This window comes from Silene latifolia, chromosome Y, assembly GCF_048544455.1.
Source record: "Silene latifolia isolate original U9 population chromosome Y, ASM4854445v1, whole genome shotgun sequence".
NCBI classification, from domain to species: domain Eukaryota; kingdom Viridiplantae; phylum Streptophyta; class Magnoliopsida; order Caryophyllales; family Caryophyllaceae; genus Silene; species Silene latifolia.
This window is the reverse complement of record NC_133538.1, coordinates 394,366,379-394,438,075: the sequence shown is the minus strand read 5'-3', so window position 1 is coordinate 394,438,075 and position 71,697 is coordinate 394,366,379. Positions and strand designations below refer to the sequence as shown.

The 71,697-nt window shown below is 39.1% G+C and overlaps 5 protein-coding genes and 1 long non-coding RNA gene across 7 annotated transcripts; 3 read left to right on the top strand and 3 right to left on the bottom strand.

The window, feature by feature from the left end:
- Positions 1-18,399: 18,399 nt before the first annotated feature.
- On the bottom strand, positions 18,400-19,970 carry LOC141634449 (uncharacterized). The gene is made up of 3 exons (XR_012539167.1): positions 19,891-19,970; positions 19,188-19,245; positions 18,400-18,628 (listed from the first exon to the last, which is right to left on the bottom strand). It is a non-coding gene; the product is annotated as an uncharacterized LOC141634449 (long non-coding RNA).
- Positions 19,971-32,930: 12,960 nt separating this feature from the next.
- On the top strand, positions 32,931-37,991 carry LOC141630581 (uncharacterized). Its single transcript, XM_074443371.1, has 5 exons — positions 32,931-33,010; positions 34,137-34,585; positions 35,316-35,432; positions 35,561-35,835; positions 36,968-37,991. The coding sequence occupies exons 2-5, from the start codon at positions 34,178-34,180 to the stop codon at positions 37,716-37,718; spliced, it is 1,551 nt and encodes a 516-aa protein (XP_074299472.1). The 5' UTR covers positions 32,931-33,010; positions 34,137-34,177; the 3' UTR covers positions 37,719-37,991.
- A 442-nt stretch (positions 37,992-38,433) lies between these two features.
- LOC141630578 (N-alpha-acetyltransferase MAK3-like) lies at positions 38,434-43,184 on the bottom strand. Its single transcript, XM_074443367.1, has 4 exons — positions 42,873-43,184; positions 41,796-41,916; positions 40,399-40,454; positions 38,434-38,958 (listed from the first exon to the last, which is right to left on the bottom strand). Exons 1-4 carry the CDS (start codon positions 43,077-43,079, stop codon positions 38,719-38,721), a joined length of 624 nt encoding a protein of 207 aa, XP_074299468.1. The 5' UTR covers positions 43,080-43,184; the 3' UTR covers positions 38,434-38,718.
- Positions 43,185-45,222: 2,038 nt separating this feature from the next.
- LOC141630595 (cytochrome b-c1 complex subunit Rieske-4, mitochondrial-like) lies at positions 45,223-49,199 on the top strand. The gene is made up of 2 exons (XM_074443383.1): positions 45,223-45,532; positions 48,162-49,199. The coding sequence occupies exons 1-2, from the start codon at positions 45,373-45,375 to the stop codon at positions 48,803-48,805; spliced, it is 804 nt and encodes a 267-aa protein (XP_074299484.1). The 5' UTR covers positions 45,223-45,372; the 3' UTR covers positions 48,806-49,199.
- Positions 49,200-49,764: 565 nt separating this feature from the next.
- On the top strand, positions 49,765-57,659 carry LOC141630593 (uncharacterized). 2 transcript variants are annotated; one of them, XM_074443380.1, is made up of 15 exons: positions 49,765-50,231; positions 51,326-51,420; positions 51,514-51,627; positions 51,772-51,876; positions 51,998-52,069; positions 52,477-52,589; positions 54,125-54,265; positions 54,818-54,886; positions 55,678-55,765; positions 55,849-55,920; positions 56,016-56,113; positions 56,386-56,503; positions 56,887-56,946; positions 57,052-57,162; positions 57,439-57,659. In XM_074443380.1, the coding sequence occupies exons 1-15, from the start codon at positions 50,093-50,095 to the stop codon at positions 57,547-57,549; spliced, it is 1,506 nt and encodes a 501-aa protein (XP_074299481.1). In that variant the 5' UTR covers positions 49,765-50,092; the 3' UTR covers positions 57,550-57,659. The 2 variants fall into 2 exon arrangements, with proteins under 2 accessions (XP_074299481.1, XP_074299482.1); XM_074443381.1 differs by lacking the exon at positions 49,765-50,231 and having other exon boundaries at positions 51,326-51,392.
- Positions 57,660-58,332: 673 nt separating this feature from the next.
- On the bottom strand, positions 58,333-65,243 carry LOC141630594 (uncharacterized). Its single transcript, XM_074443382.1, has 6 exons — positions 65,010-65,243; positions 62,072-62,155; positions 60,503-60,623; positions 59,869-60,162; positions 59,241-59,306; positions 58,333-58,597 (listed from the first exon to the last, which is right to left on the bottom strand). The coding sequence occupies exons 1-6, from the start codon at positions 65,195-65,197 to the stop codon at positions 58,502-58,504; spliced, it is 849 nt and encodes a 282-aa protein (XP_074299483.1). The 5' UTR covers positions 65,198-65,243; the 3' UTR covers positions 58,333-58,501.
- Positions 65,244-71,697: the final 6,454 nt, after the last annotated feature.

The window sequence follows — 71,697 nt, the reverse complement described above, 5'->3', positions numbered from 1 at the left end:
AATTGGACTAAAGTTATACAAAAATGAACCAAAGTTATACAAAAATGAATCAAAGTTATACAAAAATGGACCAAAGTTATACAAAAATGGACTAAAGTTATACAAATATGGATTAAAGTTATACAAATATGGGCTAAAGTTATACAAATAAGGACGAAAGTTATACAAAAATGGACCAAAATTATACAAAAATGAACCAAAGTTATACGAAAATGGACTAAAGTTATACAAACATGAACCAAAGTTATACAAAAATAGACCAAAGTTATACAAAAAAAGACTAAAGTTATACAAAAATTGGACTAAAGTTATACAAAAAATTGGACTAAAGTTATACAAAAATGAACCAAAGTTATACAAAAATGAACCAAACTTATACAAAAATGGACTAAAGTTATACAAATATGGATTAAAGTTATACAAATATGGACTAACTTCAGTCCATTTTTGTATAACTTTGGTTCATTTTTGTATAACTTTGGTTCATTTTTGTATAACTTTAGTCCAATTTTTTGTATAACTTTAGTCCATTTTTTGTATAACTTTGGTTCATTTTTGTATAACTTTGGTCTATTTTTGTATAACGTTGGTTCATTTTTGTATAACTTTGGTTCATTTTTGTATAACTTTAGTCCAATTTTTTGTATAACTTTAGTCCATTTTTGTATAACTTTGGTTCATTTTTGTATAACTTTGGTTCGTTTTTGTATAACTTTGGTTCATTTTTGTATAACTTTAGTCCAATTTTTTTTATAACTTTGGTCCAATTTTTTGTATAACTTTAGTCCAACTTTTGTATAACTTTCGTCTTTTTTTGTATAACTTTGGTCTATTTTTGTATAATTTTGGTTCATTTTTGTATAACTTTAGTCCATTTTTGTATAACTTTGGTTCATTTTTGTATAACTTTAGTCCAATTTTTGTATAACTTTGGTTCATTTTAGTATAACTTTAGTCCATTTTTGTATAACTTTGGTTCATTTTTGTATAATTTAATCCAATTTTTTGTATAACTTTAATCCTTATTTGTATAACTTCAGTCATTTTTTGTATAACTTTAGTCCAAATTTGTATAACTTTAGAACTATAAATTCAAATTTGAAACAACACATAAGAAGATGATATTAAAAAAACCAATAAGTCAAAAAAGTACAATAAAAAAACTTCAATAACAATAATAAAAAATTAACCAATAATGAAAAAAAAAACAAATAACAAAAAAGAAAATCAAATAACAAAAAAAACCAAAACCAAACCTAACAAAAAAACCAACAAAACAAACTTGAATGGTTGTATAACTTCAATTTATACAATGTATAACTTTAGATGTTAATAGTGTTACTTTAATGTAAAAAGTGTATAACTTTAGTCATAAAATGTATAACTTTAATGTTTTAAGTGTATAACCAACAAAAAATTAATAACCAACAAAAATTAAAAACCAAATAACAATATGTATAACTTTAGTCATAAAAATTGTAACTTTAATGTTTCAAGGGTATAACTTTAGTCATAAAATGTATAACTTTAATCATAAAATGTATAAATTTTGTCGTAAATAGTATAACTTTAATGTTTAAAGGGTATAACTTTAGTCGTAAATTGTATAACTTTTATGTTTTAAGGGTATAACTTTAGTCGTAAATAGTATAACTTTAATGTTTTAAGTGTATAACTTTAGTCGTAAATAATCAACAAATATTAGATCTAAAAAAAAATACATAACAAGACGAATTTACAAGACGAGATTTAAAAAAATAAATATAAGACGAGATTAAAACGAGAAAAGCAAGGGCATCTCTAGACTCTAGTGTCTACTCACCACAACCACCAAACAAACATATAACAAGACAAGGATTTGAATAAACAAATCTTAAAACAAAAAGAAAAAAAATTGAAAACAAGAACAACGTATAACCCACCATTTTAAAAAAAAAAAAAAAAAAAGAAAAATCAAACGAACAGAGAAACAAAACAAGAAACAAAACAGAAGCCGGCGTCGAGTTGGTCGGAGTTTGATGAAGAGAGCATGTTGTTCGTGGAGAGGAGGGTTGCGAGGCGAGATCTGGACGGCTGTGGACGAGTGCGGCGGTGGCAGGTGGTGTGGTATGGTGGGTGTGGTGTCGGTTGGTGTTGTGGCGTGTTGGGTGTCGTGTCGGGATGAGGAAGGAGGGTGTCGGTGTGTGGCGAGGAGGGAGGACGGGACAAGATGGCGGTGGGGTCTGGTCGGTGTGTCGGCTGGGGTGGCAGTGATAGGGTGGTGGTGGGGGTCGGTTGGTGGTGGGGTGGTGGTGGGTCGGGTGTGTGGAGTGATTTTTTTGGTTTTTTTTGGTTTTATTTTAGTTTGGTTTTTTTTTTTATCAGTTTGGTTTTTTTTTTTTTTGTTTAGAGAGGGTGGGAAGAAAATGAGAGAGAAAGAGTGAATGTGAGAAATGAGAGAGGATGAGTGAATGAGGAAGTGAGTTGGGAGATTAGAATGATGGAAGAGTTGTACAAAATTAGGTGGAGTTGTACAGAATTAGGGAGGGAGATTAGAGAGGTTCATTTGTGACCATTGAATGAGATGTAATCTCATCCCTCCATCCCTTCCATCCAAAGGCCCTTATAAGGACTTAGGGACTTATTAGATGTAGTGGCCTTATAAGAACCCTTCTCTCTCTCTCTCTCTCTCTCTCTCTCTCTATATATATATATATATATATATATATATATATATATATATATATATATATATATATATATATATATATATATATATATATATATGAGATCAAATGAGTCCACCTCTTTTTGTTGAGTCCATAAGTCTTCTCCAGAGCCCTTGGATGAGGAAGATTGAGGGTTTAGATAACACTTACACTCATGGTGATTAGTGAGTAGTTTGACACTCTTTTTCTCATAATCATACAATTAATCATTAATTCATCACTAATTTACCATAAATAGTTTATATTCACACTCACTTCTCTCTCATCTCAAACAAATCATTCACTTTCTCCCTCAAAAAATCACTCCCTCTCAAAAACCAACAAAAATCAAAAACCAAAAAATTCAAAAAAAATCTCCCTCTTCCTCACCTACCCGACCCCACCGGCCACCGCCACCCACCCCACACCCACCAACCAACCCCAATGACACCACCACCCAGCCCACAGCCACCACCACGCACGCCCACCTTCACCCCCGACCACCATTGTTTCGCCCAGACATTTTTACGATAAAACAAGGAGTACAAAAGTAACCTTTTTATTTATTAACTGTAAAGTAAAAAGAAAACAGAAAAGTTGACCTAGGCGCTACCGCCGTATTTTCTCTACAGGAAGCACAAGGCTATAACCTTAACTATTAACTTATCTCTTGGATGATTATACTATACAAGTCTATCTTCTTACACTTTATTTCTAATAAAGCATGAGTTCCTTCCCACATTCTTACTCCCGTATTTCCTTAGCACAACAACCAGGAAAAAAAAATGAAAGTAACGGATCAGCCAACCACAGGCCGAGCATGACTCAAATTCCCTACATTGGCCTTACGTTCCATTATTTTATTCTTTTTTTTTTCTTCTCACACGGGTCTCTCAAGAATATACATCATAAAACAGAGAAAATACTTGAACTTAAAAGATTGACATAAATCATTTACTTCTTATATACATCATAATCATATCGGCCTACCATTACTGAAAAGAGACTTATTACGGAGCCGAGACTCCTCAAGCCTAAGTCCACATTTGTGTACATAGTATAAGAAATCTGGGTCTGAGACCAGGGGCGAACCCAAAAATTTGTTTTTGGTGTAGCAAGATTACTATGCTAATAAAAATAAAGGCTATTGTTTGGACTTCATTAACGAAACCAAATTTAAACTCGGGCACTAGCTCAGGTTGAAACTCAAAAAATGACTCTTAAACTTTGAAGCTCAAATCGAGATTGATTATACTATTTTTTCTTCATCTATTTTACATTCTTGAAAATAATTTACAATTAATAACGAATACTCCATATAATTTTAGTTATATAGTAACAACTAACACAGTTAGAAGAATGAAGCATCTAACCTTGTTAAAATTACCCAAAATAATGTTTACATGACATCAAATGACACGGTTTTGGAGAGTGAGTATAAGTTAGAACAAAGATTTTGACGAACAAAAGAATGATGAACTTTGAAACTAAAACGTTTTACATGACAATATCAAGAAAGTAGGTGTAAATGTGCAATAAATAAGCCGAAATTTTGGGGATTAAGAAAGACTTACGCAGCAATTATAACTTTGGAAGTGCAAGAAACATAATGTAATTAATTAATTACTAAGCTATTTATAGAACTTAGTAACTTAGCCAACAAGGCTTTTCATGATAGACTAGCTAATGCCAATCACCAAGTTAACTTACAAGGAAATGGCACGTGGATATCTAGCATAGCATTGTCATAGAATATGGAAAAGGCACGTTGCATTTAGATTTGTTACAAAACAATCATGGTTATCCATCAAATGTAACGTAACCTCTTGGCCTCATTGATTGCTTTTGATCTCTCATACCACCGTTTTCCGATATTAGCCATATTATCGTGTTACCGAATCATATGAAAAAAAAATATAAATAAATAGGTTATCTAGATTATTTAATATATATATATATATATATAGAAATGGGATCCTATAAGTCCTCCTTATTTAGGTGAGTCATTGAGTCCCCATCCTAGCCTTTAGATCTACATAATGGATGGTTAGGATTAGAGTAAAATAAAGGGATGGTATTTAAATACCCCAAAACCCTAATCTCTCACATCTCTCTCATTCCACTGCCTCACTTTTCACTTCTCTCTCTTCCTCTCATCTTCACACTTCCTCCCATCTCTCTACATCTCCACCACCACCGACAAAACAGCCACCACACAACGCCCTCTCACCTTGCCGTCACCACCTCCTTCTCGCCTCGCCGCCACCACCCGACGTCTCCATCACCTCCTCTTCTCCTTTCCACTTCTCCTCTTGACCTTTACTGCCGGCAACCATACCACGCTGCCGATGCCACCATCACGCCAACGCCATCCCGACCTGCTTCCCACGCCACCACCACTGCCAGCCCACTCCCTTGTCAGATCTCGTTTTTTTGTGTATTTTTTTTCCAGATTTCGTTCCTTTTTGGTGGTAGTGGATATTGACGGTGGTGTTTGTTGTTGTCGGTGCCATATCCACGCACATATTACCGTCCCATTTTTTTTCTTTTTTTTTTCTTTTTGAGTGGTGGTGGTGGGTGTTCACGGCGGTGACTGTTTTGTTGTTGTCGTTTCCTTTTTTTTTTTTTTCAGTTTTTTGTTTTTTGTGGATTGGCTGATGGTGGGTTTTGTGTTGTTGTCGTTTTTTTTCTTTTCAGTTTTTCGTTTTTTTGGATTGGTGATGCCTTGATGGTCGTGGTCAGAAGGTGGCGAGGGTGGTGGTCATGGTTTTCTTTATGGTGGTGGTCATGGTTTTCTTTATCTGTTTTTTTTTTAATTTAATTTGTTGTGGTTAGTGGTCATAATGCGACGAGGGTGGTGACGGTGGTGGTAATGTTTGTGCACAAGGTGGTTACGCTAAAGTTACACTCCTTACGGACTAAAGTTACAGTTATTTCGGACTAAAGTTACACCCATTTTGGACTAAAGTTACATCTATATCGGACTAAAGTTACACACGTAAAGGACTACAGTTACACTTATATCGAACTAAAGTTACACTCCTAAATGACTACAATTACATAAATTTAAATTATATAAATTCAACCTATAATAAAAATTACATAAATTTAAATTTTAATATAAAAAATGACTCTTAAACTACTAAAGTTACACTCTTAAAATACTAAAGTTACACTTGTAAAACAGTAAAGTTACACTCATAAAGTGTTGAAATTATATAAAAAACAGTAAAGTTACACTCAAAAAATGTTGAAATTACATAAATCGTTAAAATTACAAAAATCATTAAAATTATATATTCAAAAAACTAAAAAAAATAGTCATAAATTCAAAATTTTGTCTAAAAAAATAGCCATAAATTCAAATTTTATATAAAAATAGCATTAAATAATTAAAGTTACACTCATAAAGTATTGAAGTTACATCCAATAAATGAGTGGTTGAGATTAGGACTTAGGGACTCAACCAAAATTGTGGACTTATAATAACTCATCTATATATATATATATATATATATATACGCGAAAGTGACAATTTACCCCCGTAACTATGTTCAATGGTGAAATTAGGTTCCTCAAGTTTCAATTGTAGCAATCAAGCCCCTTAACTTTAACAAAAAGTGAAATTCAGCCCCGATCTTTAGTAATCACTTAAAACTCGACAAAAATTTATTTTTATATTTATATTACACAACCAATAACAAATAAAATTACTAATTTCAATTTTAATAATTTATACAAAATTAATTTTTCATCTAAATAATAATTTTACATTAATTTATAATAAACAAACTAAAAATATGATAAAAATTGATGAACTATTCTGACATTTATAATAAATTGTCTAACAATTGTAAAATTATCAAAAATACTCCCAATTACAATTATATATTGTATAAAAGTTATAAGATTATAAAAACTAAATTTTGTACTTAATTCTAATATGAAATTCATTTTGTTGGAATATCCATGAAAAATCACACAATAAGGTTTAATTTCACTATCGATCAAAGTTAGAGGGCTTTATTGCTACAAATGAAACTTAAGGGGCCTAATTTCACCATTCACCAAAGTTAAGGGGGCGAATTGCCACTTTCGCGGTTAAGTAATATACTCCGTACCTTATAAGTAGGGTGGACTAGAATGAAAATGGATCATCTTCATTTCTTTCTCTCCATTTCCTCTCCATTTCATCTCTTAAACTCATTTAATAATATTTTTTCCACCAAACCTCATTATCCCTTATTTTCCCATAAATTTTGAACCGTTCGATGATGCCAGAATACGATCTGGACCACCGAAAGGAAATGACCTCTCCATTTCTTTTTAGAAACTCCTCAACTAGAATGACCATCGTTCAATTACCCTCATGGTTTTAGGGCCTAACACAACCACGAGATTCTGATCCTTGACTACCTACACCAACACCACCATATTATCTTATTCAATGATATAAAACTAGTTTTAAACCAGTGAAATCCACGGGCTTATTTTAAAACTTTGAAATTAAAATGCTTTGATCATAATTGAAATGTGCGGGGTTATTTACTCATTTAACTAATAACCCATAATTTTTTAGTTTTCTTTTATGGGTTAATCCCGCTTCTTGTAACCAAAAAAACAAAAACAAAAAAACGTAATTTATTTTTGCAGTACATTTTTTACTCAATTCAATACATTCTTCACAGTACTTTCCATTTGCTTACCTTTGACTCAAAACAAAATAACAAACAACAAAGCTAATCCTCTCAAGAATACCATCTCAAATTTATCAAATTTCTAAATTTTAATTCAATTGTACAATAATAACTGATTTGTTAATTAAAAATTAATCACGAAATCAATGTTTTCTTCCATTTCCTTTTGTATTACGTTTCTTTATCAAGGTTTGGGGTTTTATATATATATATATATATATATATATATATATATATATATATATATATATATATATATATATATATTAGGGTTTGGTTTCGCAGTTCGGTAGAACTATTATTGACGGAATTGGATAACACTCAAAATAGGACAATCAACCACAATAATCCCCATTTGTTTTGTCCATTAAACATGAGAGACAAATTATCTAAATTAAGGTGGTCTTATGTCCCGATTTGCATAATTAACTTACACTGCACGTGATTTTTGTCTATTTGTTATTTTATTGGGATGCCTATCGCTTATTTCGATTTAATGTTGTTGTTTATGTTACAATCTAAATGTGTGGCTCGCGCGGTGGTGATTCTCCGGTGGTTGTCGAAAGAGGGAGGAGTCAGTTGGGTGGTGAATGCAGTATGTTGTATCGTCTTTGTTTTCTAATTTTTTTTTCCCTTGCGCAGTATATGTATAATTTCTTAGAGTGGAAATGAGAGGGGCAATTTGGTCAAAAGTGTATTGCGTTAAGTAAAATGTGTACTGCGAAAATCAACGCCCAAAAAAAATCATAAATGGTTTCCATATGTTGTGCCACTCTTATAAATAAGATTCATGTTATAGCTGTGACTGAAATAATTGATCAAATAAGAGGTAAATGTTCGGTTCTAATAGCAACCACGCACTATGACACTAAATACTATTAGCATGAATATGACTTCAACGATAAATATCATATTCACTAAAATTTGATGGATGTCAAATTGTCAACGCTATACATAGAACTCTCGTGTACTTAAATTAAAATTTTAGTATACACACATGATTTAGCTTGAAGAGCGATAGTAAAATATAAAAAATCGGAAGTTAATTTAAAAACGTGATATTGATTTCATTTACTAAAAGACTTAACAAACAATTACGTGCAAACTTATAAAACAATTATAATAGACTTGTCATCATCAAAACATAAAACGTAACTAGGACACGGTCCAACAATTTCCCCCTTTTTGATGATGGCAAGTCTCCTAGATTTGTTTCTACGGTTTAGTTCCCCCTCAACCCAAAAACAATCATAATTGTAAATATGTTAAAGTAACGGTTTGATATGTGACCTAATCTATAGCACCTAAGTACCTTAAGAGACGTATGATCTTGACAAGGAGCAAGCTTAGGCAAATAACGCTATCAAGTCCATTTACTTTCCCCCTCTTGACATCATCGAAAAGACGAGAAAAAGACATAAAATGACTAGAATAATATAAACCAAAGCTAGGTATATAACCAAGTCAAAAGCACACAAAACAAAAGAAATTAAGTTCCTAAAATAGAAACTATGACATCGTCTATGACAACTACTAAGCAAAAATTAACAATATATTTAAGTCATAACCATTGAAAAATACATAGTATGATTAAGATGGTGGTTTAGTTTGGTGGTTTGAAAATGATGCGGAATTCGGGGCTAGTAAGACGGTCCAAGCAAGAGTTAACTAATTAGTGTTCAAATTAATCGTCTCTCAAATATACCACCTTCGACATTCGACACGACCTTCTCTATTGCCTTTTGCAGCCCATGATCCTCAGCGATAACCGCTCCATCATCGTCATACAACCCTTTAGCACAACCAGTAATGGAACCCAAATACTTCCTTTGGAACGGAAATACCGTCCTCACAAACTCCTTTACACTAGTCAACATAGAACCGTGTACCTGTAGTTCGTTACTAATAACAGCCAACAACGATCGATACTTGTGCCCGAACCTCCGACCCGATAAAATTCAGCTGACGCTGGGGATATGGTACGGCCTGAACAGAACCAAGCCGAGGAAGAAGTTCGACATGCGCATAATACGCTCAACACTCATCGAAGGTCCATACCACGGCATAGACTACGCTGGGGGCAAATTGATGGGGCATATTCTGCACCCGCTGACCGAGTCAACATATTGAGTAAGGTCAAAGCTAAAAGACAGCAAGTCAACGTATTAACAGCCTAACCGACAAAGCCTGTCGGCCTGTCACTTTGGGTCTCGGTCTCGGCAACTAGCCGGCCGAGAGGCATATCCGCGTACTCACATCCGGTCCCCTCGGCATAGAGTCAACCAGGCCTGCCGTCCCGGCATGGGTCCCTCGGCCGAGGGTAAGATAGTCTTTCCACCTGCTAGCCACTTGGCCACTTGGCCACTACATGACAAAAGGTGAAAGTCTATAAATACTCCACTTCTCTCATTGAGAAAAGGATCCAAATATCATCTTAATCTGGTATAAAACCCACTTATCTCTCTACAATATATTTTGCCAAGTTAACACACAACTTATCTATTTAAGTTTACTGACTTGAGTGTCGGAGTGAGTACGCTCGGTACCAAGCCGAGCCCTCAGTTTGTTCATCTTTACAGGAGAGAGTGAAAGAAAGAGACAAGCAAACGACGTCATACTACAAGCTTAAGTGGTCATAATCCTGCTCCGGAATTACACCCGGAACAATTGGCGCCGTTTGTGGGAATAGATACTAAAAGTTAGTCACCTCCCTTACAAAAAACAAACCAAAAGAAAAACCATCCAAAGAGCTAAGAAGATGTCAAAGCAACAAGAAACTATGAGTGAAGGAACTGCATTCTTCCAGGATGACACGTTCCCCAATTCTGAGATCGGACAGTCCCCCACCGGCCGATTCACTGAACCGGCGTACGGGATGCCAAAAGAGTCAGAAACACCGCTGCCTACCGGCCAAGTCACTGTCATGGGACATGTGGTCGATGCGGCCAAATTGAAGCTATTCCTGGACCTGATGGGTAGTACGCCGATCACCCCCGTCACGACGACGGTGACGGCAGCGCACCCACAGGTGACCAGGGCCCATAAAGTGACTCCGAACAACTTGTCCGGAGCGATACAAGGAGCTGGCCATGCTAGGACGCCGGTAGAGCCCGTGGTGCCAGTGGCAGACCTAAGTCCTTCCCCCACTCGCGGGAGGACAGCGTCGCCGCGGCAACAACGAGGCCACCCCCGAAGGAATGAAAGAAGTCCGACTCACCAAAGTCGGACAACAAGAAGCCCTTCCCGCCAGAGGGAGAGAAGCCGGACTAAGGTTGCGAGGAGCCGATCGCCGCGTGTCATTCGACACGTGGTCAGACAGCCCCTCAGTGCCTATGTCCTCGAAGTCCCTGTGCCGACTAAACTGAAACTGCCGCCCCTATCATATAAAGGGGATAGCGACCCAACCGACCATGCCGAGGCTTTCGAGTCGTACATGTCGGTGTGGGAGCAGCCTGATGAGGTGTGGTGCCGAGTCTTCCCAACCACCCTCCATGGGATGGCTCAGAGTTGGTACAAGGGGCTACCTAATGGCTCGGTATACTGTTATGCCGACCTGAGAGACAATTTCATAGCCCAGTATGCTTGCAACAAGAGAAGGGCCGTGAAAACATCAGATCTCCTCACTATCCGACAGGGGGAGGACGAGTCCCTCCGAAGCTACGTGAAGAGATTCGACGCAAAAGTTCAGCAGATCCGTGAGGTGAACACCGAACTGGAGGCCTTCGCACTGATGAAAGGCCTCCCGAAAGACGAGTTCAAAAACGAGCTGATCAAGTGTGAAGACCTCAACCTAGACTCCGCCAGAAAGATGGCCGACCGAGCCGTAAAGGTGGAGGACTATCACAAAACCTGGGTAGGCCACAGTGAAGCTGGGCACCCAGAGAGGAAGAGCCGCCGGGACAACGTAGATGAAGGACGCCGTGACGGGAATAGGTCACGGTCCGAGAGATTTAACAGGAAACAGCACTCGGCGGGCGCCGGGGGGAGTTCAAGACCGTACGACCAGAAGCGGTACAGCAGTCTCACCCCCCTGGTCGCCTCTCTAGCCGAGGTCTTCACCCTGAGCAAGAATGATGAGCAGAAGTGGGCAAGGCCCCCCAAGGCGAGGGGGGACGGTGACGCAAGCCAGTTTTGCGAATACCACGGCCCACCAGGCCCACAAACCGACAACCGCGAGGCATCGAGGAACGCCATCAAAGAGCTGATCCGAAAGGGGAGCCTCGGCAAATATGTAGCTGGAGGCCCAGGAGCAAGCGCCGATGGGGCGAATAGAAAATCAGTATTCCAACGAATTGGAGTGATCCAGGTTGTCATCGGGGGAAACGAGAACGGTGGGTCAGCTAATGGGCACAAACGGCACCTGAATGAGTTGTACCAAGCCATCAACTTTGTGCCCAAAACAGCGATCCCCGCTTCCACCATCCCCGATATAACCATCGGAAAGAAGGACTGCGAAGGAGTCGTCGCCCCGCACAGCGACCCGCTTGTAGTCCACCTAGATATAGCCAACCACTTGGTCAAAAGGTGCATGATTGACACAGGCGCCTACACAAACATCATGTTCAGGGAGTGCTTTCTTAATCTCGGTCTGAAGATTGGAGACCTGAGCCCCTGCGCTAACCCGCTATACTGACTTCTCGGCCGGCACTGGTACCCTGGGGTCAATCGGGACTGCCGGTGATGTTCGCCAGCGGACACGGCTAAAAATGTTTTATCTGAGTTCGTGGTTATTGATGGTTCGTCTGCCTACAATGTTCTCATAGGCCGAGTCACTTTGAGCGAGGCCGATGCAGTGATGTCCATCCGGGCCTTAACATTGATGTACGTCTCGGACCGGGGGGAAGCACAAAAGCTCATCTCAAAGGACGAGAGAGACGAAATAGTCAATGTCCAAGTGTCTGCCGGGGGTGCAACATGCAATCCCTCAAAGTGGCGAAGAAGTCGGAGAAAGGGAAGAGCCCATCCTTGCAGCAGGAGGGTGATCCGATGAACACTAACGTCGGCATGGTCGAAGGAGCCGAGACCGAGTAAGTGGAAATTGATCCAGGGCGCACCGTAACTGTCGGTGTCGGCCTGGAGCCAAAATTCAGAGCCGATCTCCTAGACCTACTGAGGAAGAACAAAGATATCTTCGCATACTCAGCCGCCGAGATGCCAGGCGTGAGCCGGGAGGTGATCGTTCACAAGCTGAACGTACTCTCCACCGCTCGCCCTGTCAAGCAGAAGATGAGGAACTCCTCGGCCGAGAAGGATGAGGCCATCAAAGCTGAAGTAGACAAATTATTAGCGACGGGCTTTATCATGCCTTGTACTTACCCTGAGTGGCTAGCAAATGTTGTAATGGTGAGGAAGTCATCAGGGGCGTGGAGGATATGTGTTGATTTTACCAATCTTAATAAAGCGTGTCCTAAAGATTGTTATCCCTTGCCTCGAATATATAGTTTAATTGACGCCACGGCAGGCTACACTATGCTAAGCCTGCTAGACGCCTTCTCAGGGTATCATCAGGTATTCATGGCCGAAGAAGACATGCCTAAGTGCGCATTCATCACCGGTAACGGCACATACATGTATAAAATGATGTCGTTCGGTTTGAAGAACGCTGGCGCAACTTACACTAGTGATGCGTGCATTTTCCATAGACTTTTACGGTCTCTTTTGGCACGCATTTCTATGTATTTGAGTGATATTATGTCATTTTATACCCCGAATAGTCTACTTTGTTCTGTTTTGCATTATTTGCAGGTACGAACCGGAATGACTGGAAATCAGCCTATTTGTGGTCCCCCAAGCTTACTTAAGAGAGTCGGCGTGAAATCTTACCGTCTTGAGATGCGTGAAGGCATCCAAAGGAATAGGAGAACACACAAGAAGTTAAGACCTTTCGATCGAACTCCCAAATTAGCTCGATCGAGAGGCATGAGCTTCAAGAATCCCTCGATCGAGATGTCATGTTCTCGATCGAGTGAATGCGAAGGTGAAGGCCTCGATCGAGATGTTCTGTTCTCGATCGAGGGAGATACTGAGGGAAAGCTCTCGATCGAGCAACTGTGTAGTTCGATCGAGAGGCCACGCACTGATGGGTTTTGGATCGGCTGTGTTGTTTTATACGCCTTGTTTCTTTACTATTGTTTTGATATAAATAGGCAAGGAATACTAGAGACCTAATTATCGGATTTGAGGATGAAAAACGGAGACTGTTGCTTTAGTTTTTGGATCGGAAATACTTTTCATCGCCATTTCTCAATTCTTCCTTCGTTGAACTCGGTATTATCTTTAATATAGTTTCAGTTCAGTTTCGCTTATTATGTTATCTATTGTTATTTGTGTGCCATTATTGTCCTCTATTTCGATCATGAATAGCTAATCGCATTGCTAGGACTTAGGGTAGCCATGGCGTAGGAAGGACGAATTAATTAGAGTACCCGTAGTCTAGTTGTATGCATCTGCTGCTTTAATATCTTTTAATTGTTTGAGTCGACGCACTCAATTAACTGTCTCGATATCCCCTTCTCCTAGATCGAAAGATTGGAAAAGGAGTAGTTCTGCAGCGTTTCATTAGGATCTTTGCTAGCTAGGGCGAAAGCTAAACTAGTATTGCCTAGGGCGAACTAAGGACCGAAAGGTGACGTTTATTACCCACAGCGTGAACTTAGGGCATTTACGATTTAGTCCGGACTTTAGAAGCCGTGGTGAACCGACAATCCTAGTATTTTTCTCTCTTATTCATCTCTACTTTATTTCTTTCTCGTTCCTTTTACTCTCTCCTTTGCTCGTAGTTTCTTAGAAAAACAAACAACAAACCCCCCATTTTGGTTACTTTCGACAGACTTAGTTGACTATAGGATTCCCATCTCCCTGTGGATTCGACCCGACTTCCCTAGCTATTTATAGTATAGGCTTGTTGGTTTTTATTTTTGGTGTTGAACGACACGCATCAACTAGGTTGGTGGACAAAGTGTTTCAAGATAAAAAAGGGCGAAACATCGAGGCTTACGTAGACGATGCTATTGTAAAAAGCAAGTCTGACAGCGAGCACTTGGCCGATTTGAGCGAAACATTTTGTTCACTAAGGAAATATAAGATGAAGCTTAACCCAATGAAATGCAACTTCGGTGTCCGGGCCGGCAAGTTCCTCGGCGTGCTTGTCAGCGCCAGGGGAATTGATGCCAATCCAGAGAAAGTCAAGCAATACTAGACCTACGGAGCCGAGAAATCGAAAAGAGGTTATGATCTTGACCGGAAGGATGGCGGCTCTCGCCCGTTTCATCTCTCGGTCGGCCGACAAGAGCACTCCGTTCTTTAAAGTCTTTGAAAGGGAATAAAAACTTTAGCTGGGGGGAGGAACAGAGCACGGCTTTCAAGCAACTGAAAGCCCACCTTCTGACACTACCGACCCTGTCCAGGCCGACGCTGGGGGAGACGCTATATCTATACTTAGCAGTTACCTCGGCCACGGTCAGTGCCGTAATCGTCAAGGAAGAAAATAAGCAGCAATACCCAATCTACTTTATCAGCCATACACTGTTGGCCGCCGAAAGAAATTACCCACTAATCGAAAAGGCAGCCCTCGCCGTCGTCGTTGCCGCAAGGAAACTGAAACCCTACTTCGACGCGCATCCCGTGACGGTCTTAACCGACCAGTCATTGGAGAAAGCGTTAGAAAAATTCGAAAAATTCGAAAAATCCGGCAGACTTATCAAATGGGCAGTGGAGCTCTCCGACTTTGGCATTCAGTACAAGCCGAGACCTTCGATAAAAGGGCAAGCGCTTGCAGACTTCCTGGCTGAGTGCACTTATCAAGAAGAATCACATCCCGGTGTGTGGGAAGTGTATACCGACGGGTCCTCCACGGCGAACAGCTTAGGAGCCGGCATCCTTATCACCAGCCCTAACGGAGACGAGTTTGAGTACGCCTTGAAGTTTACCTTCTCGGCCTCAAATAACGAATCCGAATATGAGGCGGTGATAACTGGAGTCGAGTTAGCTAGAGCTGCCGGGGCGGAGCACATTGTGCTGAAAACAGACTCACTCTTAGTGACTAATCAAATCAGAGGAGAGTATGAGACTCGAGATGATGGGATGGTAAGGTACCTGGAAAGGGTAAAAGCTGACACCTCAAAATTGAAATCTTTCCAAATACAGTGCATCCCCAGGTCTGAGAACAACCGAGTCGACGCTCTCTCAAAACTTGCCAGTTTAAGCATCAAAAATGTCAGTCGGATCGTGCTGGTGGATATCAGGAATGCTAAAAGCATCACTGAGACCGTCGACATGGTGGGCGACATCGAAGCCGAGATGACGTGGATGACTCCGATAATGAAATACAAGCTGACAAAAGAGTTACCGGAGGACCGCAGTCTCTCTCAGAAGATAAGAAGGATCGCCGCAAGGTACTTGGTGTTCGAAGGAGAATTATACAGAAGGTCCGTGATAAGACCACTTTTGAAATGTGTGCCCAGCCGACGCGGAGCTTATACTGACAGAGATTCACGAAGGCATCTGCGGACACCACATGGGGGCGAGAACGCTAGCCCACAAAGCTCTCCGAGCCGGCTACTTCTGGCCTATTTTGCTGAAAGATTCCATGGCAAAAACCAAGAAATACAAGAATTGTCAGATGCATGCTCCGGTGATACATGCACCTTCCCGAGACCTGCAACCAGTACTTAGTCCCCTACCATTTGCACAGTGGGGGATGAATTTATTAGGACCATTTCCGACGGCCTCCGGAGGAAGGAAGTACCTGATTGTCGCCGTGGACTACTTCACCAAATGGGTCGAGGCTGTCGCGGTACCTGCCAAGACCACGGCGGCCGTTAGAAAGGTGATTTGGGAGAAAATCATAACTCGTTTTGGGTTACCCCAAGTCATTGTATTTGACCACGGCCGAGAGTTTTGGAGCGACATGGTGATGAATTGGTTGGAAGAGCTCGGTATCAAATTTGCATACTCCTCCGTCCGCCACCCTCGAGCAACGGGCGGCGGAGGCGGCTAATAAAACAATATTGAACGGGTTGAAAAAGAAGGTTGAAGATCTAAAGGGAAGATGGGTGATGAACTACCGGCGTCCGTGGTCCCTTCGAACCACGGAGAAAGAAGCAACAGTGCAGTCCATTCCACCTAGTCTATGGGTCGAGGCCGTCCCGCAATTGAAGCGGCGGTGCCGACATTGAACGCAAACTTTTGACCCGATCGAAAATGAGGAAGGCACGAGAGCCTCCCTAGACCTGGTCGAAGAAAGTCGAGACACGGCACGGCTCAACTTGGCAGTGTATCGAAACTGAATGAGAAGAGCATACAACCGTAGGGTCCACAAAAGGGACTTGAGAGTAGGAGATCTAGTCCTGAGAAAGTCGGCCGCAACAAACAAAGGAAACATACATGGTAAAATGACGGCCAACTGGGAAGGACCCTACAGGGTGGCTGAAGAAATGCGGCCGGGGACATACCGGCTGACAGACATGGAGGGTGTGCCTCTTATGAGCCACTGGAACACAGACAACCTTAGAAAATATTTTGTATAGCGGCGGAGGTGTCCGAGACCGTTGTGGGCACCCCAACGCGTGATTATATCTTATGAAGAATGATCCAAGTTCTCCATCAAAATGCTCGTCCCCTCCGTAGTCGTACCAAAGTAGACGCCACGGCCAAAGCCGGGCAGTCACTAGTAGACGCCACGGCCAAAGCCGGGCAGTCACTACAAATGTAGTTGATACTCGCGAAAGCGACCAACATGCTTAGTAGACGCCAGCCGGGCAGTCACTACAAATGCAGTTGATACTCGCGAAAGCGATCAACATGCTTAAGAACGTATAAGTACGATTGAGAACGCCGTGACGCGCCCGGCCAATCCGGGAGTGGCAGAGGAAGCGATCAATATGTCTATAGATACGAACGCTGTCGAGCCGTAACCTCGATTGCCTCGGCCAAAGCCGGGAGTGACGGGGAAACGACCGATACGCTAACATGTTCACAATAGCAGTTGGGAAGCGCAAATCTGACCGCCTCGGCTAAGACCGGGAGTGAAGGAGGAAGCGACCGACATGCCAACATGTTTAAAAAACGTTTAAGTACAGTTGAGATACGCAATCTAACTGCCTCGGCCAAGCCGAAGGTAAAACGAAAAAAAGCGCTCAATATGTTTAAAAACGTAAGAAGACAACTAAATGGAGGATGAGATCAAAAGCCTCGGCCAAGCCGAAGGCAAATAAACAAACTTTATTGAAAAATGTTTACAAGTGAGGCAAAACAAAGTCGACGGCCGTCCCCATAGGGATAGCCTAAACACAACCTACCAAAGTTTAACAAAAAAAGAAGGAACAACAAAAGGTTACAACATAAGACATGAAGCGTCAAAAGGATGGCAGGGAGGAAAGGCTCAATAGTTGGCCCCCGAACAGCTAAAGCTGTCCGAAGGGCCGGGTGAATCTGGTGACGACCGCCCGTCTCCCTATGTTTGTTGTTGCTCGCCACCGGGCCGTGTAGCGACATCACCAACGGTGGGCGGCCCGAAAGACGACTTGGCGGCTTCACTTGCCTTTGCCCTCTCGGCCTCCTCTCTCGGCCTCCTTCACCTTAGCATCCGGGCCGCCTTCTCCGCCTGACCTCCGAGCGACCTTCGCCCGCCTTCGCCTCGGCCACGGCCTTGGCCTCCGCAGCAGCAGCCTTCTCATCCAGAAGCCTGTCAAAATCTTGCCACGGAAAGGTGCCTTCAGGAAGGAGCTTTTTAATCGCATCCCTGGTAGCATCTTCAGCTTGGTCCCGGTACCGGGCACACATGTCAGGGATGATGACGGTTTTCAGCATTTCAATATCCTTCTCCCTCTGAGCAAGGATAGCCATTGTGCCCTTGTGCTCCTTTGCCTCGGCCGAATGCAGGGAGTTCCATCTTTCCCTCTGATCAACCATAGCCTGATAGTCGCCCTCAAATTTGTTTCTCTCCTCCCGCAGCTTAGTAGCATGTAACACCCCAATTTATAAAGGAGCCTCTAGCAAGACATTCCTAATAAACCGGACTGTTACCATCTCGGTTTCCCGAGGTAGTGAATAACAAATTAAACTCCAAGGCAAATTACATAATTTCTTTAACTTAACTTTTTACAAAACCTCATTTACATCAAATTACAAGAACTAACATAAATAAAAGTGAAAGTCTTCTAAATGATGATCTAGCTACTAAGTCTTCTGATCCAGTGTCTCACGCCCATCAAGCTCCCATCCTATCTCATAAACCTGTCAAGTCTGCTCCCCAATATTTGGATCGTCACAGGTGTTCACGAATACACAGGGTCAACCACGAGGTTGAGTAGGGAATACAATGAAATAACAAAATATGATATGCATGCTCCTCCGTCACCTCCACCTCCATCTCAACTCATATCTCATAACCCGAACGCCTGACCATACCGATCCAGGTAGACTATATATCGACCGTAGCCGATCTGCCCATTTCATGTTGAGGACACCAGGGCAAGTCTGCAGAACCCGCATGGGCCTTATCACAACATCATCATCACTACACCACATCACCACAACATCCTCCATCTCCAATGCATATGAATGCGCAACAATAATCAATGCAACACAATATGTATATCAATGAATGAAATCATGCCGACTACCAAAAATGTTGTGATAACATACTCAACACGATCAGATCAGTCAACCACATTCCAGTATATAAATCATAACATAAATCAACAACCACGAAACAAGTCAACGTTCACAGTTTGGTCATATGAAACACAACAAGTCAACACAACTTAACAACAACGCTGATAAGTCAAGTGTATTTCCCTACCTTTTCGCAATCCAAGCTCACACAAGCAATCAATTATGAACCTTCACATATCCATCACCTACATAACATAATTATATATAATTACCACCTACTCAATCAAATAATCATGCACATAACCTAGACTCATGATAACTTAATAGGAATATCAACTTAAAGAACAAACACGATTTTTCCTGATTTTCCAGCACATGACAGACTCGGAATAAAATACATAACTAATTCCAGAAAAATCAAATTGATACAAGGCCAATTGAATTGGAACCCCATGAGTCTTAGCTACAAATTATATCTAACGTGTTTTTCCCAAATTCCATACTTATCAAGGGTTTCCAGACTGATTTCCAAAAACTGACAGAAACCGTCGCATAAAAAGTATTGATTCATAAAACGAGTTTAAAACATTATTTTTCAGAAATTCCAAATCCTATTATCATCTAGACTATACAAAGATTATGTATGAAGAAGCCTCATAACTGAATCGAAATAAAAATTAAGGTTTCAAATCATTTTCCACAACCAAATCAGATTCGCGGACTTTTCAGCGACATGTTCATAAATAAATCACCTAGGACAAACCACAAAGAATTTGACTATGATATTTTATATGCATAAACTAGACATCAAATAAACAGGACTCTCTTTTCAAACTTTTCGAAAAAAACGACTTTAAAATAGTATAAACAATGGAATGAAATCGACTTACAAACAGGGAATCGAATTAGGTTGGAATCGATGAGCAATCTTCAATCAAATGCAAGGATCGTGTGTGTGTGTTGGTGTGCGTCCAAAAGAGGGAGGCGGGTGAGATGAGGGTTGTGTAGTGTTAGGGTAAAAATTAGGTTAAGAATTAGGTAAAAACATGATGTTGGGTGTTGGGTTAAATATGTTATTGGGTAAACTCCAATGGGTCGAGGGTAAATGGGTTAGCTCACATCTCGAATTCCATGTAAACCCGTCTCAATTAACTTACGAAACAACTCGATCTTACGATACAACGCGAGTCAAGTAAAATAACTTAACGTAATTATCGTCTAAACAATTACCCGACTTAAATAGTAAAATAAAATACGGAGTATTACAGTCTTCCCCCCTTAAAATGAACTTCGTCCCGAAGTTCGCTCATCTATCAAACCTCCAAGCATCACCGTGGGTACCAAAACAGATTTTCTAGTATAAGAACTCAAGAACTAACTTAGGCCCATAAAACAAAATGTTACATTCTACCCTCCTAAAAAGAAAGTTACGTCCCGGAACTTACTTCATGCAAACATATCACCACGAATCATTCCATCATCCTACTACCGTTGTTCACCTCGACCTATTAGAGCACCATACTAGTAGTTTAACTACACGCTTCTCTTACACATCAACCAACTAATGAAGTAAGAACACAACATAGAGAACTCATTTGCATGGGTACACCCAACGAAACATCAACTTAATCAAACCACAATCTATAAACAAGTGCAACATAACATTAAGATTTTACAATCCTACCCAACTAAAAACATGGTTACGTCCTCGTAACCTCTTTTCAACTTTCATATACGTATGCAACAAAATCACTTTGTCAACAACAACATGACGTAAAAGAACACATGATAAGAGACTGCGCCTTAACATTAAAGTCGAAAACAAGGTTTTATTATGGAATTAACTGATTGTCAACAAGTAACACTTATTACTTAGCTCATGCTTAACTTAAAAACACAACATCAAACTAAAAGAACAACAAGAAAGGAGCTAAAGGTTTACACGGTTTCATAACAGATCGATCATGGTGTTACTAGCTCTAACCTAACAGTCATAGGTCGTGCTTACTCTGATTCTGGTGACTTCTATGTCATTCCCTTCCTGGTTCACCTCTTCCCCAAAGTCTGGTTTGGATGGTTCAGTCGTACTTTCGGCATCAGGTACATTAGCATAAAATTCGTATCTCGGTCGCCTTTGATATAAAGTCAAAGGTATGCTCGGGCGGGTAATGGCCCCGCCCGCAGAATTGGGGTCACGGCATAACCTCATGCAATGGGTGGACAACTCTCTCATATAGAAGTGTTTGCTGTCCCTTAGTATGCCAGAGTCAGGGATAGTATCAATAAGGGTATACGCTCTTAACTGAGTATTAGTTAAGTACTCAAGGTGCCCATTATGGCCATACTTGTCCATGGCAGCACAAAGTTTCTCACAATGCTCATTGAAGTCAGTATCAAGTGACATGTAACAGTCTCGCGGGTGTACATTGTAGGGATCCATCCTACAGAGTTGAAAGCTAAACAAATTAGGACACAAGGGTGATACCGTAGAAGGTGTTAAGATACAGGATTCATTCACGTGGTTTAAGTGTGCGAAAGTTATATAACAAGTTTTCAGAGTAGCTGTTGTAGTACCAGGGTTTTGGTCAACTCAAGATTATCACAGTTCGCATTATCCACTAGAGAACAACAACCTTAGAAAGATCAACCATAAGGATATATATATACCAGCATACAATTTTAACATTGACCCCACCAAATTCCTCTCTCAAGTCAAAACTATTACTAATTCCGAACAATTGATCCATATGCGCATTCATTCCGCCCTACCACTAACAATCACCAGGAGTATTAAAACATGCTGCACATACGCACTACTTAAACACTTTGAAACCACAGAAAACATAACATGTAATCAAAACCATTTGACTCATCAGCTATGCAACACGAATTAGTCAGTTTGCATGATGTAAATTCTGAAAACATATTTCCCAATAAAAGTAACAACATATGATCCATGACAACAACAACATTACTTCCATATCACACATGTGTTTAACATTTTAGTAACCTTATCGTTCAATTGTGTCCAAAGAACGTAGTATAACTCATTTTCAGCAAAACAAAAGATATCGCATAATTAGCTTAAACATACACATTTGCCTTCATATACTTTGTAGGACATTATCTATGATAAAAGATTAGCAACTTGAACAACTTCTTTGATTTGCACAATTTGAATAATTAGGCAACTCGTAGGCTCAACTAATTGTATCTATAATGACTATCATTTAAACCAACGCATATCATGTGAATCATAAAAGGGTTATCCCATCATAATTGGCCAACATAGCTGACATAAGAAAATTTCCGTCAAAATAATCACCTTAGCATTTCGTGACAATACAACTATGAACATATCCAATAAGGAACAACGACACTATTTTATTATCATATCATAAGTTTAGGTTCAACTGAATAAATTAATGCAATGAAAGTAATAAGTATAACTATAGGCACACAGACTCACATAAAAGACATTAGAACCCAGATGACATCGTACATGTGAACATTTAGACATACTCATTACTACCATCCATGTGTAAACATTTAAACATAATTATTATAAATATTCACGCGAGTATATTAGAACAGTCAAGTTAACATTTAACGCCACCAACTTTACCAAGATATGACAATATAGTTTTATATTTATATATATCCGACCACTATACAAGTATGATGAACACACCAGAGATATTACAACATGCCAAACATATATAAAATATGCAACAACTGGACTCGTATAAAATATTTCACCTTCGATTAAGGATCAGATTAAGCTATTCAATTTCACTCATACTATCATGCCAACAATGTTATAAACTAAACTTTAATTTTTTTCACTTGTTAAGATACATAACCAATGAATATGTGTGCTACTATCATCATATAAGGACACTATAATTTCACATTAATAAGGCTCATGAAATAATCGAACAACTGTATGAAAACTCAAAATAGAATTCACATTTTAAAAGTTATGATTCACGTGGTAACTTCCAAAAATCACGAATAAATAACCGTTCAACGAAAACTTGAGTTATATTACATTTTTATAACATACAGAGAGTTAATAATTCGTGAGAAAAAGAATGAGGTCCAAAGCTCAAGAATTCAATTTTTAAAGGATTTTACAACTCAGTTGGTCCAAACAAGTATGTGACAGCAATTGGTCCGAAACTTGGGTCAGTTTGCAAAACTTACCATTTAATATAGAGACATCAAGAATTTTCGTGGCTTATCAATTTGAAAACATATGCGAATCTTCTGATCGATGGAGTTGGAATTATGCAAAACTTATTAATACAATTTAAATGAGGATTTTTACAAAATCGTTGGTCAAAACATCACTGCACAGGAACTTCCTGACCACAGCCCACTAAAATATTTATTACTCCTAATCCGTATATCCTATAAGCATGAAACCAATGCCAAATGAACAATAACTCACGAGGCTATCTCTCAGAAAATTTTCATCTATAGGCGACAAACAGAAAACGAATGGCAGTAAGATCAATTAGAGAGTAAAATCAAACAAAACGTGTTTCAGCACTAGGTCATTCATTTACTATGTTCCAAGCTCTTACAACCACACTATCGATACTAACCCATCCTAACTTAAATCTCACACTTTGTACTTACGTAAACATCTATCCCATAGCATCCCTAAGCATCTCGATATACTCCTTACATCTAAATCACGATTGCTATGACTAGAAACATGCAATTCAATAGTGTTTCTCATTACTATCACAATACTATGCTAGCATGGCTTCGGGATCATATAACCGCATATCACGAGACATAATAGCACTATCAACACGTCATTCGACATCCATCCAGATAAATATCATCAATTCGCAATTATTTTCACGCTCACGATTACCACAATCCAACAATTATCAACCTGAACACGAAAATTTTAATTCTCATCTCCACAACATCACATGATCACGCCATCATTCATACAAAATACTTACCGTAACGTTGTCCTGTAGCATGGTTAGAATATATGGGTCTCAAGGTGTACATCCACTCGATTATATCCAAGGTTTTCCTTCTAACTACCCCATTCACTCAATTTCTCTCGGGTTACCTGGTTCAAAACTGAGAGGGCAAAAGAGCACGTATTAAGGGCGCCTTCTTAACCGCACTTTGTGAGCTCCTAACGAGTTTATTCCCGGGGTTCATTTTATTTAGACACATCCTACGTTTATTGGGTTCATTGATTTAGGCCTGAGGATCGTTCTCTCTGATACCACTTTGTAACACCCCAATTTATAAAGGAGCCTCTAGCAAGACATTCCTAATAAACCGGACTGTTACCATCTCGGTTTCCCGAGGTAGTGAATAACAAATTAAACTCCAAGGCAAATTACATAATTTCTTTAACTTAACTTTTTACAAAACCTCATTTACATCAAATTACAAGAACTAACGTAAATAAAAGTGAAAGTCTTCTAAATGATGATCTAGCTACTAAGTCTTCTGATCCAGTGTCTCACGCCCATCAAGCTCCCATCCTATCTCATAAACTTTGTCAAGTCCGCTCCCCAATATTTGGATCGTCACGGTGTTCACGAATACACAGGGGTCAACCACGAGGTTGAGTAGGGAATACAATGAAATAACAAAATATGATATGCATGCTCCTCCGTCACCTCCACCTCCATCTCAACTCATATCTCATAACCCGAACGCCTTGACCATACCGATCCCCGGTAGACTATATATCGACCGTAGCCGATCCGCCCGCTCGCAATGAGGACACCAGGGCAAGTCTGCGAGAACCCGCCTGGGCCTTATCACAACATCATCATCACTACACCACATCACCACAACATCCTCCATCTCCAATGCATATGAATGCGCAAATAAACAATGCAACACAATATGTATATCAATGAATGAAATCATGCCGCCTACCAAAAATGTTGTGATAACATACTCAACACGATCAGATCAGTCAACCACATTCCAAAGATATAAATCATAACATAAATCAACAACCACGAAACAAGTCAACGTTCACAGTTTGGTCATATGAAACACAACAAGTCAACACAACTTAACAACAACGCTGATAAGTCAAGTGTATTTCCCTACCTTTTCGCAATCCAAGCTCACACAAGCAATCAATTATGAACCTTCACATATCCATCACCTACATAACATAATTATATATAATTACCACCTACTCAATCAAATAATCATGCACATAACCTAGACTCATCATAACTTAATAGGAATATCAACTTAAAGAACAAACACGATTTTTCCTGATTTTCCAGCACATGACAGACTCGGAATAAAATACATAACTAATTCCAGAAAAATCAAATTGATACAAGGCCAATTGAATTGGAACCCCATGAGTCTTAGCTACAAATTATATCTAACGTGTTTTTCCCAAATTCCATACTTATCAAGGGTTTCCAGACTGATTTCCAAAAACTGACAGAAACCGTCGCATAAAAAGTATTGATTCATAAAACGAGTTTAAAACATTATTTTTCAGAAATTCAAAATCCTATTATCATCTAGACTATACAAAGATTATGTATGAAGAAGCCTCATAACTGAATCGACATAAAAATTAAGGTTTCAAATCATTTTCCACAACCAAATCAGATTCGCGGACTTTTCAGCGACATGTTCATAAATAAATCACCTAGGACAAACCACAAAGAATTTGACTATGATATTTTATATGCATAAACTAGACATCAAATAAACAGGACTCTCTTTTCAAACTTTTCGAAAAAAACGACTTTAAAATAGTATAAACAATGGAATGAAATCGACTTACAAACAGGGAATCGAATTAGGTTGGAATCGATGAGCAATCTTCAATCAAATGCAAGGATCGTGTGTGTGTGTTGGTGTGCGTCCAAAAGAGGGAGGCGGGTGAGATGAGGGTTGTGTAGTGTTAGGGTAAAAATTAGGTTAAGAATTAGGTAAAAACATGATGTTGGGTGTTGGGTTAAATATGTTATTGGGTAAACTCCAATGGGTCGAGGGTAAATGGGTTAGCTCACATCTCGAATTCCATGTAAACCCGTCTCAATTAACTTACGAAACAACTCGATCTTACGATACAACGCGAGTCAAGTAAAATAACTTAACGTAATTATCGTCTAAACAATTACCCGACTTAAATAGTAAAATAAAATACGGAGTATTACACAGCATCAGCCAATGCAGCCTCAACCTTGGCTCTCTCGGCCAGGACCGCCTTCTCGGCCTCCTCCTTAAGCTTTCGCACAGCGAGAAAGTCTTTCATGGTGGCCAGGAAGTCCCTCTTCGACCTCTCGGCCTCCTTCTTAGCAGCGGCAAGCTCGAGCCTAAGCCGTTCAAGCGCAGGGACAGTTTGAGCCATGAGCTTTTCTTGCTCGACGAGATGAGTGCCGGCTAGTTCAGCCCACTTCACCAGCCTCTTGGCCAACCTTATGCCTTCCGCCCTGAGCTGAACGGGGGAAACCTTCTCGGATGAGGAGTCGGCGGTGACATTTTTATCGCCCGTCTGCACAGGCTGCTTCTTCAATTGCCGTTCAGTGAGAACGACAGCCGGCGACGGCTGATCTATAAAAAACCCAGACAAAGCATCCATGTCAACATTCATTGACATATCAGAAAGCTTGTCATCAGGAATGCCTAAAGAACTTGCTAAATCCGAGCCATGGGTTAGATCCGTACCAGTCTTAGCCTTTTTGGGCAGAGGCCCGGCTGACCCCTTTTCTTTCTCTGCCTCGGTAACAGCAGCAGCAGACGTTGCTTCCTTCCTCTTATTTGAAGTAGGAGGACCCTCCAGAACGGTGACGTCCTCGTCAACATTGACGACCACCTGATCCTTTTGGACTGCGGGGATTGGAGATTGAGTGGGAGTTGACGTCGTAGCCGCCGTAGACGTTGTTTTTGGTCTCCGGCACGGCACGTTACCGCCAATCTCCGCTTGAGTCGCCGCCACATCCATTGCCTTCATCGCCTGCTCCATAAGCTCGTGCAGGGCCGGTCTACGATCACGTGGCGCGGCCTTAGGGTGCAGCTCAACAACTCTCCCGTCCTGGTCAAGTCCCAACTTGTTTAGAATAGAGACGGAGAGATCCCGGCCAAATCGATCTGCAAGAAACAAAATCAACAGTTAAGCGAAAGAAGTAAACTAAGGCTCAAATACAGAAGCATAAAAAGCAAAGGTGGACCTCACACCGACCCCACTCACCCTTGCCGAGGGCCGGTATGAGGCCGACGTGACAAAGCGGCTCGTCTTGAAGGACGATCTGCGTCGGAGGCATCCATCCCTTCGGCGTGCCATCCCTCTCAGCCTCGAACATGCTCATTGCCCGCACTTCGTCGTCCTTAAGATAGACCTTCTTGGCGTCCATCTTAATCTTATTGCGGGAGACATATCTGTCATGCTCCCCCTGACTCTCACACCGCAAATTGACGCGGCTCTGGAAGGACCAGGGCAGTGGATAGTCCTCCGGAACCTCGACATATACCCACCGCCCCTTCCAGTCTTTGCAAGATGTCAGCTTGGAAATGGTGACATAACCCGGCTCGATCTGCACGTTGTACCACCCCGAGCCGCCTAGGGTAGTCTGCCGAAGATGGTGAAGCCGGCGGAAAAGGTTCACCGTTGGGGCCTCCCCTTTAAAAAGACAAAGCCATACGAAGCTAATAATCGTCCTAATGGCCAACAGATGCAGTTGTGCCACGGCGACATTCATGGCTTTGATTATGGCGGCGACGTGTTCATTAAGAGGAAATCGGAGCCCATACTCCAGATGTCTGATGTACACGCCGATACAACCTTCGGGAGGGCAACAGACTGCCTGATCACCCTCAGGGACAATGATTCTATACCCCCTGCCGAAGGAGCAATGGTCTTCAAAAAGTTCAGGACCGGAACAACTAGCGAACTTGTTCGTCCAAACACGATCGGGTTTAATCGAGCAGGCTTCACCGTGCCACAAGAACTGCGGCCTCTCTACATCAGAATGGGTCTTTTCCTCATCATCATCATCAAAACCCTCCAAAAATTTCTCATCAATTTCAGGAGAAGGCGACAAGCGCCCCCCGAACCCTATCGGGGTGACAACCAGTGGCTCCTGTTCATCAAGATGCGGCGGTTCGCCCCCCGGAGTAGAGGTACTAGGAAGAGCATCAGCAGCAGACATGGTGACAACAATTAATTAACAAGTAAAAAGTTGGGGAAAAATTTGTTTGTTTACCTTGAAAGAAAGTGTTACGCCGAGTAACGCTTCGAAAACTAGAGAGAAATTTCTTCGAAAAAACTAGAGAGAGGAAATTTTTTAAGAAAAAGAAGTTTGTAGGTCAAAATGAGGGGCACACTGCTCTAATTATAGAGCAAAGCCCATTCAGTGGACCAATCAGAGCGAAGCCCATGAAGCGTCCACCAATCAGCACCAAGCCACGTGTCAAGCATGCAGCCACGGAATGTCAATCGACATACAGTGATGAATCTTCTTCGACACGCTCCTTGGTATCTACTTGCTAACGGCCGGTGATCAACCAAGCTTGGCAGCACCGGCCAGGGGCAATCAAAAGCACACGGCACTCTCAACCTTGGTCTCGGCCAGCGCCATTTTTCTTTTCCACATTGGATGTCCATTACACAACCATGTGGAGGGGGGATATGGTACGGCCTGAACAGAACCAAACCGAGGAAGAAGTTCGACATGCGCAGAATACGCTCAACACTCATCGAAGGTCCATACCACGGCATAGACTACGCTAGGGGCAAATTGATGGGGCATATTCTGCACCCGCTGACCGAGTCAACATATTGAGCAAGGTCAAAGCTAAAAGACAGCAAGTCAACGTATTAATGACCTAAGCTGGCAAAGCTTTGTCGCTCACTGTCACTGGGTCTCGGTCACGGCAACTAGCCGGCCGAGAGGCATATCCGCGTACTTACATCCGGTCCCCTCGGCATGGAGTCAACCCGGCCTGCCGTCCCGGCATGGGTCCCTCGGCCGAGGGTAAGATAGTCTTTCCACCTGCTAGCCACTTGGTCACTACATGACAAAAGGTGAGTCTATAAATACTCCACTTCTCTCATTGAGAAAAGGATCCAAATATCATCTTAATCTGGTATAAAACTCACTTATCTCTCTACAATATATTTTGCCAAGTTAACACACAACTTATCTCTTTAAGTTTACTGTCTTGAGCGTCGGAGTGAGTACGCTCAGTACCAAGCCGAGCCCTCAGTTTGTTCATCTTTACAGGAGAGAGTGAAAGGAAGAGACAAGCAAACGACGTCATTCTACAAGCTTAAGTGGTCATAATCCTGCTCCGGAATTACACCCGGAACACCATCCATTCTCGGTTCAAGGGAAACTGAAGCACTCATAACCACACCTGGGTTCGGGCAACTAGATAGACTCATATTGGCAAAGTTGGAATTCACATCAGCCAAAACAGAATACTACTCTCCAACCTCGAATCAACTCGCTACATAAATGCAACTATTCGGGAATCAAGAACACTCGATTCACCGACTGTACTTGCACAACCATTCGGGAATCAATACGTTTCGTGTTTTTTTTAATCTGAGCTGGTCCGTGAAGATCAAGACCCAACAAACTGATAATCCGATCACACATCCTATCTTTTGATTTCATACCATAACTCGCGACACCAACCACACCTTTAACCTTTGAAATTCGAGAAATCCATATCACCATATCGACCGTAGTCGATTGCTTGAAATTAGTAACGTAACAATCTCATATACACACCCATCAACCCACATTCAATGTACCCGCAGCAACATTTTCAAGTTTCAACAACACTTCGGTGTAAACTCATCCGCTAATACCGCACTAGAATCGTCAGTCGCGTCATCAAAACATCGTTTCTAGACAAAGTTTTCATTTTCACCAAAACCGCTCCGATCAGCGCCTGGAACTATCTCCAAACCCCCAATCGGAACCTAACATTCCGTCGCAAACTCCTCATAAAATGTCGACACTCTCTGACCATTCACAACAGCCCACAACACTCCATATTTGAGTACCACTCTCCTGCACAACCGCATCCAAACACTCCACCTTATCTCCTCCGATTTCTTCAACATCAACCTCAATTACTTTACCCAAAATCTGTTTCCGTTTTCAGTTTTCACTCTTGCTCGATTGACCGATTTAATGAACGGATTTGGTAAGTTTTTTTTTTGGTAGATTGTGTAATCGATAGGTTGGGTAGTAGTTGGTATGGTCGGACGGGAATCAGAGGACTACAGGTTGACGATTTGGGTTGGGTTTGGGTTTGGATTGGCGAGTTCGTTTTGCAGGTAAAGACATGGTGAAATAATGGGAAGTGGTGAAATAATGGGAAGTGTTTACAGGGAAGATGAATGTATTTGGCAAAGTGATGGGTTAGGGATGAATTAATTCATTGGCATAGGAATAGAAAAGAGGTGTGTGTGTTTTATCAGGGAAATTAATATAGTAGGGCTCTGTTTGGTAAAACTGAGAAATGGTACCTGAAACCTGAAAAGGTACCTGAAATTAAAAAGGTACCTGAAAAGCTAGCTGAAAATTGGAAACTGACAAGGTAGCTGATTAATTGTAAAGTATTTGGTAAAACTAAATGAAAATGTAACTGATTTTTTGTAAAATGACATAAAAGAATATTAATAATTATAATAAATTAATTTAAATAAAGGGTAAATATGTAAAGTAGAACATTTCAGTTACCTGAAACTTTAAAAAGCTACCTGGTGTAGCTTTTCATTTCAGGTACTTGAAATGACTTTACCAAACAACACTAGGTAAAACAACTACCTGAAATATTAGTCAAATCAGGTTGCTTGGTCAAATCAGATATCTGAAATGCCTTGCCAAACATAGCCTAGGAGTAAGGTAAATGTAGGAGTTGGTGGTTGTGTTGTACGGATGAAAGAAAGAGTAGGAAAAGTATTGGTACTTTGGTAGTAGTAATAATTGACAACTCATAATTTCATCTCATAAACAAAATTTATAAAGTTAATCAATTCTTATTTGGGTAGGTGTAATATTTGTGAGTTTCGGTGAAACATGGATATGTTGGGGAAAATTGGTTACGACATAATATAATGTAATTAATTTGCAAAGTAATTAACATATCAATCAATCTCAAAATATAATATGCACTTCATCAAAGTTAATATTTAGCAGCGGAAATACGGACACAGCCCTACAATCTCGTCTTAACTTTTAGAAATAAAAAAGTGAAAACATTATTTTAATAATTCGTAAATCGTCTTTTTCGACGCGAGGAATAGTTTTACTGCTTTTCGTTTTAAGGTCAATACACGTTTTAATAAAATTATACAACTAACTTAATAATTGTACTATTAATGTCATAAATTAGTTGCATCTAACGGTATAAAATTATTGTGTTATTTTTAATAGTAAAAAAATAACTTAACTAAAAATGTCTTCTTATGGTAGTAAACTTTTTTTTCAACCTCTTATTAATATTATATTTAGTAGATTATAACATTAAATTAAAAGTATACTTCGTTTATGCAAATAATTTAATTGATAATATTTCTTTATAAAATAAATCTAAAAAGTATCGTGCTATAGCATGGGAACTACACTAGTAATAAATAATCAAACTAGCATTTAATTTAAATAGTCATTAATCTAGAGTTTGTAGTGTTTTTTGAAACTAGATTAGTAAACTATTTAAAAAAAATTATAAAGATGACCTTAAAAAAACATCGAATTCGTTTTTTTTCGATCCGAACCTGAAATAACCGATCTTTGACCGGACCGAAGATTGAAAGCTAGAAAAATGTGGACCGAGAACCGGGCCTAAATAAATGCGGTCCGATTTCGATCCAGGCCAAATTTATGGTCCTGTCCATTTTTTCGGTCTGGACCTAATGTTGTTTAGCCCTACACAAAACACACAAACCACTTGCATTGAGAAATGATCCACAAATAGCTACCAAAAATAGAAATAGATAATTTCTCACCGGGGCGAAGGGAGTAGATAAGTAGATAACTATTAATCGGGATGGAGGAAGTAATAAAAGGGGAGCATTAATAAAGGGTCAGAGGAGGGTCGCAATAAAGACCAAGTATGGAATTCATGCTACATTGTAAGAATTTGGAATACATCATAATATTCCCTATTTTTTTAAACATGAATTATCGGTGACGTTGTAATTGTTTTAAATCAATCCAGTTAAAGCGAGTTTATTAGATGGGATAAGAAATGACTTATATCAACGTTCCAAAATGAACATGTTATTTCATACGCACACTTGCTAAATCATAGTATAAAAAAGTATGACTTTTACCGATTTTGTCCATCACTTTTCATACCCACAAACCAAAAACAATTGAGAAAAAAAAGGGTGGGGGAGGACCACCGACGACGATATACATAGTTGACGACCCCTCATTACAGGCTGAATAACACTACCTTCCCCCGCCCCTTTACAACCATCGTGCGCACAACGACACCTCACCACCCTCCTCTTTTACACATTCACCCTCTTCCTCAACCACCCACGAACCCCTACACCCACATTGACTACCCTCTCCCTCCCCTTCGACGATCACCCACAATCACCAAAACTACCCCTTACACAAATAACTTCAAAACCCTAATTGTAAAGAAAAATCTTTTAAAAATCTCTCAAACCGATATATGTGAATTAAAATCTATAAGTTTTAAATTTGTAAGAAATTGGTTTAAGTTTGTGAGCAAGTAGTTTTTTCGAGAAGAATGATAATTCGGTAAAAAAAAAGCGTATAATTTAGAACATGTACGTGTGATCATAAATTCTCGTTATAGATGAATAATGTCTCTCTCACAAATGAAAATAGGTAGTGTAAATGAGTGAAAAATGAATGCCCTCCCACTTTAATTTTGTGAGAGGGCTACTTAGTACTTCCGTCTATAGCTATAACGTTATACACAGTATTTCTGGGTTATAACTGCAAAAAGAACATCAGACTCGCATTACCTCCATTATCAACGACGGTAATTCCTTCGCTCTCTTGCTTATTCTCTCATGTCACAATTCTTCTACAATTATTATCTGTTTTATTTAGTTTAATCGCGGTTTAAAGATTCTAGGGTTTTGTAATTTTCATGCTTCAATTTTGCTTATTCGCGTTGATAATGTGATTATTTGAAGGAAATCATGGTTATGACACTTCATGAATTGCAGTTTGAAGCTAAATTGTGGCGAAGTTTGAGTGAATGCTAGTGTTCAACTATCTGTCCAGAATCTTGAATGTAGTGAAATTAAAGGATTTAGTTTTCCGCGACGAACATTTTGGGGGTTTTACAGTGATGTATGGCGTTTTATTATGAAATTGGTCTATTTTGTTGCTATTTAGTCGTGTTTAGAGTAGGTTTTGCCGCTGGTTTTTGATAATTTATGGAGTATGGTATTAATGGTAATACCGAAGGGGATATGTGAAGGTTGCCTCTTGGGTTGGAGGCATTACATCGGGTTCAGTGAGACGTACTTTTATGCTGTTAAGCTTTTATGTTATCTGCAAGACCATATCTTTGTCTTTGGAATGCTGCCTTTTGCAAATCTGAGTTGTACTTGACTACTTGCATTTCAGCGATTCATCTGTTGCAAAGGAAAATTAGGCGTAGACCGCTTAGACATATATTGTTAGCTTTACCGTCTGCAGCTCACTCACTACTTGTCGCCCAATTCGGGAATTACGTTGTTTTCCCTGTCTGATTCTGGACGACTTGTTATTCTAGTTTCTTTTGGTGATTATAGTCTGTTGCACTAAGTGTGTCATGTTTCTTCTTGCATTTGAATGTCCACGTCCTCCAGATGATCGAACCTTTGTTTTGCTTACATACTAGCTTTTCAAGTATTGGAAATGTAATGGATAGAAAAAATCAATGATATACCCTAAATCAAATCTGCTTTCATTTAGGTATTCTATGTGTTTTGCTTGTACCTTCTTTGTAATTATTGTATGCTAGCTTATGGGGTGAGGTGAGATTTTTGTTTTGGTGTTCTGCTACAGTTTCTCAAGTAAATGAGATCTCACTGTCATAATTGTAAATTTATGCATCTGGATTAGTATTACTCTCTCATTTTCTCCTTTTGAATATGTTATATTCTGATTCTTAGATCTGATCGCGGTCAATTTAAGGTGTATTGATAATAGAAGGATGCAGCATATAAGTAATGCAAAGAAAAGAAAGATGGAAGCTTCAGAAAATAATTCTACAGCTCTTGCCCATGTTCGTTCAACTTCTCAACATGTTGATTCTGGTATTCCAACTACATCTGGCACGAGTGCCATTGTTGATGCAGACATGAGACAAGATCCTAGATTACAGGGGGGTTTTGCTGGATATATATTCATGTGCAATGCTAAAACAAAAGAAGATTGCTTCATCTACAGGGTTTTTGGTCTTCCAGCGTCAAGGATCGATGTTGTAGAACAAATAAAGCCTGATGCAAAATTGTTCTTGTATGACTTTGATGTGAAGCTCCTGTATGGCCCCTATGTTGCTGACTCTGTTGGGAAATTAGCACTTGAACCATATGCTTTTGGGGGAAGATTCCCTGCTCAGGTACCTCGATTTCAACCTTTTCTAATTTGGCAAGTTAATTGATTTACTCCCTCTGTCCCGGTCATTTGTTGTCCTTTTCCATATTGGGGTGTCTCACTCATTTGTTGTCCTTTCTATTTGAAGAATGAGCTTGATGAGCAATTTGATCATTCACACTCCATTTGTTCCACTTGTCACTTAGTAATTGGCCCCTTCCCCTTTCCTTGGTCTTTGTGCCAAAACCAAAGGACAACAATTGACCGGGACGTAGGGAGTATTTGTTATGTAAGGCAGAGGCATCGAACGAGTGGTTGAAATCTTGTATGCTGTGTTTAGCGTCAGTCCATTACCATTTTTTTTTGTATTTGTGTGTATTATAAATAAATATGTGATGCGTTGGAGAAGGATCTTTAGGGGTTCTCGGTACAGGAGGGGATGGGATATTGATCAACAATCGGTACACACTCTTCTGGTGCTGCCTTGTTCACTAATGTCTTCACTAATGTCTCTTCTGGTGTTACCTATTTAATGGAAGAATATTTTATGTTCACTATTTTCCCTTTAATATTAGCCGGGAATGGGAAGGAGGAATTCATCCCTTCATTATCTGTAGAAGTCTTTTTTTCAGGCTCTAAATTGGCCTACCTTAAGTGCTGGATCTTATGCTGTCATGTCAAGAAGAAACATGGGTAAATGCAATAATAATGAATCTAAGATCGTTTTCTGACACCTTTATTTACTACTTTTCTAGGTGAAATTCTCGATTGCCAATGATTGCTTACCTTTGCCAGAGGCAGCTTTCAAAGATGCTATCAAAGAAAATTACCTTAGTAAATTCAAGTTTAAGCAGGATCTCAGCTATGAACAAGTGAGTTAAAGCCAAGGCCTCGTTCGCCCTTTTATTTCTGACTTCACTTTTTCTGCACCAGTATTCTTTTTAAAAGGCCTATACTCGATATTGCTTATATTTGATTGTGTTCATGCAATGTTAACCAGGTAGACAAGTTGGTTTCACTGTTTCGTCCTATCACTTTAAGATCTCCAAACCAGGCTTCCTTGGCCTATCCCAGTCACCGTTCTGCTCCGGTTCCGGGAATACCATTGCCTTCTTTGCATTCTACTCACAACCAAATACCCCTATCAAGGGGAGGTGAAATGCCTTCTAACCTTTATCATTCGCGTATTGCTTATGGGCGGTATGGGTCAACACGTTCACCCCAACCATATCATCCAGATGATCCAAGCTTTCAACGACATGATACTCATCTGCGGTAGGTTCCCTTGTTTGCCCTTTTCAGATTAGACTCGGGCACGGTTAATTTCATTGTTATTTTATCATATATTGTGAAGAGGATTCAGATCACCAGGCATTGCTGCAGTGGTACCACTGGTCACATTTTGCACAAACTCGTCAGTGGGTTTGAATCTGCCTTCTAGAAAGTGGACTGGGGTGACACAAGGTTGTCTAATGCAATATGAATACTTGATATTTAATTTTGATATCTACTTAATAGTGATAGAGCATGATATGAGATTTCTGGGGCTTGAGGAGAGTATGGTGACGAAGAGGGCACAATGGAGGGAAAGGATACATGTGGATTTTTTGTATTTGATGTTATTTGACATATTTAATGTTTTTATTTAATTTTAAAAAAACTTATTTATTCTTCTCTCCTTTATTAAACCTTTTTTACCAACCACTTTCTTATATATTTTACTTTGTTTACTTTTAAGGTATTCCGAATCCTTAAACTCTACTTCTGTTTTCAAAATCGTGTTTTAATCTTTATTCTCGATTTAAATTTTAAGTTTTTATAAAAGACATCCGGACTTCTATTTTAAAACCTTTTAAGTTTACCTTGACTTTGTATTATGTTTTGCTCTCCCTTTTGTTTTTCATTTTTCCCTTTTCTTTTTTTCGCATTTTGAAGTGTGCGTTCACCCATGGACGGTTCTAAAGGATGATTCATGTCAGCCGACTCCAAATCATTTTGGGATTAAGGCTCTGATGTTGTTGTATCTACTTAATAGTGTATTGAGACTTAGAAGTTAGAATTTAAACAAACAGTGTGATCTTTGTTACTCCTACTTTATATATTACTTGTCATACACGGGGCTAACAATACACACATTTGAACACTTCATTTTAAGCCAAAAACATGTGGAATTTTCATTAAAAAAAATAGCCGTGTGCGACACTTGGCCACAAACCCATGTTGAATTCTTCAAAATGATTCTGTGAACACAGACCGTGATATGGATATGCCACATGTGAATGAATTTGCGATTCACTGGGGTTTCGTGCGAATCCAGTAATCCTGGTTGGCAAAATAAACCTTTAGCTACGTTTGTTGCTATGAATGATTCTACAATAATTTTTCTCATTGACATGCCTTTTTACAGAGAGGGAAACATACCTGTTCCTCCACAAATTCAAGGCAGTGTCCCCTCGCCAGCTATCCGATCCTCATCCTTACCGCCTTCTCATTGGGTTGCTATGGCTGCCAGAACCCAGATTCCCAGTGACCAAACTCCGACCTTCAACCCATCACTTAGCAATGCACCAGGAGCAAGTCATGTGAACAATCTGCAAAATGCGTCAAACTACACGGAACTGGGCTACCATTACCAGTCTTATTCTGGTACTCATGAGGCAGCTGCGGTGCCAGCTGCCATCAATGCGTACGAGGGGAATCTAACCTCTTCAAGTAACTTTTATGCTCAAGAAAGGCCTCAGCCCGGAACCAGGGAAGTTCGGGCGGTTAATCAGTATCCATATTATGATAGTACTAACTCCACAGGATTGTCTTATGGGCATGGCTATCAACCATATATCGGGCTCCATCAAGACGTAAATAATGTTGCTTATGGGAATCAAACGTATCCTATTTCTCAAGTTCCGGTTCCTGAGGCAAGTGCTGATCCAAATGCGACCTCAATCTATGCAAATTACTCGACAATGGCATATGGATACCAAAATGAAGGATATACTGGTTATTATCAGGCAATACCGCAAACCAGTGGACAAAGTACCAGTGATTTGCCTGTCCAGGCCTATGCCCAAACCCAAAGCTTACCAGGTTTAGCGCAAACAGTGTCTTCTGGAAGTGGTGTAGTCGATAATGCTCGCTCTTATTATAATCAAGGATATTAGAGTTTCCATCAGATTTGGCTCACAACTTCACTCCGAAAAGTTGATGTTGTATGACTTGTGCCTGACAAAGTGCTTCTTAACTCGCCAGGGTAAAGGCCTGCGTGACACTGTTGTAGACTGTAGTGTTGTTGATAGTTAATTATGGATGAACTTTTGTTTTTGAGGTCAAAGACTTGATGTAATTTGGTAGGATCTGTTATTAGTACCGGGAACATGGAAATGACCCATATGTGCGCCAAGGTCGAGAGGTAATAGATGAAATGTTGATGCTTCCAACCTTTCTGCAATCGTGTCAACATGAATCAACAGTATTTCTTTTTTTCAAGTTCATACTGGTAACTGGTAAGTTGAGAGCTTTGCTCATTCAGCCATCAACCAATTACGAGTTACGACATCATCAGATGAACAAACTTAACATAAAAATCGCAGTTGTCCTGGCAAGTTTTGGCATTTTTATTTTTGGTAGGTTGTTTTGTTCAGGCATATAAGTCGGAACCGTGATCAAAATCATGTACTCATGAACAGTCCTCAACAAGTCAGCATCTAGTTATGTTTGACACTGCAGTAGGGCACAGGCTACGAGCCTACGAGTGGGACTGAAAGCTCCTTCCCTAGTTTCCTGAAAATTGAATGATATGGACTATGGAGAATATGCTTAATATAAAGTAAGGAGTGCATGAATATAGCTCAAATTTAAATTTGTACTCGCTTGTCGTGACAGGAACAACTCGTGAGCCCTGGATTAAACAAACTCCCGAGTCCTAAAACATAGCAGGAACAAGCATTACAGAAATTTTTTGGTCTATCCTGTCATATTCCATCAATAATCAATAATGATTAACAAAGTTTAAATTGTGGTGATTTATTGCTGACAAGAATGAGGATACAACAACGAAGAATCATCGTTGATAGAAAATTGATCGTATAATGTCCCAACATTTTTTTTACCAACTCGATTATTGGCTATGAGACTAATGCACATTTGACATAGCCAAGTTTATCAAAATTTGGAGCAATTGGCAGTATAACTTCCTTCAACCGGAACTTGATCCCCCTGCTCATCCCTATCTGCCGAGTTATGGAAAGAGGGATGTGATTCTGGACGGGGGGACAACAACTTCAACCTGAATGCATCCACGCCATTCAGGTAGTATCTGAATAGTCGTTTTGCTCTTATAAACCCAAGACGACCATATAGTGCTAGGGCTCCTTTATTTGTGACTTCAGCTTCCAAAGTTACCTTCCAAAATTGAAACAAATATGATTGATTATAAACTTTAAGTTTAAACATCGAAATTGTAGAAGTAGATTTGGGTCTTGGAAAATTAGTTACATCCTAAATTCCCCTTCCTACCAAAGAGAAGGGGAAGCTTTCACTAAGCTAACTCCAAGTTTCAGACGGTACAAGCTTTTACGGGTCATAATCAAAATATGGAGTATATCTCGAACAAAGGAAATAAAGAGCAATAATGTTTGATCATAACCTGAAGATTCTTAGCCCGTTGTCAAAATTGTGGATTCACAATATTCCGGAATTCCCATTATTTGAGGATGATCTGTAAGCCGTAGACGGCTAATGTTTTCACAGTCAAACACATGGGCAAATGTCGGTGCTTGTGAGTATTATTAAGAGTTATGACGATGCCTAGGTTGGAGTGGCTCAGATCAGGCCCAATGCAAGCATTAAGCTAGACACAACAGAATCAAAATGATTGTGTATGTCAAGTTGGATTACTACCTATAACAGCCAAATAATGCATTCATAATTTCCTAAAAAGAGGTTATGGAAAAGACCGTTCTACAGTAGGACATGGTAAGTCAAAGTTTCCGTGAAAAGGGAGGGGAGGGGGAAGCAAGAAAGGGAATGAAGGGTATGAGTTTTCCTTTCAAATCTTTCTTATATCGGAAGGAATCCAATTTACCCTGAAGGGGGAAAATTGAGGGATCTATTTGGCTAACCAACCAAAGGAAACCACTTCCCTCCTTTTCCTTTCCCTCCCTTTCCGTTCAAATCCCTCCGACAACAGGACTGATTAACCAAATAAGTCATAACTGATGGCTACGAATCTACGATAGGCCTTAGACTTAGATGCAGCCAGCAAGATAACTATATGTATTATCTGGTTTAGTTTGAGATCATAAAATAACTGGACGATAGATGAGTGAATACTCAATTAAGGGAAATACTTAATATGAAAAACTAGGGATTGTACAATCACCCTTTATTTGGATACAACAGGAGGGAAGCGGAGGAGAGAGGATGGAAGAGAAGGGAGGGGAGGAGTGAAGGATGAATGGACTAATCTCACTTACCCTCTGAATCTTTCCTATGTTATTGTGGCGTGAAGGAATGTAATGGAAGTATCCATTTTCTCTCCAACTGCAATTTGCTAACCAAACATAGGAAATTGTTTCCTTCCACTTCACTCCAAATTACTCTATCCAAACAAAGAGTTGATCATCAAAATAATGAACTGAATCACTTTATGGGGTGCTTGTTTATAGAACTACAAGATGGCGATTTCAGACTAGCAATTATAAGATCTCTAAAAGTTCAAACCAAAAAACTGTCTATGTCCTTGTTTATGAGCACTTAATTGATACAGTTCAGCGTCGACGGGTGCAAACTGTACAGAAATACTTGAAATCGTTATGTAGCAACGAAGTAAATATGACATACCTCTTCGCAACCAGATTGCATCATCGCCTTAATTGATCTTGTAACTAGTTCAGTTGCTGCCAAACCAAATGAGAAATAACGGTCAGAAAGAACAAATAATCTGATGCTTGCATTTAACCCTCCATAGCCTATGCAACACAATGCCAACTCTAACACTTTTACCCTTTGTCTGAATGGAAAGATTTGGAGGGAAAAGGAGGGGATCAGAGGGGAACAACTTCCCTTGGTTAGCAAAATTTGACTTGGAGGGAGTTGGAGTGGAGGGAAAATGAATTCCCTCCAGTTGCCTCTAAGAGGCAAATTAAGATCCCTCCAACATAGGAAGATTCAAAAAGAAAACATAAGTCTCCATTCCTCCAAGGCTCCAACCCCTCCCTCCTACTTTTGAATCCAAACAAAGGGTTAAGATCAATTGCTAAGAAAAGAGATAATTAAAGATTTAAGTAAGCAATTGGGAGCAGGGAAGCTGGATGATTACAGTTCAACTGTCCTATTACTGGTAAACGTATTGTCAAAAATATAGTATCCCCTAAACAAATCATTACAATTCTCCGCCAGGCAAATCTATTTCAAAAAAGTGGCTGTAACTGAAATGTCCGACTTCGTATTGTTATCCTAGTTTCTTTAGTTTGAAATACCTGGATTTGGTTTTATACAGAATTTCTAAAAATATCACACCGCAAGTGAAATACAGAAGCTTTTTGCGCAAATCATTGTGACAGTAGCGTAGTAACAGCATGCTAAACAATTCAAGCGCTTCATTAAACACACATGCATACAAAGAGAAGTCTCAGGACATATATAGTACAACATCAAAAAAAAAAGTCCGGCCAGGGAAAATGATTTCTTCTGCCAAAGCATTAAATTTGGCAGAACGGCACTATGGATTGGTGACAACTCTGCTTAGGTCTTTGCTCTCCCATCCCCTAAATTGGACGATGTTATACAAACGGAATGAAATTTAGACGACTTCAACCTGTCGTGGAGATGCATCAAAATGCTACTGCAGTAGCGAATATATGGCAGACTATAACATGCAGCTTAAGCCAATATCGAACTCAGCTACCACACATCTTCATGAACCCATCAACATCACAAACTTGACCACCAACCAATGCTCAACTTAACCAACCTTTGTGTCACTATTACAGCAATGGCAAAATAAATTCTTCACTCATTATGGTGAAGACAGAAATCCATAGATATGATGAAGAACTTGATCATGATCATGCTCATGATAGCGACAAGCAAACCGTGATACACATAATCCAAAAACCTTAAAATCTCAGCTCATCCTCACTTTCAATTTATTGTTACGTAACTCCAATACTTGAAGAAGACACTGATAAAAAAAAAGAGATATTATACTCAACAAGATATGTAAGAAACATAATTACCAATGCCATGGCCGCGATAAGGTTTGATGACAACAAGCATAGCAATATAACCTCGAAAGGTCTGCCGGTGTCCTCCCATTTTAGACACCACCGTTCCCACGCACCTTCCTCTATGAAACGCCTATCAAATCAAAGTTAGTACATGCAGAACATCTCTAACCTCAATCAGCTTCAGTCCAACATTTGAAATTAAAGCTGGCTAAACACAGATTGGAAATTTTACTGAGCGAACTATACTAACAAAGATAATAACTTTACAAAAGAAACCAATTACTCGTATTTGAAATAAAAAGTTCTAAACTTTCATTCCTCAGGAGACGACAATAACTACTAACCCCTCCAGCTCCGCCACTAACCCCAAACAATCAACCAAATTTAAATCAACATTATAATTATGCCAATGTAAGGAGCAAACTAGTAATACAATACAGTAGGTTAAACACAAGCATAATAAAAATAAAAAGCTCTTATTTTTCATTGTTCAGGGATGGCCGTCCTAGCTAGCTCCCTCGGCTAAAATTCCTTGGTACTCCCTCTGTCCCGGTCATTTGTTGTACTTTTCTATATTGGGTGTCTTAGTAAGTTGTTGTCCTTTATATTTTAAGAATGAATTTGATGAACAATTTGAACATTCACACTCAATTTGTTCCACTTGGCATTTAGTAATTAGTCTATTCCTCTTTCCTTGGTCTTTGTGCCAAAAACAAAGGACAACAATTGACCGGGATGGAGGGAGTAGAATTTTAGGGAGCGAACTACTAATGCAATAAAGTTCTTATTTTCTATTGAAATCTAATCCATGTAAACAAATGACTGGGACGGAGAAAGTATTCAGCTCCGCCACTAACCAGAAACAATCAGCCAAATTCAAATCAATATAACCAAAGAATAAAGTTACTCCCTTTTATCCCGATCATTCCCTCGTAAAGAATAAAAAAGGTAAACAAATAATTGAGAGGGATGGAGTATAAACTTCAACCCGAAAACCCTAAACCTTCAATTGGGTCGGATTACAGGTCGTCTAATCTCAGCCAAATATAAAGCGGAAAGAAAAAGGGGATGGAGAGGGAGACATACGAGGAAGGAGAGTTGAGGCCATAAGTAGACGAAGTAACGGTAAGTGAAGATAGAGTAAGGTTCACTGAGCTCTAGATCAACAAGGCGCATTATCAATGGAAGATGGTGTTCACCTCCATAGCTTACGTATTCTATTTCACTTAAGTCTATCTCTTCAATTACTTCTTCTTCTTTTTCCTTTGTTTTTGTTTTTGGTTCCTCCTCCATTGATGGATTATGAGATCCTCGGAGTTTTGGGGTCGTTTGGAGTGGTGAGCTTGTTCCGGCAGGGCTTAATTGAAGACAAAATTCACAAAAAGAACGGATTTTATATTGGGTGTCCGACCTATAAATAATAAATAATTAAGATTAAATAAAAGCAGATTGTGAAAATAAATAAACTACATTAATTAAAATATTTTTACAATTTTTATGAGAATTTTGAGTGTTCACTTTTGTCATTTTGGATGATTAATTTGTTCCTCATTTTTATTTCGATTTTTTTCTATGGTACCCCTCAATTTGTACCCTCGAACTTTGTCTGATTACACATGTTACCCTTCATTTTAAGTTTCTACATATGGTACCTATGTGTTTACCTTTTTTTTCTTTCCCAAAATACCCTTTAGCAGACTTTCGTCATACTCCGTTAATACTTTGATTAATGACCTCATTTTTTTGTTATTTAATACACTAATCCTCATATCTAATACATTAATCCTAATTTTATACAATAAACTAACTTTAAAATTTAAATCCTCAAACCACCCGTTATCATCATTTCCTTCTAAATCACCCCAAAAAAAAACCCTCTTTCACCCACCAACATACTAACTAACCATCATCATCATGGTTTAGCAAATCAATCACCCGAAACAATCCTCGATCCCGCCGCCGCAATTTGCATCATCATCCGGCGTTGACGGGATTAGCACGGTTAGGGAGAAACCCACCATCGATTTTCAAAACGATCAATTGAAAACCACCTACCTCGCACCTCCGTCGACGGAAAATGACGTGGCAACGGCGATGACAACGAATTATTTCTCGCACCTCCGTCTCCTCCTTAACCAAACCCGCAACCACCTTGACGACTACATTATGTACCGCTTCCTCCTGCTTAGCCACTGCTGCTAATGATTTCGACAAATGGTGACGGACGGTGGCAAGACGGTGGCGGAGAGGTGGCGAAGTACGATGGTGGATCGAGAGGAGTCTAGCCATGATTCTGATTAAGTCTATCCAACCACCTCGGTATTGGGATCGAGAGCGGATTTAGAAGAGGGCGGGGCAGTTAGCGGCAGTTAAGAAGAAGATGATGATGGTTAGTATGGTGGTGGGTGAAAGAGGGTTTTTATTGGGGTGATTTTGAAGAAGATGATTCTAATGGGTGGTTTGAGAATTTAGAATTAAAGTTAGTTTATTGTATAAAATTAAGATTAATGTATTAGACGAGGAGCATTAGTGTATTAAATAACAAAAAAAGGGTCATTAGTTAAAAGGGCTAACGGAGTGATGACAAAAGTTTGAGAAAGGATATATTGGGAAAGAAAAAGGTAAATACGGGGTATCATATGTAGAAACTTAAAATGAGGGGTACCATGTGTAATCTGACAAAGTTCGAGGGTACCATGAGAAATTTTCGTTGTTATTTTGATGTAAGGGTGTTCATGAGCAATTTTAATGTTAACGCAATTTGAATCTAGGTTATAAGTACCACTTTTTAGAAATTTTAACCAATTATGCGTTTATGCTAGTTAACGTTTTTAATTTGTACCTAGAGAGTACACGTTAGAGAAATAAAAAAGAATTAATTCGTAGTACTTAAGAGACACTCTCTAAATTTAAGATTGGTTTAATACGAGAAAAATGAGTGCAACGGGAACAAAAACTTCAAAGAGGCGGTCTTTCAATAGCGTTAGGTTATGGTAATTCGAGAAGGATAGCTATATAAGTATATGTTAAATTAATCTTATTACATAACCCTATTTAATTTTTTTTAAAAAAATATTTTATTGTAAAGATCCCACGAGGGTGATTTTGGGAGATTATGACAAAACACATACTCCATATAACTTATTCAAAATGCTAAAATGTATTTTTCCTTTAACACCTATAAAATTTATTTTTCAACTTTACATATATTTTGAAAGTGTTATTTAACATTTTCTTAATAAATTAGTCTTTTCTTTCAAAAATGTTAATTAGAGTATCAATATTCAAACTCCTTCATTAAACATCCACACACCATCATTACATTTCAAATATTAAAATTAAAAATGAATCTATAAAAATAAAACAATTTTTAACATTAATTTTAGAAAAATATTAAAATAAATTAAAACTAAATAAAATGTTAAACCATAATTACACAATCACCTACTTTGGCTATTTGTCTTTTCTCCTTGGCCACCCCCAAACTTTTCATCTATCATCCAAATTTCAATTAATCTTCCCCCCAAAACTCCGCGTCAAGGGAGAACACGCCCTAATCCGCGTCGTATCAATTAAGCTAGCGAAGATGTTGAGAATGGCGGCAAAGCGGCTTTCTTCTCTCTCCCCATCTCCATCATGGCGCCCCGCCGCCGCCGCCGCCGTGTCCAAGCCTCCGTTTTCCGGCGGTCGCGACGATGAGACCAGATCTACGCTTTCTGCACCTCATTTTTACATGTCTCACCGAGGTTAGGGTTTCCTTCCTCGATTAAGATCGCCTTTATACGTTTATGTCTTTGATTTGATGGCATTTTGACTTGCGATTTGTTGTATTTGATGTTTTCATTTTGATTTTCTATTCTATTGAAGATCTCTGCGTGTATTCGCGCTGATTGTGTTGATTTCACATGTGAGTGTCTCAGTCGTCGACGAAAAATAGGAGAAAATTGACTCCTTTACAATCCGAGAAGCTACTATTTCTATTGCCGATTGGTTTCCAATTGATTATAGGATATTGGGATGGAATCTCTTTCGACTCGGTCAACACATTATGTGTGTTTGACATTGTGAAATGATTGTTGTTTTGTCTTTAAGGTGCGATAAGTTTTAGTTAGGTAGATTAGTGAAGGTAAAATAATCAAACGTTGCGGTTACAATTGGTATTTAAAGATTTTTAAGATTTCATTGAGACTGGAATTGTGGAGGTGCCGGGGCACGTATATCATGCGTTTTTTTAATGCTGTCTGGTTCTAATTTCTGTTGAAATAGATCGAAATGAGTGGACTTGATCGTCGAAATGTTCTGCTTATAGGATACATATTTGTGTTTTTAGGGGTCGAGGGGATTCGTGTTGGTAATCAGTGTGGAGTGAACTGAATATATAATCTGTACATGTGATTTTGATGAAAATATGGTTGTTAAGATTTGACGCTATGAAGTGTATGATAATAGTCAGGTTATTTTTTTTAACCTCTATTCCCTGTAACTCATGCATAAATCTGAGACTCATGTATTAAAACGTGGTTCAGTCGCCGTTGCTGTATCGCAGAATATCAGTTTCATGATATCACGGACATAACATAATGGGTCGCAGTAAATGCAGCCCAAAATTCAAAAAGGTTTGTCAAATGAGTCCTAATTATGTTTGGTTGCGTTAGCCTGACATTTTAGGCTGCTTGGTTTGGGAATATACAAGGATTTCTGGGTGAATTTTTAAGCTCATGCTTTACGACATTATGTCATTATCCCAATGCCTCCAGCGCCTCCAACACTCCCATCTATGGTGGGCTATGGGTTATATGTATGCAACCTTATCCCTCTATGTTAATAACACTGGTTTCAAGGACTCACAGTGTAAGACTCTGACTGTTTCAGATTATGATTCATGTAAGCCGACAACAAATCATGTTGGGATTAAGACTCTGATGTTGTTGTGGTTGGTTGACTATATCAATTTTACTGAAAATGGCATGTAGTTTAGGTTTTAGATTATAATCATTACACTTTACCTAGTACTCTCTGACTGTTTCAGATTATTAGTCTGTGTCAATTTTACCAATGTCGAGGGGATGATGTTTGTATGTATATTCTTCCAGCTTGGTTAGTTTGGTAAGTTTGAGGCAAATTTATAGACATGATATTATAGTTGTTGGTGAATCTTCTTCGTAAAATGACACACCTCCAGCTCTGCACTCCCTCCCCCATCCACCCACAACCGTTCACACCACCAGTGCACATCCCCCACCTCACCATTTAACTCCTCACCTCCATTCACACCATGCCGTCACCTTGATAACCACCAGTCTAACCTTCCTTCACCACCCATTGTCACCATACGCAATAGCCACCTGTTCAACACCACCATTACCAGTGGGCTGCACTTCCTTCACCTCGCCTTTTCCCTGCACCGCCATCAAAACCAAGGCCAGAGCAGTCTCTCTCTTATTTTTAGCACCCAAAAGAAAAGGAAAGAAATGAGAGAGTAGGAGGGAGTATGATTCATTATTTTGCATTTTGGATGCTAGTGCTTTTAACTACTCCGTATATGGTATTGTTACTATCTAGATGTTTGTGCTTGTCATCTGCCTTAACTTCATTCACTGCATCAGATGTTTGCAAACTCCTTCATTGTGTTTCATCCATGTGCCACGGGTGATTTCACTTCTTAAACTTTACAGGTAGCGTAATTGGCATTAGTGGTTATTGCAGGCTCACTGACAACTCTCGGTATACTGCTTTACAATTTACAAAATAGATCGTATTGCTGGAAAACATTTTTCTCACTTCTAGGGATGTTGTTACTTAAGTGAAGTGCACATATATGGTTGTTCAGTAGTTATTGACTTAAGTGAATTTGTGATGGTTGTTATGTTGAATCACTTTTTGTTTATTCTCTTTTTGTCTGGAGTTGAGTAACAGACGTGGACATTTGAAATACTATTGATGATTTACCTTGTAGTTAATTATGCACAAATATCGAGGAATATAATAAAATTTGGATAGAAATGCAAGTTGATAAAATATGTGGGGTCACATACAGTAATGGTTCAAAAAACCATACGAATAACTAAACTAGGGCAAGCTTCTAAGCGTGAATTTTGTTACACAAATTCTCCCTTACGACGGAGGGTATCCGATACCATATCATCTCACAAAAAACCCATAAGGGTGAGAGACAAAGCACATGGGGTGGGTGCCCATCTTGTCCCCTCTACCCATTTCCACTCACATAATACCCGTCGCAATATCCGACCCGTCGTAAGGGAGACCTACTGATTTTGTTAACTTGCAACGCAAAATAGAATTCGAAGCTTATTAATGGTGGAGAGTAAATGAGTAATCCTTAATTAATCTCTTGGATTTGGACATCTACTGCAGGTTTTGCTACAGAGCATCTTATCCCTAGAGCTGAACACGACCTGATTTCGGATATCCCAGCTACTGTGGCTGCCATAAAGAACCCGTCTGCAAAAATAACTTATGATGAATACAATCACGAGCGATATCCTCCTGGTGATCCCAGCAAGAGAGCCTTTGCCTACTTTGTTCTAACTGGTGGAAGATTTGTATATGCTTCCCTTATTCGGTTACTTGTACTAAAGTTTGTGCTGAGTATGTCAGCCAGTAAAGATGTCCTTGCACTAGCATCACTTGAGGTTGATCTTTCAAGCATTGAGCCTGGCAGTACTGTGACTGTCAAGTGGCGTGGGAAGCCTGTGTTTATTAGGCGCCGAACTGAAGAGGACATCAATCTGGCAAACAGTGTTGACGTTTCAACCCTGCGAGACCCACAACCTGATGCTGACCGGGTTCAGGACCCGGAATGGCTGATTGTGATCGGTGTCTGCACTCACTTGGGTTGCATTCCATTGCCAAATGCTGGGGACTTCCATGGATGGTTTTGCCCTTGCCATGGGTCTCACTATGATATCTCTGGTAGAATTCGCAAGGGACCGGCCCCACTGAACCTCGAGGTACCCACATACAAATTCTTGGAAGATAACAAATTGCTCATTGGTTAAGGACCATGATGGGACTTTTTTGTCCCAAAGGACAATGGCGATATTTTGGATTATTTTTTTTTTTTGGTCTCCTTAGCTATTAAACTTGGGTGTCTGAATTTTCCGAGGCATCTTCTGATAAATTATTTCGCACTTGAAGCTTGCCAATAATGCTTGTGAGTTTGAAGTAGCTTTTATTCATGGAGTTGGTTACCTTGTGTCAGAAGTAATAATTCGCCGGCCATTTTATGGTGGCATGAAATTTTTGAATTTATCGTGTAGGTCGTTGTAGGGCGTGAGATAACCCTGCAGAGCATGATACAGTAATGTTTTATTTTTTTGGTTCCAAGACTTCTAACAGTTTGATACGGTAAGTTGGTAATCTACTCTACTGCATTGTGCTGTATTTGAAAAACTATTTACGCGTTATAGAGGCATGGAAATTTACCAGACTACAGCAATTTGATTGAAAGTTGGTTGACGGAGAACCAGATTGATAACACACGGGGCACCGCAGAAATACTGAGTATGTCGATCAATATGGATAGAGTAATTATATATACTGGGTAATATACTCGCTCATCAGTTCCATATTTAGTATCCGAACAAAAAATAGTGGTTTTGCCCCAAAATGGTTTTTTTTTTATAGTCAAATTGAAAATTTGAACAAATAATTTTCCGTTACATAATATGCAAAATCGTCGGTTGAAGTAGCAGCAGCAGTTTTATCCTATCCAAAATGTATTATGCAAGTCATAACTTTCAAAATAGTTAAGAAAATATCAGTAGAATTATACATCTGATGAGGTAGTACATCAGATGATATAGTTTTTGAGCATTAAGATAAAGTTTTTGAATTTATTTACTTAAACTTTAATCTCAAAAACTTACATTATAACTCAAAAAAATCCCATATAAGCTTAAAAAAAATTTTAATTTTTGACATCATAAAACTCAAAAAGTCATTAAATATGATGTAGTATATTGATGTATAATCCTTTTTTTTCCAGAAAATATCACAAGCTTGTTACCGTTACAAACATGCTCCCAAGATTGACTTGTTCAGACTTATTCTACATTTCACGAGAAATTCTATTCCTCCTGCACAACACAAAAACATCGTCTTTACAAGTCATAACTTCCAACAACAGTTTCATTGCCGACAACTTTTTCCGTTCCGCATATTTTGTCTTCTTGTAAACCACATATTATAATCTCTATCTAATAATTTTTTCTTTTTAATAATTCCACAAATTTGCAATACTTAAATACCCCACCTTTCTTTATTCTTCATAATTTTGTGTAATAATGGCGTCTGTAGCTAATACTCAAGAGATAACTGCAGTGAAGAAGCATGACAAGAACAAGGATGTGATAAGATTGGAAAGAGAATCTGTTATTCCTGTTTTGAAACCTAAGTTGTTTATGACTTTGGCTAATCTCATTGGTAATTTTCTGCCTTTTTTTTTTTATTCTTTGTGACGGGTATTTTAATCAAAGTTAAAACTAGTGATTGGGACGGAGGCGTACAATATAAGGATTTATGTGTTGTTTTCTCTTACGGGTTATGTTTAATTTTGCACTATGTCAATTGGGTTTGTTTGTTGGAATATTTTTCTACCTTGAATTGCGTAATTGGACTAATATGATTGGTTGTGTGATTCTAATTGCGGGAATACTTAAGGTTTGTGCTTGTTTTGCTAGAAAAAAAATTAGTCAATTGCCATTTGAGAGTTGTGTGCTATGTTGCTGGACTTGGTTAGTATATGATACGGGTACATGTCCAAGTGTTGAGGGCGACTGTTTTCTGAGAAAATGGAATGTTTTGGCTTAAATTGGAGTGTTTAGGGTTCGTACTAAGTCTGAGGGTGTGTTTGGATAGCAAAAGTGGAGGGAAAGGGAGGGGAGGGGGAAGGAGGGAAGAGAAAGGAAGGTAAGGGAAGGGGAGGGCAAATGGGGTGTGGTTGTTTGGATACATTTTCCTCCCAAATCTTGCCTATTGCGGGGAGATTTTGATTTGCCTTGGAGGAGGGAAAATTGATCCCTCTAAATCTTTCCCCCTCTATTTCCCTCCACCCTTATTTGCTATCCAAACAAGGGATTTTATATCCCTTACTCTCCCTCCCTTTCTTTTCCCTCCCAACCCCTCAATCTAAACACACCCTGAGTGTTGAGTGTGAATAATCCGAAATATGTAGGTTGTTTGTAGGAGACATTAAAAGGCTGTGAGGCTAATCCAACTGTTGTATGGGTAGTATCCTGTCTTGTGTATGGCGGTGTATATATTGAAATTGAGGGGATGTTGATGCAGTAGTCGCTAGTGGGAGTGGATGAGCAAACTTGCTTGTACTGCCTCTCTAGTGTCTCTACTTCAGTACAACTAATTGGCTAATTGCGCGTATGGTGTATATGATCAATGTCTTGGACGGACTACTGGCTACTAGTTTCTTTCACATGGTTTTATGTTTGTTGGAAAAGCTATTGCTGTGGTGAATGTGTAAAAATTTGACATTAGTAGTAAAGATGCCGTTTTTTATGCAGAGCATAGTTCAGATCGATCTGAGTTCTTAAAGCTGTGCAAGAGAATTGAATACACTATACGCGCATGGTATCTCTTGCAGTTTGAAGATTTAATGGTAGTAACAGCAAATATCTTTGTTTGAATTAATTTGTTTTTGTGGCTGTGCCTTCTTGATTCTATATATGCTTGACTGCTATAATCCCAACAGCAATTATACTCTCTCTTTGACCCTATCCATGGAGCACAAAAGCTGGAGCAACAAAACTTATCTCCGGAAGAGATTGATGTTCTTGAACAGAATTTTTTAAGCTACATGTTCGAGGTAACATACCCTTATCCAGTAGAATGATAATTACTTTCTTATTATAGGTGTCCGTAACGCCATGGGATATAGGAACATGGTGTGAAAAGTGTAGCTAGCTACTAATATACTGAGTACTATTTTTGTTGGATACTCAACATTCAGGTGATGGAAAAGAGTAATTTTAAGATCGTAACTGACGAGGAGAATGAAGTTGCTCGTTCTGGCCAGTATCTTTTGAATCTTCCTATTACTGTGAACGAATCTAAGGTTCGTCTTTTTTATGCATGCACTTCTATGGATACCTGGCAATTTCTTCGACTTTTTTAGCATTGGACAAGTTACTCACTCCCCTTTTCACTATTGTATCTGTTTTATGTGGTGAATGTAGCTGGACAAAAAACTTTTGGGAAAGTACTTCTCTCAGCATCACCATGAACATATCCCAGAGTTTGCTGATAAGGTAACTTTAGAATTACCAAGTGGTAATTTTTGTAGGGGGTTATATGGTAATTTGTTTTTTTGAAAGAGATTTTTTGTTTCAGTTCTGAATAAGTTAGATATGTTTTAACCGGCACAAAGACTTGCATAAATCCGCCGTACAAGTTACAATAACATATTGTAAAAGCACCTGAACTATTTCATCATCAGCTGTAATCCTCAGTAGTTTGTACCCTGTTTCATCAGTAGCAATCCCTTGACCAATGTTAATGACCCTTTTATAGTTGATCGTGGTGTAGTTTTACTATAAGTTATTGTAAGACCATTTTGTAAAATACTTACTCGTTCTTGGCTTATGTTATTGCAAAAGTGATCTCTGCATTGGCTTTTACCTTTTTTGAGTTTAGATTTGTTGTTCTTATTTTCCAGTATGTGATTTTCCGGCGTGGCATTGGTCTTGATCGCACTACTGACTACTTCTTCATGGAAAAAGTGGATATGATGATAGGCAGGTTTTGGGCAAAGCTTTTAAGAGTGACTGGGTGAGCATTATTGTTACCTTACACTCTTGACTGTGTATGCATATCAAAATTACTACTCCTCTTGTTTGGTAGACTTGACTAGCAGATAATGTTAGTAACCAAAATTTTATCAAGTACTGAGTTTATCATATCTTGTACTCCGTAGTATGAATGAGGCTGAACTTTAGGTAATTTAACATATTATGCGCCTTTGTAAGACACGTAGTACACCAATTACTTTTGAAAGTCTCCATAGAGCATATGGCAAGAATAAAACTTGCACTCCTTACTGTGAGAGTGTGAGGCATGGTGTGAGTATGTATGGTCTGACTTATTTATTAAAGTGTTAAAGTTCATTTTGAAAACGCAAGGAACTCATCCTGATATACCATGAGAGAGTAAGACCATCTAGGCAAGGCACAATTTCTTTTTACGTGGACTTTAATTCTTTGTAATTAGATAATGCTGCGTGAATACTTTAGATACTTGGTACTAGTTTGGATAACTATGGGAAGTAAAAATTCCCATAAACTTCAAATTCTCTTGACTCGGAGGACTCATGCAAATTGCCCAGAGATATTTGTTTGAAATAAAGAAGTTGAAATTCCCGTTGGAAGTTCCATTTACCTAGTGGAGATACGACGTGTAAAAAACATCTTTATTTGGTGTATTTCTTGAATCTTATTAATTTAATTGATGAGTCTATTTTGAACCCCCTTGTAAACAGCTTCCTAGAAGTTTTTCATTGTACTAACATCTTGCTGTTGTTGCTGCTGTTGTATAATGAAGGTTTAATGACAAGGTTTCTCGTAGTTCCCTGAGCCCTTGGATGTTCTGTGAGAATGGTTTTTTATATTATCGTACATATGCCTAAACCCTATGTTAAGTTGGATTTGGGAGCTTCTATAGTTAAATATCATATGCAGTTCTTAAAAGGATATACCGTTGCTTAGTACATGACCATACCGACATCATATGAAGCTCTCTGATGTTGGTTGAGCACAACTACTTCACCAAATCACCAGTGAATGCTTAAAGAGATGCAATGTAAAGGCAGACCTTATATGGAACCTTTAGGCTAATGCTTTTCTTAGTTATATATGGATGGTCTAGTTCTAGTCCCTTCCAGTGTAATAAAATGCGTTTTGTTTAAAAGAAGTGTAATTGGATTTTAGTTAGCAAAGAGGTTAAGGAATACTTCTCCCTCTGTCTCGGAATTACTGTCCATTTTTCATAATTTGCATGTTTCAGAAACACCTTCCAAATATAATGGCCCACTCGCATTCTTCTTTCTACTTATTTTACTGCAACTACAAGTATTTGTATTTGAAGCTATGTATTTCTACTCAAATCTAAAAACATTTTGTATTTTGGAATGTATTTCTGAGACAGATGGAGTAGTAAGTTTGCTAGAACTCAGATAGAAACCTGTGTTCGAAACAAACTCATCAGTTAATACAGTCCCCCTCTTATGTTCCTATATGCCTTGCTTATATACCTGATAAATGATAATACTTGGTTGTAACTTGTCTCCTTTGTCGTACTGATGTTTGCAGGATAGAAAAACTTCGATCAAAATTATCAAAGTCACGGACAGGTTCTTTGAAAGATAAAAAGAAAGATGATGAGATCACGTCTGAGTCTGATCAGGATGATCTCTTTGTTGAACGGATCCGTATTCAGAACATGGAAATCAGGTTTGCCCATTGTATCTCCCATCGGTAGAGTTGGTAGTTGACTATAGTAACTGTGTATGAGTTTTGGCCTGTCATAGTTTCTTTGTTTGGCTGTTGTTCGAGAGTGTTATAGAATTTTCGACCGACACTTTTAGATCGTGTAGAAACTTCTCTTTCTCGTTGACGGGATGGGAGTTGGTGGGCCAATGAGAAGGATTTACATGATAACCGATAGAGAGTTTGTTTTTATATGGCTTGGTAATGAAAACAACTTACGTGCAATAACAATTATAGAGCTCGGAGTGACTATATAGTTATAGTGTCATGCAGAATTTTTTCTTTTCTTGAATCGTTTTTCAAAGCTCTCATATTTTCCTTTTTTTCCTCAAATGAAAATTATTTCTCCTGTGCTTTTCATAGACTTGTTGGAAGATGTGGACGGTTGGGTCTTGCCTCTATTATGTTTGATCTTTTGCGGGGTGGTTAACCTTTGACAGAAAAGTGAGAAATTTGTGCCAATGCTGGACTTAAATTGCATTCTACTAACGAAGCACTCCATTGATTTTTCCTCAGTTTTCGCAATCTGCTCAGGAAGATTACCATCCAGGAACCTACTTTTGACAGAATGATTGTTGTTTACAGGTATATCCTTTGCAAAGTCTGTCTCTGTTGAAACTTAACAACTTTTGACATGTAAATTTGGATGACATAATTAATTCCGTGAAAATGGTTTTATTGGTTCTCGTTTGTTGTTAGTGTACGTTCACGTACTTTCCATGAACCTGTGATAAATTTGACAGAGCTTTTATGTGACTATGAAGTAGACATTCTCTCATATTGCCTTTGATTGCACCCATCAAATACAGAGATGAACGGAGTTTCATGTAACCGTGCATGAAAGACGTCATGACTCATAACCATTTATTTGCTGTTTATGTACATACCTTTTATGATCCTGACTCAGTGGTCAATCTTATATTTCTTTTTTCGAATTGAGAGTTGAGCATCTGTAATGTAACACTTTTAAACTTGGTGTGTCCGCGTTTTGCTCAGTCGACAAACTTTTGATGCACTATTTTTGAACTCTCTCATAGTTTCTTATTCTCCATTTCCAGCGAAGCCAAAGTCTCGTCATTCTTTGGTTCTTGATTATGACGGAGTAAAGCTCAATGGCTAAATAATTGTTTGGGCTTTTTTTTTCTGTAAAGTAACAGTCATTCAATGCAATTCTCCACCCGATTATTATTTGGAGTCATCTGGAAACAACTTCTCTGTGTTGCTAACATAGGGGCAAGACTGCTTACATCCAACCCCTCTTATCGTGTTATTTGCGGGAGCCAGATTGTTTTTTCATAGTTTTATGGCTTGTTTGTTTCTGTCTTGATATATGAGTTTGTATCCAAGGAAAATTTATAGCATGTTATATTTTACAGGCGAGCTAGTCCAAAGGGAAAACAAGACAGGGGTATATATGTGAAACATTTTAGAAATATTCCGATGGCAGACATGGAAATAGTTCTGGTGAGTATCCTTTGTCTCCATTATCTGTAAACCTGCAAAGTATGTCAACTTCGACGATAACATTGGTTGTTCCTTATTTTTAGCCGGAGAAGAAAAACCCGGGTCTTACTCCACTGGACTGGGTCAAGTTCCTTGCATCGGCAGTCGTTGGTCTAGTGAGTTGTTTTTATCACATACAAACCTTAGGAATTGATGCTTCTTATTTTTATTCATGTAATGTTATGCTAATGCGAGTTGCCTGTCTGTTCAGGTTGCTGTGGTAAGTTCGCTAGAGATTAAGGGTGATTTTTGGGTTGCCTTTGCGGTTGTTTCTGCAGTAATTGGTTATATTGCGAAGACATATTTTGCGTAAGTGGTGTATATTTTTCCTTTAGCCTCTTGTTTTGTGGTGATGTCAGCAGTAGTGTTTTCGTATCTTTTCGCCCCCAACTTTAGAAAATATATATTCGTCTCTTCAACGCCCAATCTCCGACGACTCCACTGATTTGGCATATGCCTCTTGACTGCAGTACATAGTTATATTGACTTTGGGCATTTAGGGTTATTCATTTTTCTTATAATTATTTATGAAATGATTTTTTTTTTTTTTTTGCTGAAGCCTTTTGGTTCTCTAATTTCAGATTTCAGCAAAACATGGCTGTATATCAGAATTTAGTAACGCAGTCAATGTATGACAAACAACTTGATAGTGGGAAGGGAACTCTTCTGCACTTGTGTGATGATGTGATTCAGCAAGAAGTAAGCCTGTACTTGTCTTGTGTTGATGGGTCTTAACTAGATATGGCAACCAACTAACGAGGTCATTCATTTCGGATATAGATTGGTTAGTTGAATGTGGTCACCCCACTTGGTATCGGATCAGGCATTCCACTTTGGATCATATTGGGCTATCTCGGGTTCGAGCATGTTCCAGGTTTGCCTGATGGATCAATTTGGGTTGGGCGATTGCAGGATGGGTGATTAGAGCCTTAGATAATCAAATAGTGTCATATTAGGGTTCCACGCCAGCTACGGGTCACATAGTGTCATATTAGGGTTTGTAGGCTTCTTCTTTTCGCGTCTAACATTGATGTTAGTTAATGTTTAATTTTTAATTTTCTAAATGAGCTATTGTACTGTAGGTGAAAGAAGTGATCATATCATACTTCATACTGATGGAACAGGGTAAATCTACTAGACAGGTAAACCCCCTTATTCGGAAGTAATACGTGAAAGAAGTTAGTATTGTTTTCGCTTCACAGTTCTAATCTATTATTGAGTTGTGAATTGTGGTGACATGCTTTTAGGATCTTGATATACGTTGCGAGGAATTACTCAAGGAAGAGTTTGACGCGAGCTGCAATTTTGAAGTGGATGATGCAGTCCGGAAACTGGAGAGGCTGGGCATCGTTTCTAGGGTCTGTTTCCTTTTCTTACTTAACACCTACCTTGTATTTATTGAACCATGAAAACGGGTCTGCGCCACACCCTTATGGAGGAGAAAATTCCAACTAAATTAGTCCAATGAGTTTTCATTGGAAAACTTATTGGTGGTAGGAGTAACGTCTTGGTTTATAAAGTAGTGATCTCTCTTCTCATTTGTGGGTGAGCCGCATAATGATGACGACAGTGGAACTTTAGATGTCTAGTTGTGGTTTTGCTATTTCTTATGCATTCATGATGTCAACTGTCAGGATTCAATCGGAAGATACTATACAGTTGGGCTAAAGCGAGCTAATGAGATAATTGGGATGACGACAGAGGAACTCGTTATGAGGGTGAAACAGGCAGCCATTGGCAGCTGATTCTGTTTACGATTTGTTGGATTTGCATTTGCTCGTGTGTAAATATTGCAAGTCACGTTTGTGAATTGTGGAAGCAGCTGCTAATTTATCAGGCTTTCGATCATTTTTTTAGCTGTCTCATTCATTTTTTTTTTACGTGTACTCGATTGGTTTTATTTTAGAAATTTTTCTGGTACAAATAATCTTCATTCTGCATCTTCCAGAAAATCGATATCCTTGCTATATGGAGTAGCATTCAAACAAATGCAATATTACCAAAGAACATGTGCTTATTAAACACAAACATCATCCTCTTTTCTTCACAAAAACGGACAGCCATAAACAGGATGTGCGCAGCAACTAATAATCTCAGACAAAAGTTTACTCCGACAGTAACCAGGCATAAACTAGGTAGCACGGACACTCCTCCTAACTAGCCGTCCCGTGTCCGACACCCGGACACCCGACACTCGTCGGACACCCGCCTATAGTTTAGACGAGGAATAAAATGTCAAAAAAGATTGATTAGAAGATGAGTTTAGGTGGAAAATAAGAATTAATTATAGTCAATGTCAAATTTTACCTTCGATTATGTAAATTTAATATCAAATACATTAAAAAATTAAAATCATACGTTATTTATAACTATAAAATATATATTTTATTAAATTTAAATAGCGTGTCCCGTGTCCTAAATTTCATGAGACGCCGTATCACGTGTCCGTGTCGTGTCCGTGTCCGTTTTGGTGCTACCTAAGGCATAAATAGTGATGTGTGAAAAATTCAGTTGGCAAAACGAGAAGATATGTAAAATACCGCGTCTTAATAATGTATTATATTCCATGCATGCAAGTCATGAGGAGACATTTGCTAATCGATCTTCAACAAAACAATATACAGTCATACAGTGCTTCAAAGCATGGTCTGACCTTATGTAGCGAACATTTTAGTTAGCATCTAACTCAGCTAATTACTAGGATGCAAGAGTGGCTGAGGATGTTTGAGCCTTGTGACTTCTCTTCCTCTTCCGAGACCTGCTTCTTGTTGCCCCACTACCAGCATTTTCCTTCTGTGTCCAACATCAATCAATCATATATACTGTAAGTTACTTGGAGGGATAATATGAGTTAACAGCAAAGACATAATGTATGCTGGAGGTGGTCGTGGAAGAGGGAGGAACCGTAGGACAAATTCCGGGGAGGGGTCAGAACCATACAACACAGCATGGAATGTTTTCTATTGAGGCGAAAATTAGGAGTTTCACGTGTGGTAATGCGACAGTGGAAAAAGGTGGTGTGGAACTACTACCACTGGTATTGCCCTCTACTTCGCATTAAAAAGCAGCATAATCATTAAAGCGAGTCATTTTGCCTTATTCCAACAAAATTCATAGCTAAAGAACAATGACACGCGCAAATGCTGGAGGAGAAAATTATTATTTGAACAGAACAGAGCAACTATACTAGCATAAGATTCAATCACGGTGATAGATCAACCACAATATTGTCTGAATAGTCTAACAAGCGAATCATAAACAAAGCTTCAAAGAAGGAATAAAGGATCGTCTATGCAGCACACCCATCTTATTCTATGTCAGGAAAGTATGATCGCGACAAGCACATTGTTACTCATATACCTATACACCAAAGGAACAGTCTGGAAAGCAAAAGATATATGCATGCAATTTACAGAATAGACACAGTAAATCTCACCTTTCCTGAGTTTGAAGCTGGAGTGCTAGGTTTACTTTTCTTCTTACGAGAAAGGGGGTTTGGAGCCTGCAAGTTTGGGGAGGACAATTACAATGGATAGCAAGAGATCACAAAAGTAAAGTATTGAACATGAGCAGTGCAGAGAATAACGTATAAATTATAATCAAGCAAACACCAGTTTTAGTCCTTAACAATTACGGCTACAACTGCTGTGCAGTATTCAAACAACCAACTACTGCTACCATCTACAGAAGAGTTTTATTCCCTTGGAGGGAAAAAGTTCCGTCATCCCCATTCCCAGACACCACCACAGCATTACCTTATTGTTACGAAAACTAGGGTAATAAAAATTAAAAATTGCATTGAGGATTGCATTTAGTTTAAATGAAGCGAATCCCCAACCAATTTAGCTAGACGTTTTGCTTCATTCTATCACAATCAAAAACTATGAACGGTGAATCTCTGGCCCGTTAGTAATGGAAAATTTGTCCAAAAAGGTCGAGCCTGTTGACTGACAATATTTGGAATTTGACAGGTACTACAGGAGTAACACATGTTTTGGAGTGAGCACAGTGAATATTTGGAAGACAACAGTGAGTAATGAATATCAGGCAAAAATGACAATAACCTTTGCTCTTTTCAGTTTGAACTTGGCCTTATCTTTAATTTCCAATCCCCGTTTATACGTTTTGCGATTGTCTAAAGCCCGAGGCTCTGAAATCTCATCTTCATTTCCTTCCTCAGAAGAATCTATTTCACTGTTCGAAATCTTTTTTACTCGCTTCTGTAGTAACTTGTATTCTGAGTCAGTCATACGTAACCTCTCTTCTTCAGAAACCTTCACATACTCACGCTGGAATGATGAGAGCTGATCAAGATACACAGCGTTCCGTAGACCATACATAACCGGAACTCCAGGGACCTGCAAATGGCTTTAACAAATGAAAAAATAAATATCTATTTGTAAACCCTTCCATGCATCTAAAATGCAAATCACCACAGATTCCAAAGAAAAGAAAAATATGAACCAAATACAATTCATCAAAAGAGTTTTTTCTTTTAAACAATTCTTTTCCAATTCCATTTGCTTTAATCAGTGCAATCTACAGTTGTTTCCCTGAAAATATTGTATATTAGAGTTAAGTTGTGTTTCTCTTTAAGGTTTCTAAATTAATGCTTAAAGCAAAATAAAAGGTCGCTTACGTCACAAAACACGGTTACACACACAGACACTATATTAAAAAGAGATTGATCAGAATTACCTTCTGGCATTGCTTCCGTAATTTAACGTCTTGAGACGCAACAAAGAAGTGCTCAGGATTATTGTCTCCGACAGTTTCGACAATGCAATCATAAGCGCTCACGTTCTGATCATGTTCACATCTGCCACAGTCAAATGGCAAGCATTCTCAGAGAGACATAGGGCCCAATATAAATAGTTGGAAAAAGCTACATGCATAATTGATCTTTCAAATCCATTTAAGAGTCCAATAAGAACTAACACCTTATTAGGATGGAGGGATTCCAAGGAAAGGGATGGTGACAATTTTCCCTTATTTGGATAATAAGTTGCGATGGAGGGAGATGAAAGGAAGGGAAATGGAGACATTCATTAACGTCCTCCCAAGTCCAATCACAAGTCTTTCCAACATAGAAAACACTTGAATGGAAAACACCCTACATCTATGTCCTCTCCCTCTCACCCTCCTGATCGTTTCTCCTGCTGTTATAGGCAAAGAAGACCTGGGATTTTATAAATCAAAGGTTCACTGCTCAAAGTGCACAGCTGAAGTGGCTTTTGAAAGACAGCGTTGGGCCAGCCTAATCAGCAATATAGATATTCAAATGTAGCACATAATTCATCTCTCCCTCAATCAATTCTACCATACTCAAAGAGCCAAATCAGACACACACTATAACTTTCACATGTCAATTCAGTGATAAAGATCTTATCGTAGATAATGGCCAAATAGGAGCTGAGTAATTTCAAGAATCAAACTTCGAAACAAAATAATAGCTTTGGTAGCCAGGGTAATGAAACGGTGGTTTACTCACTATAATATTCTATTGAAAGCGAAATTTTATACCATGAAGGATATGGTTTTCCACCTTGTTTGTAGGGGGGCATTAGTCGGGAGAGGGAAGGCCACTATTTCCCCATTATCTGCTTTATAAATTGAGTCAGAGGAAATAGAGGGTAACCATTTCTCCTCCTAAAAGCCAAACAAAAATCCTACCGTAACTTCATTACCCTTCCCTTGCGCTCCTAGAATCCAAACAAACCCTAAGGCCTTGTTTGGATACCAAAAATGAAGGGAAAGGGCGGGGAGCGGGAAGGAGGGAAGGGAAGGGGAGTGGAATGGTGGGTGAGAGTTTTCCCACCAAATGTTTCCTATATTGGAGGGGACCCATTATCCCTCCCCTCCATATTCCCCACCCTCATTTTGCTATCCAAACAAAGGAAATTCATCAAATTTTCAAGCTTAACACGCCTCAGGAACTAGAATCTCATAACCTTAGCGCCAAACCGTCTAAATTCTTACCCAATAGCATTTATATATTAAACCTCATCCTAGAAACCAAACAAACCCTATATGTTCTCATCAAATTTTCAAGCTTTCGACCATAAAACACGCCTCCAGAACTAGAATCTCATAACCTTGGCGCCAAACCGCCTTAATTCTTATCCAATAACGTCGCTAAACTAAACCTAATTGATACCCTTTCTAAGAATCCGGATAATTGTTACCATTCCATCCACAAATACCAAAAAAAACTAAACTCAAACAGCAGCATTTAATATAATCATAAAAACAACAAAAAAAACTAACTTAGCAAGCCGAAAATCGCGGCGAGCAGAATTTACAGATCCCCCATAAGAGCGTCCAAGAGATTCCAACTCCGCAATAGCACACCTACAAACCCAAAAAAAAAACCCACGATTCAATTATTGTTATATATAAGACGGTTTTACCCAAACATTGTGTAAATCATGACCCATCCTATCTATTAAACAAACAACCACAGAGCTGATGTGTCAGCCTGTGGTTGAAAGTCAATAAGTCAAAACAATTTTTTCTTTCCTTAATTTCAGGACCCACGTTCTACAAGGTAATTAATTAGCTATAATTTGATGCTTGCTTCCTCTAATTAATTGTTCAATGTTTTCAATTACAAAAGTTACAATTTAAAATAGATTAGCTTCAATAATATGATAAATACATTACTCCGAACATATACAAAACTACAATATTAAATATAAAAGCTTCCCATTACAAAATATCGTTGTGTTCAGAGACAATTTCTGGAAAACAAAAGTAACACAATGTTTTTAACCTAACTAGACCTTTAGTAAAAAGAAAGGGGATTAACTTAACGGAGTATTTTTAGAGAAAGCAAGATGATTAATTAAAAACTCAAAAAAAAAAAAATTGAAGGTGAATCAAACAAGTATAAAGTACAGTAAAAAAAAGAAAGAGAAAAATTAAAGATTTGTGAAAGACTAAATGAAACGAATATTAAATTTGATTCCAGAAACACAAACAAAGACCATTAAAAGTCTTATTTGAAAGTTAAACACATCTCAATGAAATAGTAAAAAATACCATGAAATAATTTTTTTTTTTTAAAAAGAAACAATTAGTGTAAAAGTTTAGACTATAATCCGCACTATTTTTGAGAATAAATTAGGGGAGAATTTTATCCTCATGTATTTGTTAAATCTACAAACTTCAAGATATTAAGACTAAACGTACATATTTTTCGTTAAAAACAAACACTTCCGCACATTGGAAGATCCGATTTGAACATAAAATTGACGTTTGTCGCGGATGAGGCAGGTCGGAAATGTGTAAAGTCGCTTTTAAGACGAGAGTATAAAATGACGGTAAATGTGTATAATGAATTTGCAGATAGTAAGGAAGTGGGAAATGGAGGTGTTAATGAGATTTGAAAGAGAAGGATGGCGAAGATGGGGGATAAAAAAAATAGGGACAAGTAGACAGGGATGGTGATTTGAGAATGTTTTAGGGTAAAATAGTGAGAATGGTAAAGATGGATGACAAGATTAAAAATCCGGAGTATTGGGCTTTGTCTCATATTTTTAGGGTAATTGAATTATTTTTGGTCTTCGCCTAATTAATGGACATGTTCTTAAGTTTATCTAATAGTCTTCTTTTCCGGTAAGTAAACTATACAAAGAGTGACTCTATACAAACCGAGCTCTATAATAACTTACTTGAGCTTAGACGTATAATTATGAGCTTTATTTGAAAAAATTCGAGCTCTTTTATGTAAATATTTAACTTAAAAAATTATAATAAAACTAATAGGTAATATAAACTCAATTAGATTTTAATTTTGACATGAAAAAAAGTTAAAATATAACTCAAAAATTATAACAACTCGAAATAAATACATACTCCCTCCAAATTTATATATTCTTCTCATTTCTCCATTATATGTGAGTAGTATTTTAATGAAATGAGAAGAACATATAAATTTGGAGGAAGTATAAGTTAAGATAGAATTGTTATGGTACATATCATGTTATTATACAGCTAAATGTGGGTAGGATTTGAGTTATAATGTTACCCACCTATTATAGATGTGTATTATACAACTAAATTTATAATAAAATGTACCTCTTCTTTAAATACATAAGTAAGATTGGGCACCCAAATAATTACAAAAACAACGTTTATTGAAAATAAGTACAAATGTTACCACATGTGATAAAACAAGAATGAATCACTGTTAATGATTAAACGAGTACAGTTATTGCAAATAAGTAGGGTACAAATAATGTACAATTACTGAAAAAACGTACATAATTAAGAAGTTACTTAAAGTCATGGATCAATAATAAAATATTGCGAAAACATGTAAATGGGTATAGGAAAGTGATCACCTAATAACTTGATAAGTTTATTTATTAAATTACTATTGTGTTACTAATCGTACTTATTTAAGTAAACAATATGTTATATGAATAACAAAATTATCCTTTTAAAACAGTCTGAATAAGACACTCAAATATAAAATAGGTATACAAATAACTGGGATAGATGGAGTTTTTTTTACCATTTTTTTACCGCATCCCATTTTGAAAAAAAAATAAAGATCATATTCCTTTCTGCAATATTTAATTATAACAATATTTCAAATAACATACCCGTACAATTTTGCACGGATTTAAGACTATATATCAATAAATCGACAATTAACCCTAATTAATAATATATGCTACATGTTTATATATGTATTCGTATTTTTGTAAGTTGCAGAGTACTTTGTTGGATATTCACATTCTATTAAATGCAAAAACTAAAACTTTAAATATGACTTGAAACAACAAACATGAATTTTACAAACATCACTTTTTCAAACAACATTCCCGTGCAATTTGCACGGGTTTAAGACTAATAATAATTTAAAATAACTACCCAATTATATAAGTCGATCTCACATAATCTTATTATAAAACCGTCTTATATAATACGGAGTAGTATTTGTGTACATGAGTACATGATCCAAACCACATGCTGATAATCTTCGTAGTAGGTAATATTATATTAGCAGATGACTAATCAAAACATAATATTCATTTATAATACAATTTAAAAATCTTAAATATGATCATTATTTATTACATTCTGTTAATAACAAAATTAATAAAGCAACCCGTGCAATTTGCACGGGTTTAAAACTAGTTTAAGTAAAAAGACTGTCATCAAATAAAACCCGCTTTGTAATTAAATAGAGACATACTTGGTAGTGAAAAGATGAACAGGTGCAGCAAGAGCACTAGAAACGGAATTATCAGGAAGGAGATTGTTGTTAGATAAATGGTGAATAAAAGTTCCGTCACATAAAACTTTGAAGGGTTCTCTAAATCCAAAACATGCTGTGTAAAATCTCACTATTTTTCTGTGTCTTTTCTGCTTTGTAAACCTCATTTCTCAGACGGCGAGGGTGTGTTGTGTTGGTGGTGGGTGTGAGGGGTTTAAGTTGACACGATCCGAATAAAACTGACTCGATTTTATAAGGCCGATCTATGTTAAATTACATAAGTATTGTATTTATTAAAGTTGACTGATGTGAGTGGTAAGAGCTTTCATCTTTTAAACAAGTGTATCTCGTACTCGAATGAGATTACCCTAAGATAGAGGATACTCGTGGAGCCCTAGTAAAAAAAAAAAAAATATTGTTTAACAAATATTATTTGTTAGTGTTACTATACAATTTATGATGCCTCACAATCCCATTTTTGTTTCACATTATTTCAATAGGTTTTTATACCCAAAAAAATAATATTTATTTTAATTAGTTATGCGTGTCGTCATAACTTGTAAGCGTTATAAATTAAGAATTTGTGTTAAATTTAATGTTAAAGGATAAAACAAAAATTGTCAACCTCGGTCGATTTAATGCTACTAGAGATGGCCCCTTTAGTGGGTCGACCCGATTTGGCGGTTGGGTCGTTAGTGGCATGTCCCGCCAGGCGCCAGGTGACTCGGTCATAACATGTTGAAGTCTATTATGTCGACCCTAGCCCGACCTTACTCAGCTACGGGCCGGTTTAGGGTCAGGTTGAGCCATTTCGACCTGGCTCAACTTGCTTTCTCGGCGGCCGACTTGCATTGATATGTGACTCAATAACCTACACAACCTACATATTTTAATTATATGATTTATATAATTGGGATGTGTTAACACAATAACCTACATAACGTTTTAAAAAATAAGACATCCTATGGAGTATAAATGTATAATTCATCACTTTTTGGGTTAACAAGTAGTTAAACATATTAGTTGGCTGATGGATTTACGAGTTAAGTGAAGTGAAAAAAGATACCTAACCTCTAACATACTCCTTGAACAACCTATACGACTTAACTGGACCTATGTTATTTTTGGAGTTGTCAATTATCATTTTTTTGTGAACTACATTCAACTCTCTCGTTTGTGTCAAATGTACCATTGTTGATGGTGTTTATGGCATATGATTATGACTTTCTGTGGACAGCGGGCCGCCCACGGGGGCGCTTGGCGAAGGGGCTCGAAAACAAGCGTTTGCATTTTGTATGGAGTCGCCACCAATTTTTATGGGAAATTGGAACCGTTCGAATACCTCATGTCATGTCAAGACATAAAGTAGTGACATGAACACTAAGCAATCGTTACCCTTAGCATTCTATGTCTAGAATGACTCTCGTGGATGCCAATGAACACGGGTGCTCACGGAGATCTGGAGTAAGGGGTGAGGGTACGTATTAGGAAGCTCTTTTGATCGAACACCTAATCCCGCCCGCCTCGATAGCGGCCTCTACTAATGATTAGGGAAGTTATTCGTACTCGATATATCGTCGGCTATATGCATGCAATGCAACATCCATAAATTAATCCTAACATGTGAGAATTAGACTAAGTCGGTTGACACGTAATTAGCATACAATTAATGTCGAAATAGGATTTAATGTTCAATTACATGTGAGAACATACAAGAAATAGGATAAATACAATAACGATAAATTACAATAATGAAAATTACAATAATTACATTGGATTAGGCGATTTATGTCGAAAATACCGCTAAAACGGATGATTTGATAAAAAAGAATAAAAGAATAAAAGGATAAAACACGACAGATCAGAAGGTGATAATACGAATAATAGTTAGTTTATACATAATCTAAACAAACTAGGTCAAGGCGTAAACGAATTGGGGACGAAATCACCCTGGAACAGCGCACAGACATCGCGCCCTTTGGAAGAGCGCGGCGATTCTTTGCGTCTTTCCAAGGGTGAGTTCGGGCTGTGAAGCCGAATCGCAAATCGTTAATATTAATTGGTAAATTAATGGATTGATTATGATAATTGACTCGGATGAAAGTGATTAATGGATTGTTTTACATATGAATATGTCATAAAACAACAAAACATGGATGAGACGGAATTAAACGGATTAAGTATGTGAAGGGTCGATGTTAATTAATGAACAAACTAACAAACGATTAACTGATTAAACTAAACATGATGAATTGAGGACGAATTAGTGATGAACAATAAATAAACAGATGCAAATTTATCAACAACGAATTTAAACTCAATATGAACGAATTGAATCTCTAAAACTCGAATTGAATATAATGACGAAAACCCGCAAATATGAATTATAAGGGATTTAAGTCGGACTTGATGACTAATTAAGCATGAGTGATGAATTATATACAATATACATATGATTTATAAATTACCGTGATGAAGAATTAAAGAACAAAACAAAAGGAACAATTTTGATACGAATTGCAGAGGACGGAGGAAGAAGAAAAGAAGCAGCTGGCGGCCTCACGAAGAGGCGCAGCAGTGTGCTGCGCTCCTTCGAAGAGGCGCAGCAGCGATTCTTTGCGTCTTTTCTCGACGTCATCTCTTTGGAAATCCGCAAAAACAGGTTTTAAAGATGGTTTTTAGAAATCGATTTTAATGGTGTTTCCGACATAAATCTTACAATTGTTATTCAATAAATAAAATACAATAAATAAAAGAGGATTATACACCCTCGGACTTACATGTTGACGAAACGAGAAGAACTAAGAAGATCGATTAGTGAATGCTCGACGCGAACGTAAGGAAAGAGTGCCCTCGTGAGAGGAAAACGATTTAACAAGATTGATTAATTAGATTGATTGAGTGTAGTTGGTCAAATTGGTCGGTCATGCAACGGAGAGGCTGGTACCCGGAAAGATCCGAGCTTACGTGGTCGGAAGTCCAAGCACGTAGGCGCCAATTAGTAAGAACGAAGTCTAGAATGCAAAGGGAGAAGAGAAGGGCGGACACTCGCGTGAGAAATATGAGGAACGAAGGCTCCTATTTATACTAATCACGTGAAGGAATAGGGTTTCGGAGACTCTTTGGAAGTGAATCTCGGAAAGATATGAAAAAGATACGTAAATCATGCAAAGAAGGGCTTGGGAAGAGGCGCAGCAGCCCATCGCGTCTCTTGGAAGAGGCGCAGCACCTTGCGTCTATTCCCAGGAGGTTTCCTCCTGTTTAAGAAAGATTTCCGTGTTTAAGTTATGGTAGGACGGATTTAATTCGATTATCTTTTGAATATTACGGGATATTGTTTGCCAAAAGATAAAATTTGATAAATATGGAATAGAAATATCCAGGAACATTCCGAACATTCGACTCGGGATTTAATGACTATCGAAAATGGAGACGGTTTTTGACCGGACTCGAATGTACTCTAATTATTGCCAAAACAACCGTATCGGCACGTAGATGACAACTAAGAGGTTGACATTTAATATTTGAGCAATCACTTGACGATAATCTTATTTAATCGTCGCTAATCGTTCCGCGAATCAAACATGCGGCCCAATCATCAACGGGTGGTTTGCGAGGGTGTAGAAACGAGGTGTCTCTGAGCCCCCACTTTGACCGAGGCTTGGACAAGGCGAAAGTCAAAGTATAGCCATCAGGTCAATCGAAGATTACAACCTGACGACTATGGCGACGCGAGGCGGCTCAAGGGGTCTGAGCCAAGGACCTGTCGTCGGGAACATTTTAGAGTCTGTCGACTATCGGGGAGGGTCGTTTAAAGTCCATTAGACTACGTAAGGAAGCTCGCCAGCCATAAGAAGAGACCATACCTGAGACTTAATCGAACTTCGCGGGGAAACAAGAAATATTGAAAGCAGCAGGATGTTGGTAGAAATCACGTGGGAATCCGCTTGCGTCGGTCTCAAGCGAACTCTTCTTCGGAGAACATATCGACGACTAGGAACATCTTGATCGTCGTAGGGGAACCTTGAGCGAGCAAGATCGCAAAAATACTACTCGCACGGATAAAATGGTTTGACGACTAGGAACATCTTAATCGTCATGACAGAAAGTCTTGAGTGAGCGATCTTGCAAAATACTATCGCGCCGGATAAAATGGTTGAGCAACATCGAAATCGCTGCTGCGGGATAAAATGAATTTGGACAATCATCACAAATCTGTCGCCTTTGGATGAAATGCGGGTCGGAACGAAAGGAAATCGTCGAAACGGACCAAAGTGATAAAATGTCATTGAGGAAGAGGCGCACCAAAGATGGGCCCACGAATAACGAACTCACAACGGATTTTTGAAAATCCATATGGAGGGAAACAAAGGAAGAGGCGCAGCAAGAGCTGCGTCCCTTGGAAGAGGCGCAGCACCTGCTGCGTCTGTTCCCCAATTTGGCAATTCTGCGTAAGTCAGAAGGTTTATGTTCATTTTATTCGAAACATAAATCACTCAATTCTCTCTCAAATCTTCACCATTTTCGTCGAGGTTGGATTCAAAAGCTTGCTTGGAATATGACTAATCGAGGTATGTGCTTTAATCTGGCGTTAATCTTCCACATTTGTCGAATTTTGAGCCGCGAACATTAGGGTTTTCGACCCTTTTGATCGAAAATTTGGGGCTTTTCCCCCAAATGGATTCGTCATGCCAAATTGATACTAGAAATGAGTAGTAGGCAATGTTAGGAACATAACCACGTATTTACTTCGAATTTTCATCAAGTTTTGAGCCCTTGAGCGAATTTTGAGACAGTTTCATGACTAGATCATAAATTGCTTCGAAAATGGCCTTAGGATTGCCCATTTGTGATGAAATTTGATATTTGGGACCCTTGGATGATGGGTAAACTTTCTACCATCTCGGAAGCTTGGTTTGTGACAACTTTTGCAGGACACCTTTTAGGGCATAATCGCCGTTATAGCGAAATGCTGCCGAATTTTCGACTCGAACTCGGAACTAGGTCTTGACTCGGACTTGACTTGACCCTATTCATCACATGAGTGATTGATTTGGTGGGAATATGGCCAAGGATGGCCAGAAAGGGGCGATTTCCGGGCCTTGAAGGCTCGAAATACTATTTAACAAAGGCTTGTCATCATGTGATGCGGCCTGGATTTGCTTTAATCGTTGCAGGTGACGATGCTTCTACTTCCGGGAGAGATCCCATGGACGTAGATGCCGCTGTTGTTGAGGAGGCCTTGGGGCAGGCCTTCACCGCTGCGGTGATGGCTGCTGCAGAGGAGGTTCCCGAGGAGGAGGCCGCTGATGAGGAGGAGATTCCGAGACGGGCTCATCTCGGACGAGGGGGTCGTCAGCTGAGAGGAGCTCCCGCGTGGCCGAGACACGGGAGAGTAGGCACCTTGTGTGGGCTGCAGAGGGTCACTTGTCCTACAGGACGGTGAAGAGCTTGGTAAATAGGAATTCTCTAACTCATTACCCATTCCTTTCATTCTTTTGTTCAAATCTCTTTTAAATTTATTTCAAAACTAAAGATAGCTTTGTTTCAAATCATAATAGGAGGCCGGGAACATCCGGTCGTTCTCGGGGTATACGACAGCGATGGAGCATTACGAGCGGCTGTCGGTGGAGGAGAGGGCCATGATTGAGCGCGGAGCGTTTGGTCCTCTTGTTCAGGTCTGGAGGGATATCGTGAAGAGGAAGTTGCGGGCCAACCTTAGCCTGGTCCGCGCTTTCTTGGATCGATTCTGGGACACGACTTCCACGTTTCACCTGTCTTTTGGTGAGGTGGGGGTCACCTTGGAGGACTACGGCATGATTTCGGGTCCGTGTGTGGGGATCGAGGAGATGACGTGGCGGAGACCGTCATGAGGGCGGATTCGGCCGAGGCGAGGAGGTTGATCGGTGGAACCTATCGCCGAAGGCCGTCGCATGCCGGGTTTGGTACCCAGTACCTATGTTCGAGATTACTTCGCGGGGAAGACCCCGGCATCGGTGGTGATCGATGGGAGGGAGACGGCTCCCCCTCCTTGTACAGCTGAGCAGAGGGCTCGTCTGTGGCTTTGGTGGTTCTTGTCTTCGATTTACCTCGGAGACAAGGGTGAGAGGCTGTCGACGAAGCTTCTTCCCTTTCTTTCTGACCTGAGTTCCCTAGGGCGCTGGGACTGGGTCACTGCTGGTTTTGCGGTCCTCATCCGCTTCATGAGGGCCATGGTTCGTCCGGAGTTGATGGAGAAGGGGACTTCTCCTGGCGCTGTCGGACCTGGGCTACTGTTGGAGGTATGAACCTTCCTTTAGATCAACGTAATTCCTTTCCTTTATCAAAGACCGAAAGACCGTCATTGACTATTCTGTTTTATAGGCGTGGGTGTACTCCTACTTTCCGGGCCTCGCGCCCAAGAGGACGGAGCCGTTGGAGAAGGCCTATCCCGTGGTGAGGGATTGGGTGATGTGCCGGACGAAGAGCAAGCGTTCTTCTCACAACGTCTACCGGCGGGATGTGAACGCCCTTCAGCTGAGCAGCGTGAGTATCCCATTTGTATTCATTCATATTTTTGTCCTTTGCTTTAAATTGATCATAGGAATGACCTTTGCCTTCATATTGTCGCAGTGGGTGCCCAGACCTTGGGCGGAGTATGCTGGAGCGCCTCCTTTTGTTGCTGAGG

Excerpts from the sequence above, each read along its gene's own strand:
- LOC141630581 (XM_074443371.1), top strand. The coding sequence starts at position 34,178 with ATGCAGCATATAAGTAATGCAAAGAAAAGAAAGATGGAAGCTTCAGAA. Across the intron at positions 34,586-35,315 it reads GGGGAAGATTCCCTGCTCAG|GTGAAATTCTCGATTGCCAA; the intron begins GTACCTCGATTT and ends CTACTTTTCTAG. Across the intron at positions 35,836-36,967 it reads CGACATGATACTCATCTGCG|AGAGGGAAACATACCTGTTC; the intron begins GTAGGTTCCCTT and ends GCCTTTTTACAG.
- LOC141630578 (XM_074443367.1), bottom strand. The coding sequence starts at position 43,079 with ATGGAGGAGGAACCAAAAACAAAAACAAAGGAAAAAGAAGAAGAAGTA. Across the intron at positions 40,455-41,795 it reads TTATCGCGGCCATGGCATTG|CAACTGAACTAGTTACAAGA; the intron begins GTAATTATGTTT and ends TTGGTTTGGCAG. Across the intron at positions 38,959-40,398 it reads TGCAATCTGGTTGCGAAGAG|GTAACTTTGGAAGCTGAAGT; the intron begins GTATGTCATATT and ends CAATTTTGGAAG.
- LOC141630595 (XM_074443383.1), top strand. The coding sequence starts at position 45,373 with ATGTTGAGAATGGCGGCAAAGCGGCTTTCTTCTCTCTCCCCATCTCCA. Across the intron at positions 45,533-48,161 it reads TTTTTACATGTCTCACCGAG|GTTTTGCTACAGAGCATCTT; the intron begins GTTAGGGTTTCC and ends CATCTACTGCAG.
- LOC141630593 (XM_074443380.1), top strand. The coding sequence starts at position 50,093 with ATGGCGTCTGTAGCTAATACTCAAGAGATAACTGCAGTGAAGAAGCAT. Across the intron at positions 52,590-54,124 it reads AAGCTTTTAAGAGTGACTGG|GATAGAAAAACTTCGATCAA; the intron begins GTGAGCATTATT and ends TGATGTTTGCAG. Across the intron at positions 57,163-57,438 it reads GGCTGGGCATCGTTTCTAGG|GATTCAATCGGAAGATACTA; the intron begins GTCTGTTTCCTT and ends GTCAACTGTCAG.
- LOC141630594 (XM_074443382.1), bottom strand. The coding sequence starts at position 65,197 with ATGAGGTTTACAAAGCAGAAAAGACACAGAAAAATAGTGAGATTTTAC. Across the intron at positions 62,156-65,009 it reads GTTCATCTTTTCACTACCAA|GTGTGCTATTGCGGAGTTGG; the intron begins GTATGTCTCTAT and ends TTGGGTTTGTAG. Across the intron at positions 60,624-62,071 it reads CGCGATTTTCGGCTTGCTAA|ATGTGAACATGATCAGAACG; the intron begins GTTAGTTTTTTT and ends TGACTGTGGCAG.